Source organism: Thermobia domestica, chromosome 7 (genome assembly GCF_964235325.1).
Source record: "Thermobia domestica chromosome 7, izTheDome1.hap1.1, whole genome shotgun sequence".
NCBI lineage: Eukaryota > Metazoa > Arthropoda > Insecta > Zygentoma > Lepismatidae > Thermobia > Thermobia domestica.
Window position 1 is genome coordinate 261,830,424 of NC_137460.1, and position 72,089 is coordinate 261,902,512.

The 72,089-nt window shown below is 35.9% G+C and overlaps 1 protein-coding gene across 2 annotated transcripts; it reads right to left on the reverse strand.

The window, feature by feature from the left end:
* Nucleotides 1-25,950: 25,950 nt before the first annotated feature.
* LOC145690869 (uncharacterized) lies at nucleotides 25,951-53,226 on the reverse strand. 2 transcript variants are annotated; one of them, XM_081766264.1, is made up of 2 exons: nucleotides 52,726-53,226; nucleotides 25,951-31,880 (listed from the first exon to the last, which is right to left on the reverse strand). In XM_081766264.1, the coding sequence occupies exons 1-2, from the start codon at nucleotides 53,088-53,090 to the stop codon at nucleotides 30,800-30,802; spliced, it is 1,446 nt and encodes a 481-aa protein (XP_081622390.1). In that variant the 5' UTR covers nucleotides 53,091-53,226; the 3' UTR covers nucleotides 25,951-30,799. The 2 variants fall into 2 exon arrangements, with proteins under 2 accessions (XP_081622390.1, XP_081622391.1); XM_081766265.1 differs by lacking the exon at nucleotides 25,951-31,880 and adding an exon at nucleotides 39,443-40,614.
* Between the last annotated feature and the right edge of the window lie 18,863 nt (nucleotides 53,227-72,089).

The following is a 72,089-nucleotide window of genomic DNA, read 5'->3' on the forward strand; positions in this document are numbered from 1 at the left end:
TTCTCGAAGAGGGAATTTGGTCTCGAGTTAAAATAACTTCATATTTGTAACTAAACATTCTCATGGTGCTCATCCCGAGTTGAGGGGGAACTTAGAAAAAATAATCACATACCTGATTTTATACAGAGCGGCCGTGACAAGGGAAGACACACTCTCGTTGACTGTTGGCTGCAGAATCACTCGCGCCGGCGAACAGGCCTCGTTTATATAGGCGGTTCGTCCCACGCATTTCTGCCAGTTTCTGACGTCGCTCGAACGCTACGTCACGAGCCTCTGCGAGCTTGGAGAACTTCTTCACGCGCATGCCCAATAGTGGCTAAGACGACCAGTTTCTCTATGATTTTTCCCTATCACGCCGGGGTTGGAATTCCTATTTTACATTTATTTTTACAGTTTTTATTTCACGCATAGCTCCAAATACATAATAGTTTTTCATGTATTTATCGCTTGCGTGGTATTACCTAAATATTGCATCCGGGACCCGGCGCTGTGATCTGAGTAAATCAAAGCCAGGGTCATACCACTATTACATGCGTGTGAGTTGGTGTCAATGAGGCATCAGGTTGCTAATTCAATCAGAACCTCAACTGACTCCGTTCTCCCTTTCTCTCTTTCCCTTACTACACACACAATTTGAAAAGCGCGGGCGTCTCGCCCCATAATTTGAGTCCGGCTTAGGACTTCGAGGCACAACTGTGTAAGTTATCCGCCGACCTCGGTAAAAAAAATAAACAAAAAAATGTCGAAGGTTATCTTCCTGACATTTATATCCAATTACAAAAACGGTTGTCCAAGGCAAGTTGCTGGGAGTTAAAGGGTTAATATAGAACGGGCCTTACGTAAGGCGCTAGGAACTAAAAACAAAACTTCTTGAGGAGTTTGGAGATTATGAACGAATAAACTGCAAGAGAGCGGGATTGTAAGATTTCATGTGTCTTACTATAGTACGTTGTCGCCGTCGGTAGATGAAAGTTACAGCCCGTGAAGGTCACGTGCTACAACATGAGTAAATCAACGTATGAATAAACTGCAGCAGGTACACGCTGTTATACTCACCTTTTGCGCGTGATTAGCGTGTGATAATCTGTTATGGTAGTTCAGTGCAGAAACACAACTTACCTTGTTATAAATTAATGACTGTTTGCTGTAATAAACTATGTACATTCCTCTACACATTTGATTTATTGGAATTACGTAGTTAGCTTACACAAGTGCATGCTCTATGAACTACTTGCACACTGTTCCCACTGTCACAAAAGTTTTACTCACAATCTTTACACTACTATATATTTCACAGACTATATATCTGACACAATCTACGTTGTCTATATTTACTTTTCACAATAACACAGCCTTCGTTATAGCCCGGAGAACTTAATACTTTCAGTTTGCCTTTTTGCACATCAGTCGGCCCAAAACACCTACCATTCCTCTCCTCTTCTTCTTCTTTTCTACCCGGTTAGTTTTTATTCTCTTGATACCGACTGAGTATTGTCCTCACCTACGGGTGTAAACGTACTGCGACAAATGGTGCCCAGCGGGGCTATTCCACGATGATCAATAAATCCTTGTGGATTCGAACCCACACTCCTTACTGTGGATATACATCTTTCAATATCTTTACTTTAGTGACACCCTGTATGAAACATAATTAAATACTGCTAAACTAAGACATGAACATACTAACTTAAACGAACAAAAACAAAGAAAAGACAAGCAAGATACACGAAGAATCACTAATAACACACTTTACATACAACTTATTACTTTCTGGACTGTCCGAATAATTACTATTTACACACGTCCATTGTGGTTCTGCTCACTCCGCTCCAACCATTTCCTTTTAACTTCTGGGGTTGGGTTCCAAATTTTCACATTGTCCATGGATTCAAGTGGTAAGGTTTGTCCATTCTGTGGATCTTCCAGAAGAAGAACTTTATCATTTAAAATATCTCTACATATATAAGGACCTTTGAAAATGTTGAAGAATTTCTTGATCTTCAATTGAGGTAAGTTGCTTAAGTTATGCTGCCGGACAAAAACAAGGTCTCCTCTATGGACTATGGGTCTATGCTTTTGCTGGCTGTTATGGCGATCGTTGTCCCGGTTTATCTTATACTTCTTTCTCATGCTGGCCATTAATAACTTTCCGTTCCAGTCTCTCTGATACACTTCGTGATCAATAATGTTCTTGCATTCCGAAGTAGCGATTGGCTGCTGCATTGTCATCTATATTCAGCATCAGGGCAGCTGGCGACGTCCCCAGTGAACTAGAAATCGCATGGTTCATCAGCCTGACGCACTGTTGGAGATGATAATACCACTTGTCATGATGGCTGCTACACAAGTTTCGTATCAACTTAACCAGGTCTCCGTGGTTCCTTTCACCGTAGTTACTTTGGGGATGGTATCTAGTGGTATAGTGAACTTTGATGTTCCATTGGTCCATTCTATCTACGAATTTCTTGCTTTTGAATACCATGCCATTATCACATACTACTGCTTCAGGGATATCTAAATGTTTAAAGTAATCTTCCAGACTACGTAGGACTGCGTTCGTGTTTGCATTTCTAACTGGATAAGTTACCAAATAACCTGTGAATCCTTCTGTTACAGTTAGAACGTATTTATAGCCATTATGACTTGTAGGCCAAGGACCTAAGAAATCTAAACAAATCCACTGTCGCACTCTGTCAGGGTGCATGGGTTTCAACAAACGAGCCGTAGGGTGATAGTCAGGTTTTATCCTCATGCAATGATCACAATTAGCTATATGGTTCTTCACGTCAACTCTGCAACTCTTCCAGTAGAACGATTCTTGGATTTTGGCCAATGTTCTATCAAATCCCCAATGTCCAGCGTTATCATGGTATGCCTTCACTACACATGGCACCAACACCTTAGGTATGCATATTCTCCACTTGTCAGGAAAGTGATAGTCCTTTATCCTTAGTATTCCATGGTCGATTTGATAGTGTTCTTTATATCTCCTGAGTTTATCTTCTGAGTCGTTGTGTCCTTCCAAAGCCTGAATAATAGGTAAGAGTCGTTCATCCTTTCTCTGTGCATCCTGTAGTTCACGTGGTTTGACTGCAAGAACTTCATTTCTAAACGTCTGGTATGTATGGATGTGGTATTTTTGTTCATCTTTGGCTGCTACTCGGGAGAGAGCATCTAGTCCTATATTGTGTGTCCCTTTCACATGAACAACTTCATAATCATATTGCTGCAGTTCCACGCTCCATCTGAGCAACCTCGAGTTCCATTTCTTAGCATTTCTTAACCAGGACAAGGCTTGGTTGTCACATAAAATTTTGAATTTATGTCCTAGCAGTAATTTGGACCACTTTCGAACTGCAAATATTATTGCTAGGCATTCAAGTTCCGAAGAGCAGTAATTCTTCTCAGCCGGTGTTAGTGTACGACTAGCATAGTGTATCACCTTCATTTTCCCACACTGAACCTGTTGGAGAGATGCTGCTAGCGAAACATGTGAAGCATCCGTTCTAATAATAAATTCACTATTCAAATCAGGATGGGCTAACATGACATCTTCGCCTACCATCTGCTTCAACTTCTCGAAAGACTGCTCACATTCTTCATTCCATCTCCATTTCTTGCCTTTCTTCAGGAGAGTGTACAGAGGTGCGGCTACTTCAGCTAAATTCTCTAGGAACCGATGTTGGTACTGCAGGAACCCCAAGAAGCGTTGTAGCATCTTTATACTGGTGGGCCGAGGATATTGAAGTATTGGCTTGATGGCTTCCGGATCCTTCTTTATCCCTTTCGGTGTTACAAGATACCCTAGGAAACGCCTAACCATTCGACAAAAACTTGATTTCCTTAAGTTCAGGTTGAGATTGGCTTCACGAATAGCTTGGAATAATATCCTGAGGTGTTTTAGATGTTCATCGAAGCTGTCGTCTGCAATTTGAAGGTCATCTATATACCTGACAAACGATGAACCAAGTTGTTGGATCGGTAGCACGTGTTGCAAAGCCAAAGCCAGAGCCGATGATCCATTAATATAACCGTAGGGCACGACGGTAAATTCCCAATTTTCACCTTCGAAATTGAAAGCGGTAAACTGTCTGGACTCGGGATGTAATGGTATCCCATGGTAACTTTGGACGAGATCAATTTGTGTTTGGTAGGGCTTATACTGAATCTTAGCAAATATATCTTCGATAGGCTCCGCTTTAATAGGTTTCAACGATACGTGCTTGTTCACTTCACGGAGGTCTAAGCACATTCTTATATTGTCCGTTCCCTTCTTTGGAACGACAAGGATCGGATTGCAATGTATAGACTCACTGGGCTGGATTAACCCTGCTACGAAAAGTTTCTGTATCTCTTGTCTAATCTGTGGGCGATACTTCAAAGGGATGGGATATTGCCGGCGTACTATTGCACCATCCGTTTTTACCTCCATCTTATACTGATAACCTCTGCAACGTCCTGGATGATCCTTAAATATATCACGATATTCGCTAAGTAAATTAAATAATCTTCCTTTTTGGTCTTCATCTAAGGCGTCTGCATTCCGAACCACTTCTTTCAGCTCTTCTTCATTGGGCATGTCATACAATGGCTGGCATGACTTGTCCTTCTTCTGATTATGACACAGATAGACTTCTTCAGCGTTCTCTTCATCTGGTAATATAGGTATCATCTTGCATATACTGTCATTTGTCAACGACTTCAACATTACAGTCTTATCTCGGAAATTTATAATGGCTCCTAACTTCTCCAGGGTATCTAATCCTAATAGCAAGTCCTGGCTCATCTTTTTAACAACAAACACTCGTATATTCATTTCAATATCTTCGATGTTTGCCAAGATTTCAATTTGACCAAGAACTTTTCTACCTTTACCCGAGTAATCTACTAAAGTGATATCCGATGCAGGAAATAACCGAGGATGAGACACATCATAACTCACCTTTTGCCACGCTTCTTGTGTCATCAATGACACTTCACTTCCGGTGTCTAAGAGAGAGACTAAGGTCACTCCGTTTACCTTAACCTTAATCTTTGAACTTGAGTGTACCACCTCTTCTACCAGTCCTTTATCATAATCATCTTCAACATCTCTTCGTTCTTCGGGGTTACTACTAGCATGTGAAAAGCACACTAGATATCTCTGCTGAGGGGCCCTAAGCCTTTCTGTGGGCGTGGGTTGCGGGCCTACCAACCCACGGTCGATGCATTTCCCGGTTGGTTGCCGTTTTTTCCTCTGATGTGTTCCGTCTGATTCCATTGTGCATGATGGGTTAAATTACTATTGTCCCTCAAAAGGCTATTAACCGCAGGTGGATCACTTTGTCTGGATCTTACTTCAAATTGGTTCCTGATCTCTTCGTTCATCCCTTCTTCGGATGCCGATCCGTCACTCTTGTATCTTCTCCGCTGAAATCGTTTCCCCTTGCGTTTGTTGCCCCGCGTCGATTTCTTCTGCTGTTGGTAGCCTCCTTCCTCATCACTTTGTGCAGTCCGCTTGCTAGGCTTGCTCTTCACAACTTGGTGCACACTTGGTTTGGGACTCGCTTTATGGTAACTCTTATCTTGACGGTTCTTCATCTCAGAATTTCGTAAAGACTCTACACGCTCGATAGTAGACAAAAATTCGGGGAAAGACTGCGCCGGTTTTATCACAAACACCTCACGGTATTTCCATGGTAGTAACGCAGTGACGTCTGATAACAGATACGTTTCCGATAACGTAGGACATAATTCACGCAACTTCTGAAACTGTTCGATTGCAAACTGCTTCACAGATTGGTTCACCCTTGGGTCAAACTTAGTGTTCTTATAAGCTACTAACTTACTCGATATAACCTGAGTTGATTGAAACGTATCTAAAAGAGATATCTTGAATTCTTGGTAAGTCTTAAATGGCTTGGGTTGTAGTTTGAACCACGACTGTGCCGGTTCGTCAAGTACTAATGGAATGATACTTAGTAACTGGGCATGGGACATATTCATAACTTTAGCTTCTTCTTCAATCTTGCTTAAAAATGACGATACCAAGGGACCGTTAAATTCACCTGAGAAGCGTGAAAGATGCTTGATATCACTCATTCTCAATAGCGTTACACTTCCACTGGAAACCTTTGAACACGGTAGTTCCTTATGGTTAATATTTTCTACGACTTTTCCTGGATAGACTCTTTTCTTTTTATTGGGTGTACGATTAAATGGTCGGTCCTTGTTCCAATTGGACATGTTTGGCGATTCGTCATTAGACAACAGAGGAACACACGGTCGACCATCCTCGGTTATTGAATTTTCTTCTGATATGTTATAGTGTGATGATTCCTGTCTTCGATGTTTTATATTTCTACAACATCGTGAAACTAACTCATCTTGATTCGAAGATCCCTCTGAGTCACTGTCTGGGCTTTGATCAACGATTTGGTTCAATGTTCCCTCTGTCGCTTTCGATGTTTTGGGTAGTTCAAATTGGTGACTAACCATATGGTCAAATTTCTGTTTCAAATTCTGGATTTGTAGTTCCTGTTCACCTTGACGTTTCTGAATTTCCACCTGATTTACTTGCATCTCTTCCATGTCCTTCCTCATTGTCTGCTGCTGATCCTGCAGCTCGTTGCTAGTAGTCTTCAGTGTTTCCACTTCAATATACAATCGACTGACACCTTCTTGCACTGTTTGCATGATCTGACTTACTTCGTTTAATCCGGAGCGTAAGCCTGCTATCTGCACTTCTGTAGTGTCACGGCAATCAGATATCTCTTCACGGAGTGTCTGTAATTGATTTTTCACCTCTTCTTGATTACTATTTAATTCAGCCTGCACTAACATAATGTCGGTACTCAAATCCTGTTGTAATGACTGTAACTTCACTGCTGTGTCTTCTTGGAATGACTTGAACTGGTTAGCCATATCTTTGCGAATGTTTTCATTACCTTGTTGTAATGATTGTAACTTCACTGCTGTGTCTTCTTGGAATGACTTGAACTGGTTAGCCATATCTTTGCGAATGTTTTCATTACCTTGTTGTAATGATTGTAACTTCACTGCTGTGTCTTCTTGAAATGACTTGAACTGGTCACCAATTTCTTTGCCAATGTTTTCATTACCTTGTTGTAATGAATGCAACTTTACTGTTGTGTCTTGTTGAAATGAGTGTAACTGTTCGGCCATATCTTTCAGCAACACTTGAAGAATGTCCATGTTTTCTGTCGTTGTTTGGTTGTCTGCACTCGCCTCCATACTTACACTGTACAATTTACCACTTCTAAGCCTAATGTTGACTTTAGTAACTTCGATGCACTGTCACACTAATACCGTTCAGATGTAAACACACTTATAGCACTAATTCACACGCGGATATGTGTGAGTTTTGAGTCGAACATAATCTTTATGTCGCCGTCGGTAGATGAAAGTTACAGCCCGTGAAGGTCACGTGCTACTACAACATGAGTAAATCAACGTATGAATAAACTGCAGCAGGTACACGCTGTTATACTCACCTTTTGCGCGTGATTAGCGTGTGATAATCTGTTATGGTAGTTCAGTGCAGAAACACAACTTACCTTGTTATAAATTAATGACTGTTTGCTGTAATAAACTATGTACATTCCTCTACACATTTGATTTATTGGAATTACGTAGTTAGCTTACACAAGTGCATGCTCTATGAACTACTTGCACACTGTTCCCACTGTCACAAAAGTTTTACTCACAATCTTTACACTACTATATATTTCACAGACTATATATCTGACACAATCTACGTTGTCTATATTTACTTTTCACAATAACACAGCCTTCGTTATAGCCCGGAGAACTTAATACTTTCAGTTTGCCTTTTTGCACATCAGTCGGCCCAAAACACCTACCATTCCTCTCCTCTTCTTCTTCTTTTCTACCCGGTTAGTTTTTATTCTCTTGATACCGACTGAGTATTGTCCTCACCTACGGGTGTAAACGTACTGCGACAACGTTTAAATGTTACTCAATTCCACTAGCAAAATAGTAGAGTAAATAATCATGGTTAGTATTACCATGTTTAGTACGAAGCTTTATGAAACCTTACAATCATGGAATCCTTCTAGCTTATAATCATCAAAAGGTTTCGTGTGAACTCACAATGATAGATTTTTTTTAACCAATTCCTAACCATATTATTAAGCATGACTTCGAACCGATTATGAGTACAACTTCTAGTATCATAAAGAAAATTAAGATTTTGTGAGTCTACTGACTTGCTAAGTACAATTATATTTTACTGTACTGAGTACCATTATAGTGATGCGTGTTAAATGTGATTGTCTCAGGCTACTAATATTATTCAACTAAAAATGAAAGAAAATCAACATTAAATACACTCAAACAAAAGTAGCGTGAAGCGCTTTAAAGTTTGGCTGAGATGATAATAAAATTTACGAAACAGTTTTTTTTGTTTATAGTACAAGCTAAATGGGAAACACATAATGATATAGAATAGTACACGCTATTGTGTTTGCCTTAGTTCTTAAAATATTGCGGGGTTGTGCCTTACAGTTTGTGAACAAAATTCCTTATGTTGTTTCAATATACCCTTTATACTTCATAAAGCATAGGCTATACTCTACTTTCCAGAATCAAATAAATATTGAGTATTTATGGCATGTAAGGAAAATATAACTTGGAAAGTAATTGAGTACTGCATTACATTTCTTGTAATATATTTATTTGTAATATAAAAGCGATTGCATACTAAATGATTAAATTGCGTATGTAAAATAACCTGAATAATTAACAACTAGCGATTAAAACACAATGCTTAATAAATGTTTCAAGTGCGTCTATACACATTTTATATTAAACTCATCCTAATGCTATCGAAGAATAAATCTCACATTATTAGCTATTGTTCTCTACATGGGTTGCGATAAGTGTAATATATTACCAATTTACTGTATAGCTCTGTTCTATACAAGTGGAGCACAGTATGTACATAGGTTTTAATAAACTTCTACTCAGTCTGATTGCTATTGCGACCTCGATTTGGTTTCTCCCATCCTGTGTGGTATGCCTTACGCTAGACACATTGACATTTTACGTATACTGGCAAGATACAGACATTGCCAACTGATTAGCGCATTTTTGCTCACCTAGGGATTACAGACAACAACTCTAGCTTTCTTTTTTTTCATGAATCCATGCGAGGTTCTGTCAGTAAGGGGGAGACTGAATAGTTGAAGGACTGACCCTATGGTTAGTGTGTTAGTATATGCCCTAACGGCCTATGGTAATAACAGATACCAATTCTAATCATCAGGGATGCAGTTACATTTGCTATACCAGAGTACATGTTTTTGGAGGGGACTACATAACGTTCCTTTATAATTAGGGGGGAATGTTAGGGGGTTTATAGGTTAGTATTGTTAGTATTTCTATTCTTATTATTATTAACAGTATTGTTGGTATTAGCATTCGTATCTTATGTCTCTTCTTTTTTTTTAATACAAAACGAAATCGAGAGGGATTTCTGCATAGTTAGAAAGGAAATTGACGAAGCAAAGTTACATCATGTTTCATCATGTTGGTGGTTCCTGTTGTTTTATAAGATAGATTTTTAAACACAAAAGTTAACCACAACAAAGCTATGGTTGAGCTAGAGGAATTTTTTTTTTTAAACACCGGAAGTATGTTCCGTTCTTTCTTTTACTTCAACTAATCTTGACTGATAACAGGCATAGGCTTCCGTTTTGTGGTGAACTTTTCTGTTTCTAAATCTTAACCCCATAGTTTAAGTGATTTAGCTAATCGGAGAATAATTCTACATAGAGACGACACGGTGACCTGTTGTGGAGCAACAGTTAAATTCAATGTGTAATGGATAATTTAATAAACAATTATTCCTGTATTTGTAAAGGACTTCCTTGTCCTTTTCGCTTCGGTTTTTCTCTCTTTTTTTTAAGGATACACATACAGAGGGTCCAAAAATTACGGACTTTAACATGGTGGAATGAGAATGTGGGAACTCGATTACCATACTCACATATAGGCTTCTATCTTCCAGACAAATAGGAATTTAATGTTTTAAATTTAGACAATGTCTTTCCATGGTTTTGGTACGTTAGATCGTGGTTATTACAATGAAATTGGATTACTTCATATATTAAGAAAATTTTAAAGTCTCTTGACGTTGTTTACAATCTTCTTATGATCTGTCACAGCGCTGACTTGAAAGAGTTTTTATTACTTTTACATTGAGTATTATTACTTGTCCAAAATTTCGTGTTTTTCCTGGTACGAGAAGAGTTTTTCACCTGTAAGCAATGAACTGATATAAGTAAATAGGAGTCTGTCCGTAGATAAACGAGTTTTCCTTGACACTGCAGGAGTTTATAAAGTTTGTGGCACAAAGAAAGCTCCGTATCCGGATGGAAGTTCAGATTTTAGATAACGGTTGTCCAATAATAACCAGTGATGGATCGATCAATAACAGTAATCGATTACCATATCGTCCCTCTGGATCAGCCCTGGATAGAGCCGACAGGCTGTGATCTGGATCCTTGGGTATCTCCAGATACCAGGTCGGTTGGGGGGGCCTTACTCTAGACATCACACTGGGAAGGCAATGGGTATAGATCTGCAATCAAAGAGACTATTAGCTTACATTATCATTAATGCGTTACATATTAACCTTGGCGTATGCAGAGTACTTGGTTATACAGGAATGGTCCACTGTACTTTTCTTGTAATTGTTTATTGTTCGTTATTATTTTGTTTTTAACGGGGCTGACCATTCATTAATTTTATAGGTATAGTGATCGATGGAACCTGCGAAGGTTACCAACATTGAAGCTAACTGAAGGTGAGAATCGAATAAAAAAATGGTTTTTATTCAACTATCCTGAGTGTGCTCTCCACACATCGTCAGGGTCTAGGCATAGATACCTGTTTAAATAATGTATTAACATCACTATGAGGTTAAGGATCAATTTTATACCATGAACAAGTTAGATCAGAAGTTTGGAAATAAGTGTATGTGCGCTGACCACACATTACTATTAGGATGCCTCTTGTGTTTGAGCGGTAATGATGCGAAGAGAAAGATAACATCCTGGTAGAAACAAGTTCTTCACAAAATGATTGATTTACCAAACTTGGTTTGTTTCTTCATGAGTTGAATAATAATGAAGAAGGAAAGTGGATTATTAAAATATACTTTTCATTTACTGCCATGATTAATGGTTGATGAATTGTATGGTGAGTAATCCAAGGTACTTTACAAGATGGGCCATACCTTGTTTGGTATTAAAACATTGAAAGGTAATTGCTTTATTGACATACATTTGCCGTATATTTTATTTCCAGATGTAGTCAGGTTGAGGACTAGAGTGTTAAGAGGAAATTTGAAATGAGCCAGCGTGGCGGAAGTTAGCTAATTATACAGCTTGGTATAATGATATGTGGCTTGTAAATTATCAGCTCAGCTGACGAATGTTCGGAGAGAGAGGGGACAAGGGGATTTTCACATCGCAACTGAGAGCATACATCTAGTATACTGTTACAGACGCCGGCTTCAGACCAGGGACATCTTAACATTGTCAGATAAGTACATTTGCATTGTTTTCTAAATTAGTGGATAGGACTGGTCCGTCGTTTGGATTTCTATGCATGAGTACAAAAAGTTTGTTGTATACAGTCTTTTATACCTTGAAATGTTAATATTATCTACCTTTTTTTTTAAATTTTAACCAAGATAAAACTTAGCAAGTCTATGCAATGCTTTTAATTGACTTCGTTAAATAATCATAGGACTCTTAAGCAGAGTTTAGATACAACAAGATTTAATTAGCTTTCTTTATACCTTTGCAATTCGTTAACTTTGAAGTCACATTTGGCAACAATGAAAACAATGAAAGTGTAAAAAAACGCTACCGCAAAGCATCGTGTAAAATTTCAAGATACAAATTCTATTTTACTGCATGTGGACTTAGCTTAAATTGGACTGTTATTCTGCAAAGGGAAGTTCAGTGTGATCACTGGAGAAACGAGAAAATCTCCTTCTTTACGGGAGTGATATATTATTATGAAACAACTGACAGTTTTGCCGTAATAAGCGATGACAAAACACATGATTCGGCTCGTACTCATAGCCATGAATAAGATTCTAAAAATACTCGAAGAAAAGCGAAAATATACGTTATAGAAAAAGGTTCGAATATGTGAAAATAAGTGTCTACAATTTAATAAACCGTTTCAGTGATTTCTGATGGTGCTGCATTCCACTTTAGAAATTGCTTTCAGATGTCCAAGATGCAGACAGGTCCGATAAACCAGTGAAACCGGTCGTGGTAAGGGTCTCTGCGACGTATTGGTGAGAGGGGGGGGGAGATAAGAATGTGGCAACACGGGAAAACGAAAAACAGATTCACAGTATTAAACCTGCAGAAAAATTCGTGAGTATAGTGCATGTACCAACTCCGGGTATTACTCTCGTCTTGTTGCCAAAAACCGAATTGGACAATTTTTAAAAAAGTAGGAAAGTGTGCAACCGGTAACTGGTATTTACCGAAGTCATCTTTAGCTTTTATGGCAGTAACGGGTCACCATGGACTAACTTCATGCTTTCCCCAAAATCGAGCTTCTGCTATTCAAAGTGTAGATTTAAGAAATCTGCAAAAATGAACTTTTGTTACATACATATATAATAACCAGTGATGGATAGCAGAAATATTATCAATAAATCAAATATTACATGACATTGCAGTGTTCTTTGTGTTTCCAGGAGGCGCGGTGGCTCAGTGGTAGAGCGTTCACCTCCGGTGCTTGGGGTACTTGGTTCGATCCCAGCTCGCGCCGTGTGGACTTTGTGGTGGACAAACGCCGTGCTGGTGGGTTTTTCGGGGTTCTCCCGTTTCCTCCCACTTTCTTCATTCCACCATTTCACTTATTTCTCGTAATCACTGTCTTCTTTAGCCTAACCGACATAAACGTGGGACGTAAAACTCCCTAGATTTCATTTCATTTTTTTTCTTTGTTTCCACATGGACCTTCAACAGGGTACAGGTTTCCAGAAGAGAATAAGAGAAGAGAATTTAAGTGTTTTGAGACTATCGAAAACGTGCTACGAATTGTGAGTGCACCAACACCTATTGGAGCATCTGCCATGGTTACATGCTATTAGCGAAGAAGACACTAAGCAAGCAAATAATTACTTCAGAGTGGAAAAAATCAGTGAAAATGCAGTTTCCGAAAACCATTTTAAGTAAGTTTAAAATTTGTTTCGTAATCGTAATTTACACCTCAGGTTACACCGGTTTAACAAAACGGAGTAGGGGAGGCTCATCTTATTTTTTTGAGAGAGCCTTTTTGATCAAAATTATAAAAGGAGCCAGGAAAAACTTTTATTCTTTATTTAATGAATGTGAACCACAAACATCATCAAATTGTTGCACTTTCATTGTTTTCGTTGTTGCCAACGGTGATATTGAAATTAATGAAACTTCGCTAAATTCAAGAGGCTGTAGTTCATTCATGAAGCATTGGTCGACAATGCTCTTTGCTGTGTTTATTATTCATGTAAAGTTGAACAATTTGATATTTCAGGATTTTAAATTATGGTGATTTCGAGAAAGGTGAGTTTTGAAAATTTGAGGGTTTCTCGAATTTTTTTGCGACAAAACGGTTGTACACACAAGCAATACTTTTTTTTTCGAGAAGCGCGTAACTAGGTCTTACCAACCGTAAAATAGAATTTTAAAATTCGAACCGGAAGTGCTCGACGCAAACTTCGACTTTTCAGATAAACTTACGTTCATTTGTTAATTTATGTACCAAAAGATGAAATTTTTTATGCGCAAACCAAACTATAATAAAATATATTTTATAAATATCCCTATGTACACACATGTCCAAAATGATTGTCGCATATCTATAACTGTCTTCTTGTAAGAATATAATTTGAAAATGATTTTGCAGGGTACTATTGATACTGATACTACATGTATAATCGGGGAATGTATACTCGTAGTAAATTTCAGAAGAAAAGAATTACAAACACGAAAATTAGAATGAGTAAAACAAAATGTTGCTAAATGGACAAGAAAGTTTTATTTTCGTTTTATTGTTCTTATTTACTGGTCTTTTGACATGAAATTTGCCACATACATCGTCTTTCCCGATTATACACATACTAACATTATAAGAAATACCGGACGAATTCGTTATCAAATTATATTCTTACAACATATTTATAGACAAATCAATATCTGAAAGTGCCAATGGGGTACATATTAGGCGAATGTCTACTTTCGGTCTCACACTGACTTCAATCTTTTGATAAAGATATAAAACAAAGAACTCTACGTTACTTCAAGACATAAGTTACCTATAAAACACCCTTTAGAAATAACATTATAAGTGAAATTATAACGTAAAGGTATGGCGCATGTTTGTTTTAGATAAACACCCGCTTGAGGATTTTGCCCTCCATGTGGGGAAAGAAAAGTCAAGGTTACTGCGAGAAAGGAGTTAGACATGGTATAAGGGATTCTCAACATTTTGTAATAACTTTGTCATGAATAACGTAAGCAAATAGGACATTACGGTCTTCACAATCGTAATCATAATGACAGTGGAGAAAGGAAATTGTACAATGAATTATATACATCATGATTAAAGTATTTGGATTTACATTTCATTATATTGCGTTGATGAGTGAAATATCTACGAGATGAGGTTCATTTGGACGAGACAAATAGGATATTCTATTATGACGGATATAGGCTATTCTTCTGTCTTGGGGACTGCTTCAAACATCAATCAAAGGGAATCGGAAACTGTTAGTGACAAAGGAATTATTGTATAGAATATGATTGTATGATATTGTGCGGAGGGTGACAGAGAAGAAACTTTCAGATGAGCGGAAGATCTTGATATTTCGGTGGTAAGGAATAATGATACATTGAAAAGAGGAGGAAGATATAGAATGACTGATGCTGTGAACGATATAAAAATAGATATGGGCGTTGATGGAATCGAAGATGAGTGGATGATGAGGATTGAGCAGTCCGGAAGTTTTTGCGGCAAAGTTCTTCTACATGGAACCAAATGTACGGAAAAGTTACGCGAGAATAGAGCTTTGGAGCAGAGCTCGGGAGTTCGATGTGGTATGGAATTCTGAGTGTGTGATGTTCGAGAACCTTAAGTTTTTGATGAAAGGGGGTAGCCGCCGAGTCCTAACGGTATGGCCGTAACTAAGCACAGGTCGAAGGAAGACTATATAAGTGTTTAAGAGTAGCTTTGCAGAAATACTACAGGTTATGCCAGTAATTCGTTTTGATAGATTGAGTCGATAGTATGCCTTTTTGTTGATGTCCTGAACATAAGTCTTCCATCTGAGGTATCTATCTATGGTGAGTCTTAAGTATTAACGGTTTTGGAGATTCTAAGACGGTTTCGTTAACACTGATGGAACTGAATTACTGTGAAATGTGGAGCGTTTTATAGGAGGCAAAAATACTGTAGTTTGGGTTCAGCAGCATTGGATCTCAGTCGCCGTTTATTGCACCACAAAACAAAAGTGTGTACTGTTGGTTGTAAGGCGTTCTTTACTTAGTGTATAATACAGCAAATTGCAAGAAAAGCTGTATCATCAGTGTATGGAAATAACTGAATATTTTGTTGGGGAAGAGGCATGTCAACAACATAAAGTAGATATAATAAGGGTGATAGTAAAGAGCGATAGATACGCCTGAGTCCAAAAATATAGTTTGATATAACTGTTGACTAATGTATTCGTAAGTACGGTGGCCAAACAAGAAATTGTAAATAAAACGGATATATGCGATAAAAAGGCAAAACTGTAGCAGCTTTGAAAGCAAACCCTAACGCTACAACTCATTAAATGCCTTCTCTAAATCAAAGAGTACCAGACAGGATGGCTTGGTGGTATTATACTGCTTACGGATGCAGTTGAAGAGACGCAGAAGCTGATCGTTGATGCTAATTAATGGGCGGGAGCCTGCTTGATGGTGTAGTAAAGATGGTAATGAGAAAGATGAGCATGAAGTCATTTGACGATATTTTTTCCTAGGATTTTGGTGAAGATTCTGTTGAGCTGTATCAGACGGTGTTCTTGATTTTAAGGAACAAGAGAAATTTGGATGATTTCTAATGAGCTGGTACATAATTTTTCCGTGGAATAAATATGACCAAGAAAATTGTGCAGTATTTTTGGATTGTCTTGCATGTGGATACATGTTATTGATTCCAGGTGCATTATAAAGTTTATGATAGATGACTTTAGTGATTTGCGGGGTAGAAATGGAGGCAGTGAGTGCTTTGAGAGTAGATATGTTGTGCGCCATGTTGGTTTGAAGATGAATATGTGGTGAATTGAATTTGAAATGGTCTATAGGAAGATAAATAAAAGGCTAACTGAATGATAGAGGTGTCAAAATCTCCTATAATTAGGAAGCAAAGGTTTTAGCTTTTTCTTGCTCACTATGCAATGTGTGATGGTGGTGTAAGAGAGGATAAGAGGTTTGGATAATTTTACCAGATAATGCTTGAAACGCATCTAATATTGCGAAGGGTGTGATATGGCAGAAATTGTGTTTCAGGTCTTAATCCACTGTTGTAATTTGTATACTTTAAGATACTTTAAGAGGGCTCTATGTTGCTGAAGAGCTTCGTGGTTGCCAGGGCAAACATATTCTGTATAGATTTGAGGTGAGTATTTAACTAGACGAAAGTAGCGCGGTGGGATTTTAGGATGATGAGGTGATAGATATGCGGTTTGAGGGATGAACTGCTCGGTTGTGAGTTGAATGTTTGGTGGTAGAGATTAGAGTCGATTAAATTCATTTTCAGTAAAAGAGGGATAGGTCGCTGACAGCGTATGAGTTTAGTAAGTTTAGTAGCGAAGTATGAGAAGAGGGGGTTGTGAGACAGAGGAGGAAGTAGTGGAAAATTCTAGTGAGTGTAATGGGCACATGTTCACTATCCAGGAGATATAGGAGGTAGATGAAAATACTGTGGGCGAGAAATGAAGTGATTACTATCTCAGGAGTAGTGTCATAACAGGAACGGATTAGTTTTGGTAATGGGTGAGTGAAGCCTGTGGTGGAGGTAGTAATAAAATTGTTAAAAGCTGTTTCTTTCGGTCTGAGCGGCTATGGATGTTAATATTGGAAGATATCAGGTAATGTCGGAAATTATTAGAAGTATATTGGAATGAGAGAGGAATAGGACGACCTGGTCGAACATAGATGACTGTCATTGTGACACATAAAGATTTGTAGTAAATAGTTATGATTACATGGAATATTACATGGAGAGTCAATACTATACAATGGATAAGGATAAAATACTATGCCACGCCGCTGGTGGTGCGTCAAACCGGAAGCTTCTTTACGTGTCGAATGAGTTGATAGCAGGTAAATTTGCAACTAGGTTTGGGAGTGAGATTCGTTTTACTGATATGTGATATGTGAAATTGTTCCTCGTGTAATAGTTATTCAAATATGAGTATATGAGGTAAGTACAGGATAATGTTGAGAAATATATATAAAAGTCATAGTCAAATACCTAGGTATATTATAACTATGAAGTTAAATAATTGTTTCGAGTAAAGATAGATTAAAGCGCATGTACTACAAACATCAGAACGGAGCATACGTTTTCCGTATGTTACATAGGCACTGCCCTTAGGTGTTACATCATGCCGTTACAGGATGTTTGATTTCTAACAGTACATACACATATGTATGTTATCTTCGTCAGCTATATATTAGATCCGTCCATTTGTATGTGAGATCTTGACCACCTATATTGTTTCATACGGAAAGTATGCATGGATGGAGCACTTATACAGAAAGTATTATAAAACTTGCGTTTTCAGTTATACGCTTGCTGGACGTTATGTCCAAAAACTACAGAATTTACAAATGTAATCTACGATATTACGTATGCAGCATACATTTTTTTCTCAGTGTAGGTTTGGATAACGTTATAGTATTTTTTTAAAGCTGTTTTGGTATGTGCATTCTTGGTATGCCTATAGTGTGCTGGTGGTTCATTTATATAAAACGCGCGGAGCACGGTTGTATGTAGTTAATGGAGAGTGCGGGATTGAGAGGGAAGAAAGAGCGAAGCGAGAAGCCGAAGCAAGGTGGGATAACGCACTACTAGGTTACTAAGGTTAGGTTATGTCTTCTTCGCACTTACCTTAGAACGTACTTAGGTTTGCAGAGCTTTCCTATCTCAAACAGAAAATCGTGAACGATTGTTGGTGGTCTTTGTTCTTTTATTCATTAAGCCATGAATATTCAAAAGATTAACCCTTGTCCGATTAGTTTTGTAACGTAGACGGCAACTGGGGGCCTTACCAACTCGATATGTTCATGACTTTAACTTCGACTAAAGAAATATTTAGGAATATTGAGAAATTCAAAGAAATATATGAAGCTACTGGTCCTGGGAGGCCCCGCTTGCCCGGATAACATCATGTTTTACAAATGTTAGTAGTGTCAATTCACATCCAGCGCAAGGACCCTGTACACTTGCAGTCATATTTGCTCGAAAATTAAACACAATCCAACCGTCCTGAACCTAGAGACAAGTAGTTCCCTCTACTTGCGAATTAGTCCCGTCTTTGTAACCGCTTATCAAAAGGTATTACACATAAATTACGCTTCACTTACATGCTACCAAACACACAAGCAATCAAATTATGAAATTTTTTTAGGAAAATTTTCAAAATTTTGATAAAAACGGAAAGGCAACTTCGCAAATTAGCCCTAAACAAGAGCCAAAGTAAAGTTGAATTTCCTTATTTATATCTCTTTCTTGACCTTAATATTAGTATTATATGTGGGACTATTAAAACATTTATATTTTAATTTGTGTAGTTTGCAATACCCATTCAATAAAATCCACGTTTTTTTATGTAGATTACAAAATGTTAATTTAATGCGTGCGTGTGTAGAGGGGATAATAGAATTAAGTAGAAGCAAAATACTTAAACATTCAAGAGCAAAGATGATGAATTGCTGATGTTACTATTTGATGAAATATAATATGGTTGGCTCGCCCCCCCCTAACTTCTACCGTGCCCCCTCTACATTTTTGGGCTGGCTACGGGCCTACAGGTTCATAGGATGCAGTTGTTAATATTATGTTCTTTGTATTCTTGACAACGTTTACCTCGGAGAGGAAGTGGTCGTAATGAGCAGGATGGTTCAAATCGGCGTCTCTTAAAAACGAAGATTTGTTTATGCAAAAGGTTGTTGATAGTATCCTGTGATGTGCTTAGGGTGCATTTTTAAAGCTGCATCTCACTTCAGGTAGTTCAGCTTATATATCGTCATGTGTTATAGATGGAGGAACCCCTCGTAATACTATTGACATGGTATGTGGCTGAGGTTGCTAGTGAATGTTTTTGAGAGAAGTTAAAGTTGCAGTTTTCGTGAAAATTTCAAAACTGGATTGTCACGAATTATTTTGCAAAATTAGCCGACTGTGATTTAATGATGAAATCTTTTTTTTTTTTTTTTTTGTCTCTACCATTTGCGAAATATCTTGCGTTGCCGATACTGGAGAAGTTATAGAAGTAAACGCTTTGAAATCAAGTACTTTGGATTGTAGTTTTGCAGTAGGAAGCTGTGGACATGGTGCAGAGAACGATAAGCCGGTAGGAGTGAGAGTCAGAGCTCGAGATGCTATGTGCATTTGTATGCTTCCTAAATGGTGGTGAACTCGTTGATGATGCTTGGTGGTTGCCACTGATTGGAGAATGAGAACTCTGAGAAATTGGTTCAATGAATGTTCTGTCTCGTCGATTTCTCCGCTTCTCGTTTATCTTCAAAGGATGCGTTAAAGACTGTCCATCGTCAATTATCATATGGGATAAAATAACCGAACTGAAGCAATATCCAAAACTATGAGATGAGATCAGTATAAGAATGAAAATGGTCATAATGATGATCAAAAATTATACTACTTGTATACTCCAGCTAGCTTCCTCTCGTGAAAGCTCTCAATTTCAAGCAACCTGTCGCCTGTTAATGTGTCAGTACAACCGTGCGCCAACACGAGTGCAATAAACACAGCCTAGACTTGGCAAATAGGCCTCACTACATATAATCCAGCTGGGAAAGTTTGCGAATGCACTACTTTTTACCGGCCAGTGAAAATGGGTAGTAACTTATGAGCAGGTTACGCCCTCTGTGAGTGCTGAAAAGGAATTTACGTGCAAAGTGTAAGTGGTCGTCTGTGTTCTATCGAAATTTTACCATTATACGATATAACATCTAACAAAAAAATCAAAAAGAAAATCAAAAAAATTGGGCGTAAGGAACTTGGATCCTTAGCATTATGAAAGGAGTAAACATATATAGCACACAACTTAATATAAACAGATTGATTCAATATAAATTCAATACAAATAGAGAAAATGAAAAAAATTGTAAAGTGATAGCGAGGATGGAGAATGATGGGAGCTGGGAAACACCAGATAACTCATGGGTATTTTAGTCTGACAAATGAATGTGTCTTCTGTGTGGGGTCATCTCTATGTGATTATGGGAACTGGGGAAACCAAACTCAGTAGAAAGTGATTACTGTGCAGGATATGATGCATGAAAGAGTGGAAGATGCTAATGAATAAATTAATCAGATATAACCTTCAGCCCCAGATTAGCCCCATTTCGTGACTTTTTTTTATTTGTGAAGAACTGCAATAACAGTTTTCTTAATTGGTATGTTAGCAATTTTGGATGAGGCACTTGTCTGTTTCCGGGGAAGATGTAGATTTCGTATGTATATGCACAAAAGACCTGCAAAATATGGGAATAGAATTTTTAGTTTTGTTGGGGAAACATTATACTACACAACATGGAAGTGTATGTGGGGACACAACCAGAAGGTCCGTTCCAGATAATTAACAAACCTGAGAAAGTAGTGAAGAGATTGTGTTAACCAACTTATGGTTCATCTAGCAACATGACCTTTGACAATAATCGGTTTACAAGCTGCAATTTGGTTAAATCAATGGAATGGGACAATAATTTACCAATTATAGGGACAAATCGTAAAAACAAGGAAGAATTGTCCTCCGCATTTGTGAATGCCAAAAAGAGAAAAGAATACAGGAGTGTGTTTGGTTTTCATTAGAACTGCACCATTGTCTCCTACGTACCTAAGAAAAATCGGTGTGTAATGTTGATCTCAAGTATGCATAATCAAAACAAATTAAATGAGAGTACCGGGGATAAGAGGAAGTCAAAGATCGTCACACTTTGCAATGAAACTAACGTTGGGGTGGACACAGTAGACCCGATATGTACTGAATATGACGAAGACAGAAACACTAGAGAATGCCCACTGGCGTTATTTTATCACTTCTTAAATGTAGAAGCGACGAATGGTAATGTTATATACTCAGCGAACTGAGCGAATAAATTCTAGGGGCGAAAATACCTAAAGGAACTGGGAAAAGTGTGATTGAAAGAGGGAGCACTGAATAAATGAAATCCCACAGAGCTTCGAAAATCGGAGGCAAGGTTTTCTGGATTGATTCTAGAAGAAGATTCTCCTGTACCTCCTCAACTAGGAAAACGAGGACAATGTTACATGTGTAAACACAGTAAGAGCAGATACTTTTGCCAGAAGTGCTGTAAGTGGATTTACCTAACTCACGCAAAAACAATGTGTGGAGACTGCTGCAGAATTGAAACGTAAATTTCCCTATGTGTAATACACCGCTATTAGGAGAAATACTTTTTTCTTCTTTCTAGTTAAAAATATTTTATTTTGAGTGCTGGTATGTAGGCAAAAAATAGTCACATAGTTATCGAGCTTATTATAACAAGGAAAATATTGCTTCAATGAAATGAATGTATAGTTTCACTTAAATTGTGTCCACCGTCTGGTGTTTCTATTTAATATTGTAAATATAATACAAATTTAAATCCTAGTTCACATCTTATCAGGCAAAACTGTTTTTGGGTCAAGGAGGCAAAATGTTACCGTTCATGATTTTTTTTCACATTACCACTGTAGGGTTAAGAACGGTGAATCTCACGCGGGCAAAGTGTACTGACAGAGTGTAAACATTATAGGTAAGGGCTGATAGCGATTTGGTTTGGCGTCTAAAGTGAGACACAAGATACTGCATGAATAAATGATGCTGAGTTTTGAAGCGTTTGTTGATATGGGTGAAATTTAGTTTTTCGATATATAACTGTAATATGGGGAAAGTTATGTGTTGGTATAGCTCCAGAGTGGGACTAGGTAATCGGACAAGGAAACCTATGTGGAAAACTTATGGTTAGAGGATCAAAATTTTTGATAGATTTTGGATGATGCCGCTCCACACCGTAGATCTGTATGTTAATTTTGGCACTAAGAAAACTTTCAAAGTACTTAGGATCGTCTATGAATAAAGTTCAAAAAGATGGCATCAAACCGTGCTCCTGTTTCGGGAAAAATATTTGTGGTTTCTCTGTGCTTATCATTTCCATTGTGAACCCAGTAGTAAGCTTACGGCTAGGGTCTGCGTTTGACAGTATCTGCAGCGGGAAATGCATTGAAATACTGTTATCTCTTATTGCTACATAACACTCAATTAATATAATTTACAATGTTCAACACAGATGGCAAGAAAAGAGTGAGAGTAACTTGGACAACGTGATCCTACGCTAGAGAAGTGCTCAATATTCTCTGTTTAATATGGTGATGTACAGAAGAATGCAGATCAAAAGTGCAGGAAACAGAAAACCACATTTAAGGTATACTACCAAAATACACGAAGCATTAAAACAATTTTAGACTCTGCTGTGAATATTAGTTTGTTGCCGGAATATGGCTGTTTCGTGGTGAGTGAAACGTGATCGAAAAATCGGTAATGAGCAGTGAATGCCGTTTCTCATACAATTGTCTACATAGATAAACGATCGCAAGATAATAGGGGCGGTGTTCGTAGTATGAAAATAATGGAGCAGCAGAGCACAGAATCATCTTGTACGTGAGTGTGAAATTACTTGAGCTAAGGTAAGTATATCCAAAAACACAAATTTCGTCGGGTGTTTCTGCAGACCATATAGAAACAGTCCTCAAAATTTACTTGAAACATGCCACGAATCACTTCCAGTTGCCATTAGGTGACAAAGTTGCTCATTTTGGTGACTTGGGCTTAGATATGGATCGACAGTAAACATGGGATAACATTAGACCCTTTGTCGACAGTTCTATTCAAGGTCTCGATTTGGGATAGTACAATATTCATAACGCGCGTAAAAATAACACCTTAGGTTATGTCATCTGTATATTTCCGACAGAATGTGTCATCTCATATAGAGAGTTGCTTCTCCCAGACCGCGAGTTCCCCGTTCCATATGTTACTCCCGAAACCAGAAGCCAGCAATCCAACTCAAAAAGAATGTTTGTGCCTGACTGAAGGAAGGCCTTTTTGGGTGAAATTTGTAAAAAAAAAACTACAGGTGTTATAGTGAACACTTTTACTAAATGGAACAATAGACGAGACAGTGGGTTATTTCTCCGATGTTTTTAATGCAACAATAATAAATACTTTGTACTGTTTAAAAAAGTAAAATCAATGAAATTTCCAACAAGGCACGGGGAACAGGGTTGCCATACATTCCGAAATAAGAAAAAGCTTTGGGAATTGTGGCGTGCCATTTCCAAATGAACACATATTCTTAAAAAGAATTTCTGATATAGGAAAAAAGCTATTGAGATGCAGCGAATACCTAAACTAAATTTAAAAAAAAACACACAAGCATCAACGACACTGAACAATTTGGTTTTTAGGCCTAAAACTTCTAGCATACCTCTAGTAATGTACAATGATGCATGAGGTGCAGAATTTGAGGAAAAATCACAAAATTTTAATGAGTTATTTTGTAATAAATTTTAAACTGCATAATCAACGTACTTCCCTGTTCAATCCGTTTGCTCGTCCATTTTATCTCATTTATCTATCACTTCTGCACTTTTGTTTTCTCTCCGGCCTGAGAGCCTCTGACCAGGACAACATAAGCAAAACCTTTCTGCGTTCGACGTCATCTATTATTTCTTTTCCGCTTTCGCTCATTTTTCATAGATGCGTCAGGGAAACCTGTTTTCCCTCTTCTTAGAAAACAGGCCGTTTCTCTCCCATTTATAAATCTGGATTAGAAAGTTATGTCTCATCCTGAAGCAGTATCTCGCTACCCTTAAAAATATGAATCCTCTACGAGAAAATTATCGAAAACATTACTTCCGGTTCAGTACAATGCCAGAGTTTGTATTGGAGGGTGGATGGCCCATCTGCCATCAGAGGTAGCCAAAACGTGATTTTTTTTGGTTCGCATTTACATAAAATGTAAGTAAAACTTTCATTACGTTTCAGTCGCTGTTTCATTTTTAACACCCCTAACATCAAAAATAATACAAGAAGACCACATCTGTATGAGTAAGCATTAGTACTAATAAATGAAAACGTGAAAGCCCGTTCTGAAATCTCAACTTTGAAAAAAAAATTGCTGCTGTTGTTGGCACATTATAGAAAGCAAAATACCGATAATGAACCAGTATAAAATATCCGAAGAGATATCTGCTACATCTCCTGGTCAAGACAAAACAGAACTCGCCTTGAATGTAATGATTGTGGAAAAAATGTGTTCAGAAGGCAGTCAACAATTACTACTACTTGCAATACATGCCAGCAATCTCAAAAAGAGGGCAGTGACATGGAGGTTGATCAATTTTGAACTCGCCTGGCATCTACATATTGTGGAAAAACATGTGCAAAAAGCACTCAATGATTACTGCTCCCAGCAATAAATAACATTATCACAACTAGCTCAGTGACATGTATGTTGATTAGGTTAGATTCTATTCTTTTGTGTTTTGTTCAGTGTGTTCACTCATATTGTGTTGTAATTTAATTTAGAGCAAAAGTATACTTTTGGTCAACAATTTGTTTTAATTTACTAAACCTAAATGCTCCAAAACATACATTTTGCATCATGCACAATGCTGAAATATGTGATTAATCGATGGCGGCCGAATTGACGTCGTCGCGAGTGGAAACGTGAATTGGCAGTACGTGAGCGGATGAAGGTTAAAGAATGTGATATTTAACGAATTTTATCGCAAACTTTTCACAACTAACATGTTTCGCATTTGTATATTTATCACGTGTGTAATTTGACTATACCATTTTATATACCAACTTTTTTTTCAGTAAATCGTTTCACATATCTTGCTAAATCTTATGGACTTCATGTAAACGGTTTTCACAATTATGCATAGGCATCTTTTACCTGTATTCAATAGCATTTTCCCCCAAAATTGAACTTCGACTATACCAATCTTCATAGTCTTGACACGAGCAGTTCCTCTCCATGTGTATTAATATATCTGTTGCAAAATATAAACGCTAATTAAGTCGTTTCTACACACTTGGAACGCTTTAGTTTTTAATGTGTTTTCTCCTGCGTGTTTTAACATGTGCATTGCAAAATGTGAGCTCCATATAAATCTTCTTTTCAACTGTGTGTATTCATGTGTGAGAGATTTTCATCTGTGTATTAAAATGTCCTGCCAAATTTAGAAATACACAAAATCCTTTTCTAAACTCGTCATATGTGTGGCTTTCCACTTACGTATATTAAAATTTGTCTTGGCAAGCTTGAACGCGAATATAATGAGGCACTAGAATCAGAAGCTGCTAGCTAGGTTTTATTGTTAGATTTTACAGGATCGCGGTTTAAACCTTATAGAAATGTGTTAACATAGTTATATTAATGGAATAAAATTTTGTATGTTGTTTCGTTTCGACACGTGTGACGTTTTCTTACAATACCAGACAGGCACAAGGTAAGCAGAAGGCTTTTGAATAGAATTTAAAACCTGATTTAACAACTTTTCTTATAAAACGAGTGAAAAGTTGGTAAGTCAGTCAACAGCTTCTGAGTACACAATAAAGAATAGGTAAGGAATACAAAACATAGCTATGAACTTTATTTTTAACAACCCGCATGCATATTCACTTTACATCATCATCCCGCGCTTTAGAAACGACAGTGAGCGAAAGAGTAGAAAATACTGTGCAACGAATTTCTGGTACACAAACTCATTCCGAACATACACCACGAATTCCGTTAAAGACAATAACACTTTAAATAGGAATGACATTAAGGTCGCTTTAAAATCGAAGACGTTAACAACTGGAGTGAAATCATGTTCACTATTATTAGTGAGTCTTCTTTTGACACATACAACCTTAATACGATTTTTGCGTGAAGTTCGTCTGATCAGTTTAACCCATGTGGAAGAGAGGACGACTTCATTTTTTGATCGCTTCTTTTCTTCAATTTGCCATATTTTCCGCCAATCAGCATGAAAAAATGTCTTGGGAAATACAGGTGCGGCACGTAAAACCGGCCCGTCGTAATATTCTGGTATATTGTGTTTTTGGCAACACTTAAATAATCTACCTTCCTACCAAGAGATGGCGTGTCGAGGTCGGATCGACTTACGTGACCTGCAGCAGTCACGTGCAGCCGCAGCCAGTGAAACTTGTTGAAACCAGTTGAGAAAAAGGCCTCGTTGTGTTAAGCCCGGTGAGTGTCAGTGTGTGATAATGCCGTATTTGATACCCGAGCGTGTTGCCATTGTTGAAGGTTTCACTCTCACTGGATCTTTTGTGAAAACAAAGAATTTGTTTCGGGAGAAATTTCCAGGACGTTCTCTGCCAGCAAAAAGCACCATACAGGAATTGATTGAAAAATGGCGGCGTACAGGATAGGTTCGAAATGTTCCCAGGAACAGACGACCATCTGTCTGCACACCTGAATTAAAGATGCAGGTGGAGGAGATAATGACAAGAAGTCCGTCGAAAGTCAACCAGGAGATTGAGTCAACAGGTTGATACGAGTGAGAGAAGTTGCAGATGTGTTTTAAGGGGACTGAAGTTAAAACAGTACCGGATAAGTGTTGTGCAAGAACTGAAGGAGCCTAACCTGCAGAAGAGGGTGCATTTCTGTTCATGGCTCTTGAGCAATGTCACCCGACTTGTCCACGTGTGACTTTTACTTATGGGGACTGTTAACACTACAGTACTCGCATGAAAATGTTGTAACATGAGTGCTCGCGCGGATTACGATTGTAGTCCATTTGATAAATATCTATATATATTAGTGGTTATTCAATCTTTATTTTTTACATTATTTTATGGGTTTTACAAGCAATAAAGAATACATTTCAGTGCAATCGTTTTATTTTTTAATACACAAAAAGAATTATAAGCCAAACCTTTACAATGCATATGCAATTTACTATAGTTTTGTAAATGTTTATTTATTTTCTTGCAATTTGGTTACAAAATTGAAATAAAAAATGAAATTTGCATTTAACGTGTTAATAATTGTTATAAGAAAATGAAAAAGTTCTTAAAATATTTGCAAATTTCACATTTACACATGAAAAAAAGGTCCAACGTAGGCACAATTTTGGGAGTTTCAGTCATAACAGTCAGTGCAAACGATACGCTGGTGGTCAGTGCAGACCCACTTACTGCACCTGAAACATCTTTTTCGGGTACTCTTGTTTCTTCCTCTTCCACAAAAATGACACCGTCCTACTGTTCCTTCATTTGGGGGTGGGGGAGCAGGATTTTCAGGAATCTTCAGCAAAACTCTTCCTCGATGTTTTATTTCTCTCGGTATCATTTGTAGATGAATGCGTCTGTGCACTTGAGGTTTGATAATTTCCATAGCCACAGTTTGCAGGAAGTCTCTACGGTTGATAATAACACCATTGTTATTTGCTTTGAAAACAATGAGTGCGTTTACTCCAGCAACGTTTAACAAGTGGAAAAAGAGAGTGAGTGGCCATCTTCGGGAGTTCCTGGCTGTATCATACTGGCGACACAATTTGTCCAATATGTCAACTCCAAATTTAGTGTTGTTGTATGCAGTAATAACTATTGTTTTTTTTTCTTCACCACTGTTTTCATCTATGGCCTTTGTGTTATGCATTGTTTTATCATCAAGACAGCTTGGTTCTTTTTAGGAACATATGAAACCAAGCAGCAGTTAGCTTGGAATCCAAAAAGAGTTGAATACACTTCTCTGTCTCTATCAGCTAGAAAACATGCCGGAATTTCTGGTTTGTTTTTCCTTAGTGTTCCAATATAAGTAAGGGATTTTTCTTCGAAGAGCTCTTTTGCAAGTGCAAGGGACGAAAACCAATTGTCGCCCGTTATATTACGATTGGTTCCAGCAACAGGATCTACAAGGCGTTTTACCACATCTTTAGAAGCATTACTCATCTTGAATGGTCCGACAGGCTGAATACCCAAATAGACTTCCAGATTTGACGTGTAATAGTTACATGCTGACGTCAGAGCGAATACTTTGATCCCATATTTGGCTGGCTTTTGGGGCATATATTGCCGAAATGGGCATCTACCCCTATCTAGCCTGAAGCTGTTCATCAACGGTAAGGTAATCTGAAGGTTTGTACTTTTCTTGACAATTACGCACAAACTTATCAAAAATATCCCTAAATGGTGCAAATTTGTCAACACGTCTTCGGTTCTGCCTGTCTCTTATGTCATCAAAGCGTAAACATCGCATTAGAAACCTGAAACGCTTTTCACTCATCGTTACATAACAGGCATCTACTCCAGTCCCTGTACTTATGTTCCACATACTCTTAGTATCTCTTCTACCTCCATGTAGTGCCCCACACAAGTACAAAATACCAATGAGTGCTCTTATCTCTAATTCATCAGTTGGATTTGCATCTCTGTAACGCAAATACTTTTGGCTTCTTTTATCTATATAAATGTTAGTGCTGTCGACTATTTTGTGTATTATTCCAGTGTCCAGAAAGCATTCAAGCGCTTTTAGGTGAGTATTTGCATTTTTACCTTCATTTCGAGGACCAGGTCTATGCAGTGTAGGTATGATATTATGACGCTGTGTTCGCGTATTTCTTGGTTGCACTGGATCTATATACCATCTGGTAATTCTGTCCTTGCCAATGTAAAATTCATCGTGAAACCTGTCTTCCTGGATAACCTCGTTCCTTTCTTCATCTTCTATTTCTTCCAGAACGTCACTACCACTTTCTTTAGAGTCACTATGATGTCCTTCGACAACATCTTCCTCTATTTGGTGTTCGTCTTCTATACCCAAAACACTTTCGTCGTCACTCTCAGTTTCTCTTAGCCACTGTCGTATCTGTTTTCGTTCTTGCTCGGACATTTTAAATTAACATATATCACATATATTTCAGCGAATATGAAATAATACGTTCAAAACAAGAACAGTTAAAACTTTAGGCAGAAAACAAACTGTCACGTCAGTACGCGCACGGATTACAATATTAGTCCATGAGAAAATAACAATCCGCATAACAACAATGCTTTGACTTTGGGAGCTACCACTCGACTAATGTGTTCTACAAATAGGGGAGGAAGGCAGACGACCGCTCAAGGTCATAAGTGTTGCCAACCCTCAGATACTAGAAAACTGAAACCCACTTGACTACAATAGTAATCCGCACGAGCACTCTAGTGTTAAAGGAAGGAGTATACGAAACAAATCCACACACAATGGAAGGACTCAAGACCAGGATCGAGGATGTCACCAATAGCATTACAGCACAAGAACTGACAAGGGTATATACGAATCTCCTCAATCGTGCTCACGTGTAATGAAGTGGGCGGAGGACACTTTAAGCACCTGCTGTGAAGGTGAGTAGTCATATTCAATACATTACATTTCATTTGTGTTGTAGTTAATCATATTCAATACATTACATTTCATTTTATGTGTTCACTTTACAAGCCGGTTTTACGTGCCGCACCTTGTATAAATATATGCGGTAAAAACGGGCCTGCGCAACCACGTATCTACTAGCAAGATGCAGCCAAATCGCAGATGATTCAGAAGGCCCTAGTGTTGAAATAGACATGAAACATGTTTGTTCCGCTATATCTACACTTGTAGCTGATGAAGGTGCACACTGATTATCGATGTCGCTTAAACTTATTTCCGTTATCTCCATTACATTAAAGTAGACTCAAGAAGGGGTATATTTGAAGTCATTATTTTCATATAAACATTTACTTTAGGAATCGTCATTCGAATCTTCCTCGGCGTCAATCATTTTTCACTATGCTACAATCCCTTTGACGGCAAGGCAAAAGCGCAGCTCTTAGAGTAGATGCGGCACCAATTTGCCGTAATATCTGCCAAAATTACGAACTTAAAACATGTCTTATTCCGTTACAAAGTGGAGGTATGTCATTTAAAATACTTAATATTTCCTCTAATATTATTGTAAACCTCTTTTGTAGGACATTAGTCGAGAACTTATCATTTTTTTCAGGACTTAACATCTTGTGAGTACGTCAAATCTTTCTATATCCTATGTATAGTTACAAGTCTTGCCAAACCTGATGCCAAACTATATCCTATTCAACACCGTTTGCATGCTTGGTTATTGAAATGCTTTTAATATTGCAACTTGCCAAATGCGAAATGCCTGTAAATATTTCCTACACCCTCGGTACGTGCGGTTTTTGTCCTGTGTAAATTAACATGTGATTTATTATGTATGAACCTTAAATAAATGCAATCTTGGCTCTTGCATCCTCTGTGGTCTTTTACTTTGTTACTGAAATGTCTTCTAAGTTTGAGCGTAGACTTTACACTTTTCCACATTTTTTCGCGTATGACGTTTTCTTCCTGTGGGACAAAACGTATTAACGTTGAATAAATTCAATTCCAGCGTCCTTGCAAGTGTGATAATTTTCTCATCTGTGGATTGACATGTGTGTAGATAGATGTGAACGTTGAATAAATGCCTTGCCACACTCTTGGCATTTGTGATGCTTTTCTCCTGAGTGGATTAACGTGTGTGTAGTCAAATTTGAACGTTGATTAAATGATTTACCACACTCTTGGCATGTGTGATGCTTTTCTCCTGAGTGGATTAACATGTGCCTAACCAAATGTGAGCGTACATTGAATGACTTACCACACTCTTGGCATTTGTGATGCTTTTCTCCTGTGTGGATTAACGTGTGTGTAACCAAACTTGAACGATGTTTAAATCTACAACCACACTCTTGGCATGTGTGATGCTTTTCTCCTGTGTGGATTAACATGTGTGTAGCCAAATGTGAACGTTGATTAAATGCCTTACCACACTCTCGGCATGTGTGATGCTTTTCTCCTGTGTGGATTAACGTGTGTGTAGTCAAATTTGAACGTTGATTAAATGATTTACCACACTCTTGGCATGTGTGATGCTTTTCTCCTGTGTGGATTAACATGTGTCTAGTCAAATCTGAACGTCGATTAAATGATTTGCGGCACACTTGGCAAGTGTGACTTTTTTCTTTTGTGTGGATTAACATGTGTGTAGACAAACGTGAACGTTGATTAAACGCTTCACCACACTCTGGGCATGTGTGATGCCTTTCTCCTGTGTGGATTAACGTGGGTCTAGTCAAATGTGAACGTTGATTAAATGCCTCACCACACTCTCGGCAAGTGTGATGTTTTTCTCCTGTATGGATTAACACGTGTTTAGCCAAATTTAAACTTACACGCAATTTCTTTCCACATACTCCGCAGATGTGGGATTTCTCATTTGTATGCAGTAACTGACCGTCTGACATATTTGAGCTTTGACTAAAGCGTTCATCAGTGTCTTGGTACGTATGACGCTTTCCACTTTCCTGTGTCAGCATATGTCTTGACAAACGCGATCGATGAAAACCTTTGCCAAACTGCATCGAAGTATGAGATTCCTGAGCAGAATGAGAAATGGCATTCTGTAATATAATAAACGTACTCCCTTCTCCGTGGGAAGAATATACTTTATCGGACCTGTAACATATTCAACAAACAATGAAATGTGATTGGAAATAATGATTAAGTAGCAACAAAATAAAATGACATCATTGGCTATATTTCATGATAAAATTACCCTCAATTCGTTTTATTACATGTAATAATGTAAAAATATCAACTGGAGTACCATTGAGAAGTCTCCATATCTTTTTACTTTCAAAATAAGAGCCTATAGCTTTTTCAATATATCAAATTGAACAATCCTTTGTATCGTGGCGGTCATAGGTCATTAACCATGTAATGGTGACTGCTTTAAACAAATGGAGAGTTTGAGAAGTAAATGTCATATCTGTAGCTTCGTGTGCAGAAAAAAACAAATTTTTGATCCAAAGGTTTAAGAACAATTCAACTTTTTAATAAAATCTCTACCGGAGATTATCACTTACATTATCATAAAAGGAACATGCAAGTCGTTTTGAAAAAAAAAAAAAAAAAAAAAAAAGTAACATACAACTTTCCAAGCTGAGGCAGAGAAACTTAACGTAACCAAAATAAAGATGAATCGTTTAAGCGTAGTGATCGTGGTTCAGTGGTCTAGACGCTTGTCCGGTAAACTGGAGGTTCTTCCACCGAATACACGTCGAGCAACTTTTTTTCTCTACTTTAGGAATTTTGTTTGCGATTGATCGGCAGACAGACTTTTATTACATTCAAATATTTGAATACCCGTATATTCAATACTTGAACTATCAAATTTTCAGGAATAATACTAGTAATAATAATAATAATATCTCGTGAAATATTTAAACAATGAAAGTTTATTATCGCACAGGTCATACCATTACAAGCAGAAAGGTGATATTAGAAAAAAAAAAATATTTCGGTTTTCTGTAATGCTGCCCATGAAAAGACGAATTTCTTATCTCCATTCTAAAACAAACCAAACAAAATCGGGATGAGGCTTAACATTTTAATTCGAAATGGGACAAGGGACAAGGCTAATCCACAATATCTTCACGCTTTAAAGATGAGAATCGAGACGAGATGAACAGTATCGTAAACATTGCTCGTCTCATCTCCATTCTCGAAAGGGTAGGGTATATGCCACTCTTTAGGTAACAATTGCTCTCTAGACTGAATTTTATATATTATTTTCTTCCTTTGTATTATGGTCTGTATATATATATATATATATATATATATATATATATATATATATATATATATATATATATATATATATTAGCAAACCTTATATAGTTACATCTGCAAACTCGACATGTTAGTTTATTATATCCCTTAGTGTTCAATATATACATTCAGTTGTTTTTATTACAGTTATTTTCCTGAAATCGTGCAATACAATATTTTCTACAGGAAGGTACGCAACCCCTTCTCCGAAACCCCTACGTTTAAGTAAGTTTTGCCAAATTTCAGGGCAACTTTTTAAACTTTTAATACCATTATCATTATTATTATTATTATTACTGAAGTGTTGTAAATTTAATGGTTGAACCTGTTTCACCCAACTTCTGTTTAGTGAGTATTGTGCTGAACAATCACCGTGTGGATTGGTTTTCTCCGTGTTTCGCTTCCTTCCACTTTCTTTTTGGAATATTTCTTTCGTTCTCATCATCGACTTCTTCTGTAGCGTATCCGGCATAACCATTACTTAAAATATTTTCTTACGGCTCTTGTGAATTCAGAATCCCTACTTTCTACACGAAATTTGTCTCGAAACTTTCCGTTATAACATTTGGCTAGTTGTACGGACTGTATGGAGAGGGTATGTCCTGATGGTCCTGACACTTCTCCCCAATCCCGACTATTTTGTAAGTTTTGGCTAACGCTACCGGCGATTTTACAGGCTTTAATCATATGTGTCCTCGTATGGAATTTCCTGAATATAGTATCATTATTATTATTAAGACTGAATATTTGATACCTCAATATTACGTCCTACTGCAATGCAAATAAGCATACTGAAATTACGAAAATGAATATAAACTCTTTTGACCCTCTATAAGGAGGTATTGCGTTATAGGAGATACTACAAGAGAGTTATAAGAGAGGAAAAATGTGTCAGCTACTTGACAATAAGAAATTCGAAACTTCGGATGCCTTAAAAGAAGCTAAGTAGGATTTGTCTTCATCACGATACTCTTTCTAAGTAACACCCTTTAATTGGGTAAAAGATGTTGAATTATGGAAGCGTTATATTGAAATATCATCAAAATATACAATTGAAATGGTTACTATTTATAAATTTTCTTGAACAAATATATGGAACGTGTTGAAAATGGAGAAGGAAAACATTATTATTGTTTCTAATATGAGTAAAAGAACAGTTAGTAACAATTCAGGCAATTTTATGACTCATAGGTCTGAAGGATGACCCATTTATATTCATGAATTGTTTTTGAAACAAGCGAAGTTTTCAGACAGTAGGAATCGAGATTGTGACGTAATGTAATTAGTTTTTCCTGTGAAAAACGTCATTTCAACACTAACTTGTAAGAACAAGAGAAATTGACAATTTTTCATTTTATTATACATCAGAAATATTAACGTTCTAAATTATATTTTTTTCTGAATATCCTCGGAGAGAATCGAACCGCGGACCCCTAACACACACAGCAAATGCTCAACCCACTACCCTAAGAACGCTCTTTTAATTAAGAGTTGCGAATTGCTCTTTTATGTAAGAGTTTCTATGTAGCGAATTGCAAACGTTCTATTAACCATGAATCACTGATTTTGGTCAAGATAACATAGTGTAGTCCAAATAATTAAACATTAAATTTTAAAAGGACCCAAAGTATCTCCGTAACTTATCTCTATTATATTCGGTTATTCTTGTTTTACAGACGTTTCCAATAACCTTGAACAACAGGGACACGAACACAGGTACATCGAGGACATTTAATATTTAAAAGTCTTTCCAATCGGGAATCGAAAGTGAGACCCCGCATAATAAACAATCTGATGTGTAGGGAGCCTCGTTCGTTCCCAAGGCAAGTAAGGTTTACACGGACATCGTGCTCGTGGGTTTTCACGGGATACTCCGACTTTGTCATTCCAAGAATTCGTCCCTCATAATTCACTTGCTTTAATCATAGTCTTCCTTAACCTAACAGGCATAATCGTTGGACATTAAAGGATTTAAATTTCGAACTGTTAACTCAAACCAATCCGAATCGAAAAAGTTGTATTTTCTATTGGTCATTAACGTTTTCTCACGAAAATGATGTCGAAAAAGTCACGGATATCGTAATTCCATTCAAAAATGAAACTGCAGACTAGAAATACCTAAACCTAAAATCTAACCATTACATATCCTTTGGAACTTTTCCAAAATCTGTACGGATATTCCGGAAATTGCCACTGTTGGAGTTGTTCGTTGAATCGGTGGGTCAGTCCGTAATGGGTGATAAGCTTATGACCCACTGCGACCAACCACCACCACGACACACTACGACCCACCACTCACCATGAACCACTGCGATCATGAGACAGAGGAATAATTCTTCTGTAGGAAACTACAGATATGAAACATTTAATTCTCATAAGCTGCATTTGTTTCAAAGCAGTCGCCATTACCTTTTCAAAGACTTAAGTCCGTCACGATATATGCGATATCAGAGTTAACCTGGTACATACCAATACTTATTTTGTGCTATATGGAATAAACATTTCATTATTATAAGTGAAAATAGAGACGGGTGTCACTACCTTTATTTATATATCATTACTTTTTGTGTCAGAGATTTTTTCAATTGCAGCTACAAGAAACTGACACTATCATTACAAAGAAACAAAGGAACGATATAATAACTTTTAAAATATTGCACAAGATACGTGATTTCCTTATATATACCAATCTCAAATTGCGATTTTATATAGTCTGATATCTTGAGACAGTAAAATTTTGCGTATATTGATATGTAGCTACATAGTTACATCTGATACATTCTTATTAAATAAATACTTTTGACAAGCATAATGTTTACAATTTCTTGTAATTTTAATCTACTTATTTGAAATACATGACATAACGATTCCAGAATTCCACGATAAGGTAATATGGAAAACCATTAAAACCTTCGTTACTCTTAGATTATTACAAGTGCTTTTATGTTTGTGCTCTAAACATAGATTTAAATTTATCATAACCCGCTGTAATGTCATTCGCAGAAATCGAAATATATACTGGGTTTGGAATGCTACTATTACACGGCTTTTGCAAACAATCCCCTCGAGTGTTATTAGCACCATGAAACACTCTAGTCATTGTTGTTTTTTTACGTTAAAAGTAATAGTGAGAAGATAAATGCTACACTCTGAATACCGAAATATTAAAGAAATACGTTATGCATCACATTATAAAATACAAGGAGCTGAACTATTTAAAATAAATAATTGAATATGTTGAGCGTCTACATTTAAGTGGCATTTTATTACGTTACGTTCACTCAAATGGGGATTAAATTCGTACGTCAACTCATATAATCTAAGTGGTCTCTCCTGTTAGAGAAAGGACAGTTGGCACAATAGCTTTTTCAGTTTTAAAAAAGTGTCGCGTGCAGCAGTGTTTTCGGAATTACAACGTTCATGAGTGAGAAGACGAACAATCTGCATATTATACCTCAGTACAAAAAATTTGACATCAACTTAATCTGGTATTAACTACAGAAATGGCTGAATCCATTGAAATTAAATTTTACATGTCTGCCATTAACCAGACATGCATTACGTATCTCATTTAGAAAACTTGTTATTTTTTTACGTTACTGTCTCTAGAATGAACATCCTACGAGTAAGAGAAAAGCTATAAATGTTACACTAAAAGCAGAGTACCTGATGAGTGGATTATGCTTTGAAGGTGAAAATTGTCATGAAAAATCTTTACTCTATACCAGTGAGCAAGTTATCTACGACTTACGGGATAAAAACGGACTATTTTGCGCAGATTTTATAATACATAAATTTACCATATGATATAAAATTAATATGCAATGTACAGAACTTCGTCACGCATTGCCTGATGCACTCAAGTGATCACAATGTTGCTAGCATAAAAAATGTAGAAAACTACGTTTTCAAGGGGATGTTGTGACATTAAGCTGTAAACTTCATATCAACTTATAGACTTCTTTAGATGATTTAACAATAGCAACGTCAAAAACAGCAAAAGGCTTGTAGTATACGACTTACAAAAATTTACTGCGAAACAAAGTATTTTCATTATTTCTCTTTCAAACAACGCCTTTATGATTTCCGAACGATCTTCTTTACTTATATGGAGAAATATATCTACCTACTTCTTTGGGAAAAATATCGAAGAATCACTACTTCTTCCTCGATAACTCACATTAATACTTCCTGTTCATTCAAGCGTTACAATACTCAGGGAAGAACACTTACGGATATTCTTCACTAAGTATATCTACATACCTTTAACGGCATCATACATATATACCGTCTTTAAAAACAGTTGGAGGAATAGAATTACGTAATACTATATGACTAATATTGTAACGAACACTGGACACATATAAACACAACGTAAAAACTACAGTAAAAAAAATAATAATAATTAACATTTGAAATAAATTTTCAAGAAAATCTTTTCCCGACTTTGCCATCGCATTTCGAAGAAAGTATACATTTTATTTATACTATTTCAGTCAAAATATGTTTTCTTCGCATAAATGTGTCTTGAAACTAGCCCACATCTCATTAAAGTACGAGTTAAGATCAAGTTCCTGTACAAATCCTGAAGCAGGGACAATAAGCACATGCATGGTTCTGGTTGTATTTACTGTACTATGTGTGAAATTTCAAAGTTGAAGTTAAGCATTGGTTTTCTGTACACTTTTTTGCAGAGGTAGCACCCTCATGATCAGGTGTTTGTTTCGCTGGTTACAATAAAGTACAACATACTGAACATACGTTCGCGAAATTGTGAATGAAGGCTGAAAGAGTAACTTAATCGCAAAAAACGTGACCTTCATTTGAAGTTTTCATAGTAATTTTCAATGTGTAATTTTAGCAGCAATACCTTAAAAAATAAAATATATATTTCACTTTAAATTTTAGTATACATTCAAGAATATACGAAACTCGTTCACCCAGTGAATAACCAAACCCTAAGCATCATAAATTTAACTTCTCGATTGGGTATCATCCTACACTAAACCATGCAAACTTGGATCATTATAGCCCATTCTTAGAGTATCGTATCCTATAATATTATCTTTTCGTTTTTGACACAACAAAATGTCACTAAAGTTTTACAATTCACAAGCATAGTGACGCAAGCGACATGACCCGCCTATCGTAGACATATCGATTTCATTATTTGTGTAAAAATGTGATGTCTCCTTATTGTAAATTTAAACTAAATATATAGCACGTAAAATTTCTTTTCGTTCATCTCACGCTAAGTAAGTTATTCAAAATTTAACGTCTTTTTCCTGATCGTTAATAACCATCTGTAACCCTTTCAGCCCTGACCTACACAATTGTGCAGGTAGGTACAATCACCAACATATACAATACCGGCCGAACATTATGTTTACACTAAGGTAGCTATAATGAACAAGTTCAAAAAGTTACAAAATTCGTAAAATATCTGCGTTTATGAACAACTGATACGGTGTTAGTGGAAACTGTGAAATAACCAACGTAAATGTCGGAACGGTAAAATCTTGTAGTGGTTAAAATATACATCATTGGCTCGAAAACGAATAACAGCATTGCCTAGTACTAAAATAATAGTTCAAATCAGGATAAAGGTTAAAATTCGTGCCACTGAAAAGAAAATGTGAAGGTGGCACATTTTTATTAACTATTCACATATCCTCTGCCAAATATCTGTTACATAGCTACAACATTTTTATGCATGGCTAAAAGTATCAATCTGGTGGGGTTTATTAAAAACTTTACACAATGCCCAAATAACAAGTGAATATCGTTTCACAGTCGACTTCCAAAATATATTCGAATTCTCTTCTTCTAAGAAAATAAGTAATGAAATTGGATATAATAGTGAAATTCAAATACTTTCCTATTTGACATGTATACAGTTAAGAAAAATTAGCCGCGATATTACGCCAGATTCGACACCAGTTTTGGAATATCTGTTCTAAAATAGTGTTACAATATGTTCGCGTCTACACAAAACGATTAGTTTTAACACTGATACTTTCTATATTTTATCATAATAATGATCCGTAGGTCATTTTTGAAGAGAAAAACTGATTTGACAATGCGTGTACGTGCAGAAAACTGATGCCACCGGCACTAACAGTAAGTAAAAGGTTTGGCCGCATAGCACACACTGGCAGTAAATTTTGGAATAAAGAAAAATAATGCATTGCTGTGTCAAAGAACTGTGCTTTGGCATCGTTATATATTTTCTTCAAATATACCCTTACTTGTTTAATAATTATTAACTTATTAAATAAATATTAACAAATGTGAACATATAGCAATCCATTTTGAAGTAAAGATAGGAAACTGTAAGTATATATAACGAAAGCTGGTTTAACAAACCCTAAACCATGAAAACATGGTCTAAGATAACATATGTGAAGTGCAAGAAAAGAAATATTAATAATATATGTGAACATATAAATAAATATTTAGAATGAAAATGTTTCAACTTTCGTGATTTGAACCCATGCACATTTATTCCAGACAGCAACGCGTTAACCATCTGACAACAGAATCAACCTAGGAAACTTTGGTTCCTACGTTTTATTTACTGTGCAAAACTGCAAAATTAAATCAAGATGTAATTTGTTTCGTACAAAAATTGAGTACTGTACATAGCATAACACCAGAAAGAGGTTTCGGCTATCACGACCTGAGGCTCATTTTTTGGAATTTAAAAGAAATTGGACAATGTTAAGTTTGAACTTTATTAACCAAGCCTCGTATTTGGAGGAGCAATCTTGAAACATTTTTCATCAATTTGGTATTTTGTACACTTGTGTTAGTAAGCCCAACTCCGGTCTTACGGCCATATATGCTCAACAAACAGGGACACTGATCACATGAGTGCTGCATTTCTGGTGACTGTTTCCTTATATCTGAATTTCGGGACAATCACTTTGCACCTACGCACTGTTATAACTAAAATACAATAGGACGATAATTCCTGTCCCGATGCTAGGTGTGAAAATCGGGAATTTTCCCGGTTGACTATATACAAGCTTTGGTTTGCTAAAAGAACCTTCAGTGTTTTGCACGAACGCCTGGTCGTCGCTGGGAAAGGCACCCACGAAGGCGAGTGGGGTGCATTGTTGTAAAGTAAACACACGTTATACTCTTATGAGTGCTCCACTTGTACGGATTCAGCTTCACAAGCTAAATCGCCCTTTCCATGTGCGAGAGCGAATTTTTTTTTAGTTTATCATCAGTGATTGTACGATATTTGCATACGCCTTCGTGTAAAATATTTTTTCTAATATTGTGCAAAAATCAGAAGTGAACTGACTAGTAGAAATGTTTTAGCACCTTAACATTCGTTGGTAATTTCAGTATTGTGTGACAATTTTTGGCTCCAAATCATTGAAAAGGTCGGAATAATTGTGCCGGCTTAGATGACTGCTTATTAGTATCAGCAGAAAACTCCAGAGAACTCTTGGGATTATCCGACGTGGAACGTCTCAGATCATTATAACTGCAACGCCCCTGAAGGAGTTGACCGGTCGAAGATTATTGTAAGTGAAATCTTAATTTTTCAATTGTGCCACACAACCACCTGTATTAAAAGAAAAAATAAGATAAAGGTGGAAAAAAAGAAGTCGAAACGTCCGTAAACATATACAGTAAAAGCTACTAGTTCATTTGTAACCTTTTGATGTTCTTTTACTTTGTATGAATTACATTCAGTATTATTAGATTTTGCATACAGTTTAACCAGGTTTTGTGATTTGCACCGCAAATAATTTTAGTTTTCTAATATCTGAGCTTAATTTGATAATTTGCTCACTTTTCCATTTTTACGATATCTACGCTTTGTCTACCGTTCTCCCTAGCTTCGGTTTATGATAAAACGTAGGTACGGAAAAAAATCTTGATTTGCGAGAGCAAAGCTGGGATAAACGGAATAAACTAGTGACAGGGAGAGAGAGGGATGTGTAAACTTTTGGGAAAAACGTGAAAATCAATATGAGCGTTACGATAATATTTACAAAATTCTAACAACGAGAAGAAACACGATTTCACGGCCACAGGAATAACCCATGCATTCAAAAGAAAGAAATAGAAGTGTAAAGATATTTGACAAAAGCTAGCCTCCACTAACCACTGGTCAATAAAATTTAAGATATTTAGAAGAAATGCAAAATCAAATTATTAATAACAAAACAATGTGTTTTGAGAGTAAAATATAGCTTGTATCAGGCGATATTTGAACGCGGGTTATTTCAAAAAATAACACGACATAGTTCCGATGTATTCCCGCGAGAGCTTGCACATATGATTTTCGAAGTAAGCTTTACACTGCACGAACATTATCTAACAAAGCTACGAAATGTAATTCCCGCATGGATTATTGGTGAGGACACATCCTTCAAGAGGTAGAACTGGCTTCGTAGATTTATGAAATCAACTTTCTAACCATCCTTAAGGAAGTAGTGTAAATATCGCAAATTTGGGAGATCACTCTTTAAATCATCGGTTCCTTCCTGTTCCCCCCAACCACAGGTAGGTGGGCAACATGGAAATTATGAAATTTTTCTCTACGATGGAAGATCAGTTTTAAAACTTGATAACGTCCCTTCTTCATAACTGCCTACATACTATATCCTTGATTTTCGTTTTCCTGGTATTCCTATTGCATTTCCCGCTATCAGCATTGTGATACAATCGGAGTGCGGAATAAGATGGCCAAGCATGCTTTTTCTTTTTTTTTTCCTAGTATTTTCATGATCTGTTGTCCTTCACTAGCGTCCCTTAGTCTTTGTTCATTTCTTTTTTTTCTGTCCATGTTATACGCAACATTGTGAGCCAATACCAAATTTGAACTGCTTCTAACTTGGATATTTTAGCTTTTCTCAATGCAAATCCTCGATTAAACCTACATATGTGTAGACGCAACAGTAAGTTCTGAAGATTGTGTTTAATAACTTTTGCCTGATCTTGATCTACAGATCCAAGGTTTTTTCTGGAGCCACATGTTTAGCCACAGACATCTAAAAACCGTAAATAAAATTAAAAATTGAAATGGAACCGGCGGCAACTATATGGCAGTGTGCAGTTATATGGCTGTTTTGAACATACGCCTTAGATGGTGCCCCTATTTTGAAAGCGTGTGAGACTCATTCTAAATATTCTCCGTTCGATTCGCCTACAGTTTGTTTTTCAATGAATTAAGCATTGTAAAATATGTTTGCTATTGATACTAAAAGCAACTTATTCCATAAGAGAAGAGAAAAGCCGAAACAGAAAGATGGGGCAGGAGGGAAATGCAGACTGTCCATGCTTAAGTTAAAACTTTGTTTTTCTGTCCAAATTTCTCTGTCTCAGCTTGATACACATTATTATATTCATTTTGTTTGCATTAATTTTCCTTTCTTAGAACTCAACGTGAATGTAATTTATCCTATCTACCTAGAACTTCTCTAAGTGATGCCGAAATATTCATTCTTTCTTGCTCCAATTGGAGAAATATCCTGGCGTGTCATGTTCGGTGTCCAGCTATAAGATATTCACTGAAACAATTCACCTGGATAAAGGAGCTACTATTTCTTAGAACGCCAACCTCCTTAAATGTTAGTGGTTAGCTGACTAGGACAAGTATTAAAAAATTGGATTAGAAAGAAATAAGTGAATATTTAAGAAATAATTGTAAAAATTCCGATTAGTAATGTAGCTAAACGCAATCATCAAAAGAAAATAAATAATAAGGTGAAAATTAACCATAAAAGGAAAAATTGGAATAATACATTCCGACTATTAAAATTAGGAAAGGGGAAAGAGAAAAATTACACAAAGAAACGATGGAAAATGTTACAGATCATGGTTTCTGTAATGTTTATACAAGAAGATTAAATATCAAATATGATTAAACATGTTACTGCATGGTAGACCAAACGCCGGACTAACCTATCGGCCATGGGTTTACGCTCCCTACAAGCAACGACTTTTGTGTCAAATATAATGAAATGCTACATGATCGCTTTTCTGAAGTTTGATCCCTCAGATATAAAACAATCAATATATGTGACTACTCTATCTTTCAATTATACTATATTCAACTTTTCAATTTGGAATCCATGCTTAAATTTGTACATGTCTAAATATTTGATTCTGTAGCTATATTTTCCACATTTCAAGTTGGCAGTATTGTTATCCTGGATGTGTAGGCCTGAATCAGAAATATTCGATTAAAATTTTCTATGCAAACGTAAAAGTTATAAAATTGCCTTCAGCCAATTTTGATCACTCACTACGGTACCTGTGATTCGAGCAGGTATGTTTGTCCTGTAGTAACTTATTGTGAAATAGCTATCATTTCGCTGCGTTTTTTTTCTTTTTTTTTTTCTTTGGAAGAAGAAGGTAAGATGAATATTGTGTAGAAGCTGTACCGCATACTGTATGGATAGTGTACAGAAGCTGTACCGTATAAAAGATGTAAAGAGTAGTTACCAACCTTATCTCTCAAGAGTTATGTTTTTTTGAGATTCCTGAAGGCAATGGTTTCATGGTAAATTCAAGATGAAAATATAATAGTGACTGGAGAAAGGTAAGATCATTATGTCGTTTCATTAAGTTTCTGGTTTCAAGTTTGTTAAAGTTGAGTTCTGCGCTTAAATAGAATTACTATTGATGCGAATACAGTTATTATTCCTCTGGACATTCCTGACTAGGTATATACTATTCATTTTCACTCCGTTTGCTTGTTTGGAAATAGTTCCGCAGGTGTGCTAATGATGACACTAGGAAAGTAGTACCCAAATCATGTGCTCTCATATGATATTATTCCTACCTCGCATACACTTTTGATATTTCCTGACTTTTTACGTCACACTCAGCTAAAATATAAATTAATCGTTTAACAAATTGTTCATTACCATAAACAAGTAATAAAAATATCATTTATGTTACCTTCACGATTCTCATACTACTTGGATACAAAATAGAAAATATCTGTGTTGCAAGTGCTATGTTGCTACTTGCAAGTATCCTATGAAATTTGAGCTCTCTGCAAGTCCTAATCGAACAAATGTCAAGCATGGAATACTTTGCTGGTAAATTGTCAGTATTTTGAGAACCTGTAATTTCAAAACAGACTTCGAAGAAATCTCAGCCTTCCAGTTTTTTTCGCCAACTGGTAATACTACTTGAAATGTAAAATTTAACTAATTTTTAGGTTTCACTCGTGAACTTCCTGATTTTGTATGAAATACCTCGGCGTTTATAGCTTCAAGTGCAAAAATATGGAACTGTTTAAAAAGGCAGTATGAAGTATGATAAAAGCTATCAATACACACAAGTACTGACAAAATGGTAGGAAGCTCATATCTTGGTGGAATTCAATCGAAAATAGTGGGAAAAACTTTTAAAAATCGAAAAAAGTGCAAATTAAAGAAAGGGAAATATACGTGGAAACACAAAATATATCAAAAAACTGATACACAAGTAAACTATAAACCATTAGCTAAATAACTTTCTCGTCATTCTTGGTTCCACGTACTCTCACGTTCCTGCACTTTTGATTGGATAATGGAATATATTCCCCCGTGCAGTGGCGGCGATTGGACGTTAAAAGTGGGGGGGCAAGGCATGATTTGAATATTTTTATATCAATGTTAGTTTACCTGGTTGATGCTAACACTTTGTTTGTCGAAAGGTTGTATAACTAATAGGATACCATATTTTTCAGTAAAATATTGTATATTCTATTTCATATTTTATTAAGGAAATTGACAAGAGCAACGGAAGTAGGTAGAAAATACTAGCTCTTTGTATTCTTAAAGAACGAAAGTGTAAGAAGAGATTTGATTTCTTGCTCATGAACATCTTAAAATGCTGTCTGGAAAATTGTGTGATCAGATTATTTAATAACGAACTTGCAAAACAAATAAATAGAAAGGATAATACAGGGTTAACCTAAAAGAAATAGACAAGTTATACTATGTATAAATTTTTTTTTTGAGCAAAAAGATTTACCTGTGGAGATGCATACATACTTGAAGTTTTGCAGCTGACAGTTTTTCTTTTGTTTCAATGACGGATGTGTGACGTAAGCGGCCCTGCCCTCGAACTTGACATTGACGTGGCTTGGAGGAATATGGCGAGTCAAGTTGAGAAGGCTGTGTTCCGGAATATGCCAAGACAAATTCAGTTACTGTAGTGCAACGTCATTTTAGGACAAAGTATGGGAAAGAACCACCCACACGACAGTCCATTTATGACTGGGTGCATAAATTTGAAGAAACAGGTTGTCTGTGTAAGAAATCCACGGGAAGACCTCCAGTGTCAAATGAAACAGTTGAGCGCGTTCGTGTGAGCTACGCTCGTAGCCCGAGGAAATCAACGACACGTGCAGTAAAAGAACTTGATAACCCTCAAAAGATTGTCTGGAACATTCTATGCAAACGTCTCAAGTTTTATCCATATCGACTGCAATTACTGCAAAGTCTCAATGAAAGTGACAACAGCAACGTTCAGTTTTGCGTGTTCATACAAAATCTTTGTGAAGAAAAAGACGACCTCATTCAGCTGCTTACATTTGGGGACGAATCAACCTTTCACACTAGTGATGTCGTAAACAAAGCAGATTAGGGACTCAGAAAGGTTAACGTGTTTCGTGCTGTATCACCCAAAAAGGTGTATGGACCGTTCTTTTTCAAGAAGAAACTGTTACTGGAAGAAAGTACCTGCACATGTTGCAACTTTGTTTGATGCCACAACTTGAAGAAGATAGTGACAATTTCATATTTGTGCAGGATGGAACCCCACCTCACTGGCATTCCGATGTAAGGGGTTATCTTGACGAAGTTCTTCCTAGGCGGTGGATTGGCCGTTCAACTGATGAGAACATGGCTATGACTCAATGGCCACCATGAAGTCCAGACATCATACCGTGTGATTACTTTCTGTGGGGTTTCAGAAAAAATGTGTATGTTCCCTCCCTCCCTCAGTCTGACGGAACTGAAAGAACGAATCAGAGATGCTGTTGCATTGGTGGACAATCAGACTTTGATGCCTGTTTGGGAAGAATTGGACTACAGACTAGATGTTTCCCGTGTAACCAAAAGATCACACATAGAACATCTGTAGTTGTATCACAACCACTTCCAGATGTACCCTACAACTCACGTAAGTTACGTTACCATGTAATTAAAACTCTTCATTTGAGGGACCACTAAAGTTCTCCCTTTCTTTTAGGCTAACCCTGTATTACTAAGTATGAATAATGAATAATGAGGCTTGTTTTGCAAAAGTTACATAGAAACTTTAATGAATTAGGGATTAATGAACAACTTATATTTTTAATTCCACACAAGGTATTAAATGTATGTTATTACTCTACAAAGACAGTAAGCTTCCTCAAACATTTTCGTTGCCATTATAGGTGCAGTTTTCACTTTCTTGGAATGCATCTAAACTCAATAATACTTAGAATCAATCCACACTCCAGTTATACAAAATAATCCTGAAACCTAGAATTGTTTTGAATTCAGTAAATTTAATATATATACCCTCGTACACCCCTAAACACACCACTTCACTCGTATATTACATTGTAAAACAATGAAAAAGGTAATAATTCTTTCTTATTGCTCTATTTTTAATCAATATTCCTTGCTATTAGAAGAAAGAAAATACATTTTAGTCAATTTTTATGCAATTAAAGAATAACTTGTGAAAGTTTTTTTTTTTTTCAAAGTGTTATCTCAATTAGTTTCAAAGCGGCTGACTAACATTGTAACATTGTAAGAAGAAATGAAGTACGCTGGAATCATTGTGCTCCAATACGTTAAATTTTGGACCATTTTCAGTGGCAATTAAAACGCAATTCCTGTAGCTTTCTTAACACAACGGGAAGAGAATTAACCAATACGTACTCACGCAACGGCAAATATATGGCATCATTCTTTTCTATGAACCAGTAATATATATATACAATAACTTTACATTTCCAAATGAAACTATATACATCAATGGGTCAGTTCAAAAAAGTGGGAGGGCAACTGCCCCCCTTTGCCCCCCCTAATCGACGCCCATGCCCCCGTGTAAGAAATATAATAAAAGTGAACAAAAGTTTTCTTAAAGCAGTTTATATCTTTCACTCATAAAACCTTGGATTCATAGCCATCATCGTGCTTTCCTAATGTAAACCTGCAATCCAGAATGAAATTCAGCTTAGACAGTGTAGTTTTCTATGCTACTAAAATATTTTGTTCGAAATGCGGGATGTACTTAGTAATTTCATATTTACGATCATATTCCTAATCTGGACTGTACAGGGCTAATTTATAAATAAATAAGTAACGCTTCGCTGGCATTTTATGAGTACATCTCATTAGCCCACAATGAAATTTGACTTAACATCGTTCTGAAATGAATTTAAATAATAATGATGATGTCAGGCTACAGGAATTCTATATAGAAGAACGAAAAGTCCACTATAAAATACAGTTTTCAAATGTACTGCGAGAACATTATCTGATAAAATGCTGCTGCCCCTTAACAAAAATTGAAACTAACGTTACTCAGAAATCGATTAGTTGTCATAATGAACACCTCCCTTTAAAGGAAAACTAAAAAGAAGAAGCCGACGATGGGCACATTTTTAAAGGTACTAAGATTCTGTTTTGTCAAAAAACATACTTTGCATAGTTATTTTGTATTGATAAATCTATTCTTAATCTTCTATTCCAAAGCTTTAGTTAAATAAAGAACACAAAATCCTGCAGGACTTGTATCTAGGGCCATTCTCACTTGTCCAAAATCTAAAAGCAGAGTAACAAAATTTATTTCACTCAAATAATAAGAAAATCTTGAACTTAAAGTACATTCTCTGCAATTAGAAGCAAAATAACTGGCAATAGCTGTTAAATTTCGCAAGATGTTTCAAACAGATTGGTTGGAATATTTTTCAAAGTTTGTTCCTGGGATATTCTTACATTTGTCTATATTCTCAAATAAGATCTCGATTCATTTCACTCGCCTAAAAGAAATGAAACGGTCTCAAATTATACCATCCGCAGAGTAGGAGCCCTTCTGAGCCCCAAATTTAAAAGAAGTTTAATCCTACGATCAAAATTTCTTTCATTATTTGTCAGTACGGAGATTAATACTTCCTTCTTCATTAAAAGAAATACTCACGAGTTTCTTGCCTCTTATACTAGGAATAGCAGAATGTCAAATATATACCTCTACGATAGGCTCAGACCACCGCCAAATAAAAGAAAAAAAAGTCGAATTGGAAAGCGCTTGAATTAGAACGAGTTGAAACTTTCTTTGAAGTTTCCAAATAAGATATTCTAACAAATTTCTAAATTGTAGAAAGCACAAACTCCTAATTTGTAACACTTAACTACTAAAAATGAAAATAAATAAATTATTTATTCCGTAAAGTTGGTTGTAGAATAGCTGCAAGTAAAAGGTAAAATCCAAAACAAGGAAATCCGAAGTCAGTAAAATACTTCCATTCCTTCTTCTTGAAGTATTATCAAACGTGTGGTTGGTAATAATACTTTTTCCGCTTCTCAACACAAAGGATATAATTTGAAAGTGTCTTATCCGTAAAAACTGAGGGAAACACATTTGTTGCTATAAGATACAACATAAAACATACAATTATGTCCGTAGAAACTAAAAATTATCCTTTTCTATTTTTTTATCTACTCTAAATTTTCACTTCTCATTTACGCGCTCTGAGGGAATAAGTTGGAGATGTTTCACTTCAAATCACGTTATCGCTACCCGATGAGTGAAATAATTAGTTATCATTTTCTACAATCTAGGAAGGGATAATAATATCCTAGGCAAAAGCTATACAATTATACTCGATCGTTTTATTTGTAACATGTTTAGAATTTGGATCTATTCATGGAGTGCGTTTTTCTTTTCACCATAGGGGTTATAATTTGAAATCACTCCAATTAAAAGACAAGTGAAATAACTAAAATTTTTGAGGGACTTACAGAAAGAATGGGCCTAGGTATGAATCACAAACAATTTCTTACCTTTTTATTTGAGACCCGGAATATTCCCGGGTTTTCTCCCTGGCCTAAAAAATCCCGGAAAAGAATTTATTTCCATTTCTTTACTTTATCTTCCAAATTATAAGAACAATATGACTAATTACTTTATTTTAAAATAATAGGAATTACTTCTAAATTTTAAAGAATTTGGACGTTAAAAAATTTAAAATTATTTGACTGTACTATATGCAACTGACAATATGATTTTCTTAAATTCCATTTCCATTTGAACTAAAAGTAGGGTAATTGTTTAATATAGGGGCCAAAAACTAGCAAAACGTAGGACAATTTACGGAATAAATGAGTTGATAGTGATAAGTACTCAAGAAAGTACCGAACACAATTTTTTAGGGGGTAGTGGAATTTCACGAACCGTAAGTTTAAGAGGAAGTGATTTATGTAAGAAAACAAAGTGAATTGCTGGTAACGAAGATAGAAAACAACGTGCCCTGCGGGGCTCTATCCCGCCTTCACTGGCTACGCTCGCTCGGCAATGCTGTCTGAATTTAATGTTGGTAACGTAATTTGACATATGAAACCATTAAAAAACCGCATCAGAATAGACTATCACAAAAAGTAGGCCCATATGCTGATCCACCAAATATAAACAATAGCCAAAATAGCAAAGTACTAAATTACAAATGATGAAAAGGAACCATTTTATAAGTAATTTAAAACTACGTAGAAATAGAGATGTAGCACTATTAAAAACCCCTGAAACAGTGTTAGTAATAGAGGTCGGTCTGTCTCCTGTCTCTAGCTTGAATTTTTGAAGAGGTACTCGGACTTCACTTACATGTAAATTAAAGCACGACATTTCGAGAAATGGGAAGGAAGAGAGGTGGTGTGGCAATATTACATGCAAAATTATAAAGATAATGTTTTTTCTTGCAAGTCTTGCGAACATACATATTTATGCGAAAATGTTGAAAAAATTGTGGGACATGTGTCTTCTGGCAGTTACCCAACTTAATTTGTTTACAACTTGTAAAAATTTGATATGTTTATATCAGTGGTAGAGTCAAGTTTCGAAAATCCACTTATATGTAAACTTAAACTCTTTAGCGGTTTAAAAGTATGCGGACTTACTATACCATTTTTGAAACATATTTTCTTTCGTAGAACATATTGTAAATAAATATCCATTTATGCGTACTCTCTAAATATAATAAAATATTAATAAAATACCATAACATCGTTCAGAATATACATTTTAAAGACTCCTCTGTGGAACAACTGTAATAATATACAGATATAAAAACGAATTTAACTTTGAACTTATATATAGAAACAGTAGAAGTAATAGCAGCATACTTAAGTAAACAGTAAACAGCATAATTAAGACTAACAAATAAACGATCACTTTTACGTCGGGAATATCTTAAGCGTTCGACCACAACCATCACAGATTTTCTCTAACTCAATTGAACCACAGTGCTGAAAGGCGATATGAGTTAATATCCAAATCTAATACAAAGTTATTTAAAAACGACAATTTCAAATTCTTTGTATGAAATTCATGTTACGGTGTCTCAATCGCACTTGCTAACTCGATCGTCGCCATGAAACGAAAATTCAAGTACCCGCTCACCGCATTCCACCAGCAACAGCACACACATACAAGCAGACAGAACATGTGGCCTCACAGTACCAAACTCCCATATGACTGTACAGAGACAGTTAATGGGAAAAATATGAACTACCACCAATCACGGAACTAAGACGTTGCACCAAAAACAAGAACAATTCCAAGTGACTCACGCATAACAGTTCCAGGAAGTGACTAAACCTGTAAGAACCGATTAAAGTCACTGTTTTTGAGTTTAATTACAGACTTGCCGTTAAAAAAAAAAATGCAATTTTGGGTAGGTTTCAGCCTGAAAGTTACAAACCCCGTAAATCTTGAACTGATTAGTGTCCCGATCATATTCTTGGACAAAGGGAAAAACCAAATCAAATCAGTTTACGAAAATGATTTTTTTCTTTTCGTCAGCTGGCACTTTTGTGGGACATATGTTAAACTATTAGAATGTGGTTCCATACTCGGTACCAGAAAATACATAATTTCCTTTACAAATATCGATAATTCAAACTAAGTACTGATACCGGTACCATCATTATAATATCAATGTTACTAAAATGCATGCAGTTTTGTGTAGAATGTAAAGTGTTTAAATGCTGAATGAAAACATTTCATGGAAACGTATGTTCAACATACTTTTTTGTATATTGTTGAAAGTAACCACACCTATGAAACATTTCAATTTCAACAATTGCATTAGAGTCCAATTATAAGCGCTAGTATTCTACGAAACTGACTTAACTTTGACGGAAATTCTTTTAGATTTAGGCTGTTTTTACAGTAACTGCTGTCAATACTACTATAACCAACCCTCCCGGTAATTAGAACTGATGCTAACCCCCAACATTATATATATATATTTTACTGCGTAGTTGAAACTTCCTGTTTACAGTTCATGGTTGTACCGACAGAGGACTATGAAACTCTTTTTATATTTCGTGCAAACTAACGACCGATGTGCAAAGTAACCCCGTGTTACGTTATCTAATAACCACTGTAAACGAAATGGAGTATCAAAATTGAGTGTGCCAAATCATGACACGGAACTAGAAAAATGTTTGGGAATGAAGGAATCCATATAATTAAGAAATTACGTCCCTAATGTATTGTGGTACTTCGGAACACAAATATGCAAGCAAAGAAAGCATTTCAGTGTTTTACCTATAAAATACTTAGGAACGTTCAAGTACACATTCAACACGCAAGACATGTAAGTTTATCCTAAATAAAGTATTTTGCGCTATCCTCGTTTACCAACATTCTGCGTAATGCCCTTATCTGAACAGCAATCTTCCTTTTACTGGCCATCTAGCGCATGCTCGTTACAGTTGCTTGTACATCGATTCATATTCATGTAGTTTTACTAAGCCCCTAAAGTGATCCTATATTGAGAAATGGAGGTCCATACCCTAGAAATGATTGCTGGGAATTTAAAAAGTAGACTTCCTTGAAAGAAATTAGTGCAGCTATGAAATGGATTTGTCTAAGGACCTCTACAATTAATGAACATCCATTGTTAGTTCATTATTCTTTATTTTGTATTTTGCCAATGTCTTTCTAAGCCCTCTTGAGAAATGAGGCTAGACCCCTTTGAGCTAAATTCTGAGTAAAATTACAAACGTCTATAGTTTTTGTTCCAATATAATACATTCCACGTTTAATTTTGAAAATTTTAGGATGAATATTATTCTCGCGATTTAGTTTACAAGTCTCTATATAAATAAAATAATACCGTCGAGTACCTATATGTTAAACATGTGCAATAATTAGTGAGTAATGTGTAATCAATAACAAAAGAATCAATTTTTTATCAAGATATTAACTACATATCTTGAAAAAAATATTCCTTTATATCTTGACAAAACATCGATTCCTTGTTATTATTTGGAATACAGCTAGTGTATGTGTCCACGCCATTCCCAAATTGTAGATTACTAACTTACGTTCGATATATCTCCCATATATAAATACTTTTTCTGAAGCATTTCTTTTAACCAACAATTTTCCGAACCCATGTAACCGTATTATCAATCTGTGCAAATTAGTATATGAAAAAAATGAACATTACCTTTCTGGCCGAACTGAATTTAAATTTTTTGTGGTAAGTTGTTGGGAGTCATTAGAGTACGACGCGCAAGTCTCCTGAACCACTATTTTTCGTAGCGTTTCTATATTACTTTCAAATGCAGGATCATCTTCTACTGTTAACTCTGATTTCACCCTATCAACGTTTAGTTTCACATCCAAAGAACACATAGCTGTATCCTTGTCCATTGTTTGCTCTCCTTCCGTTGTAGATAATATTAACTCTTTGTTGTCAGTCATCAGTGCGTTTGTCCACCCTTTCCCTTCGAGTGGATCTTCCTGAGGTAAGTCATAAACAATTTCTTCTTTACACATCAATTCCAACTTAACAGACGCCTCACCAGCCATTGTGAATTGAAATATAATAAGAATTTACCACTGGCCTTATACTTCCCTTATATTTTTTGGCAGTTAATGGAATGATTTACGAGAACTTTCAGAAAAGTAACTTTATTTGTCCAATCTTCTTCTGCGGTTGCGTATTTCTTTCGTAGAGCAGTGATGCCAATTCCTTCAGAGCCGTTTTCCCTTCACAAGCTTCAGAATTTCCCTTTTCCGGACAAAATTTCCCTTCATCCAAACCGTTCAAGTACTGTATTTAGTAAACGTATTTTTAATCGTTTTCGCTTCCACCCCCTCACCCCAATCTTATAACCACATACAAGCAGATACCTGACAGCCTTCCTTTGAGCTTACGCAGAATTTGAACTTGATTTGTTGTTTAGGCATCTAAGGCGTCACAATAGAGGAGGGGGAAGAATATGGAAAGGTGTAGGGTAGGACCTATGTTAAAGGTGCAATATCTGCATTTGCCTGGCATGACTGCAGAAAAACCCTATAAATACCTCGGTCAGGACGGACAGCCTAAATAAATCATAAAGAATATAAAATAAATATTATGTAAATTTAACTTTTATCCTAGATGATATGATAGATTTTAATATTAATGTAACCTAAGGTACAAAGAAAATATTAAGTATATATTGGGTATGTACTTACTTAAGAACAGCACTCCCATATATACTGAAACGAATATGAACAGTTACAAAGAAAACTCTAGCTGCTACTGTCTTTGGCTGTACACGAGGAATGTTCGTAAGCACAATACAGAGTTTAGAGATGCGGAATTCTTAAGAATTTATAATTCTGTGCGCACAGTTACCAGAAAATTTGTAAACTTACACAAACACACACATACACACTAATGACCCAGTATTCGCCCATATATACATATTTACATTCACAACACGAAGATTTTCTTCTCTTACATCGATTAATCCTCTTCACAATCAATTTTCTGGTTGGAAAAATATCTTCTGATTGGGAAAGCCAAACTGTTATAATAATTGGAGTGATAATTTAATTGAGAAATATTTCATCTTATTGCATTGCATTTAATTCAGCAATGGGAAGATTAATTTTGATAAAAGATTTTAAATAAGCATTGTTGTAATGTTTCGAATTTAACTGAATATGTTGATCGATGTGTAATGTTGATAAATATTAACGAATGCAAAGCAAGATAACTTGTGAGAATATATGTGAAATATGTGCAACGGATTATGTTTGGAATAAATACGACGTTGAATATATACTGAATTTTAATGAGATTAATCAGATACGTAAATACATTCAATCTATAAATGATTGAAGAGAGGTTCAAATTTCCCTGCAATATTGAGAGATTACAAGCAATTTCCCGTTTTCCCTTTTCTCCAAAATTTACTCAAAATTTCCCTGCGCCAAGGGAAATTTCCCTTCAATTGGCATCACTGTCGTAGAGTGATTCTAGGTTACTAGAATTAATAAGGTTGGAAGTGTTGCCAGATATGAAGATTAAAAAGTAACGTAGCTGTGCTTCAAAAGTAGCGAAATTGAACTACTTGTAGCCCAAACAAAAAAATAAATTATATTGTAAGTATGTGCTTTCACACACACACACACACACACGTGTATATATATATATATATGGGGGGACACGCAGTAGTGTTTTCTCTCTCTTGACAAAATGAGTCATTTTTCAGCGCGGGGCGACTCATTATTTTTTAACTTAGGGATGTAGCGACTACAGCTTTAGTTTTTTTTATTATGCAGGTTATTTTACGTAAATTTATATTTATCATTTCATTTTTAATTTAGGCTAGGTTAGATTACGTTTTGTATGGTTGGGTCTGGTTAGACTAGGGAGGTAAGTTTGCTTTATGGTTAAGTTAGGTTGGAATAGGATAGATAGGATAAGCATAAAATTTAATACTAATTATCAGCAAAAGAGTTCACTCGCATAAAGATCACATACTACTGACTGCTTAGTAATAATCTTAATCTATATTCTTTTTCTGTCTAACCCAGCAATATTTTACTATTTTACATATCGGAAAATTAATTAATAAATTAACAAATACAAAATCATTTATTACTCACCATATATTTAAAATTGTATAGCAGAAAAAATGTCGGTAGTCTCCTCATCTTCGTTTTCGGCTGGTTCTTTGTTATAGATTGATGAATTAAACCTGAACATTTTTGTTGATGGTGTAAAGTTATAACAGCATATATTTCTGTCTTCAAACATCATTTTAACTCGGAGAACCGAAGAAATAAGCTCTAACCCCATTCTGTTTCGGAGTTTTGTTTTTGTTGCAGTTACTTTCGAAAACACTCTTTCAACTGTTGCATTGCTAATTGGTAAGCTGTACATAGTTAGTGCAAATTGAAACAATTCTTTCAGAACGAGATCACCAGCAGAGTTTTTAATCGTTATTCCTTTGCACCAGAAATCTGCTCCATTTGTTGGTACGCCATCAGGAAAAATATTATCACAGTCCATTGTCAGCAGGGAACACCACTGATTTTCTATCTCACCAACCTGAGACCCCTTAGATAATAATTGTAATGGAAGAGCGGAAAATGGCGGTCGCATGTGAGACAAACAGATTTTAGGAGAAAGGTTACGAATCTTTAGTAGAATTTCCATATTTCTGGGAATACGATTTAATAGTTCCTTACACGCCCTTTCTAAGAATTGGAAACAACGCTGTTGTATGTAGCGCCCTTGTTCTGAAGATATATTGCCTGAAGCTAAGTTTTCTGCTAATAAATTGGAAAATTCATAACCGAAATCAGCATTTTCGTATGAAACGTAATCATTTTCATCAACATTATTCAAAATACTTTCAATGTCAACATTTGCGCAAGAAGGACGTAAAATTCTTCTCAACAATGATAAAGCAAAGCTGCGTAAATCTTCTAACACACTGCAGATATCGGCCTATCCTTTTGGAATAGCAAATTTATTTTCTCAAACTCACTTAGTACCGGCATCATGAATGTTAAATATAATTTATTCCCGGCATCAGAATACATAGCAGATAACTCCCTAGCATAATATCTATCACAGTTAGAATAAACTATATTAAAATGCAACTGCAAAGCATCCCACTGATGTAGGATTCTCTTTACACAGTTGCTTCTTGCTAGCCACCGTGTAGAAGAAAGAGGAAGAATTTGCAAGGGTTCCTCGCCATCGTTTATCAATTTATATAATTCCAAATAGGAATCATTACGCAAAGCAGATCTGTGAAACCAGTTATATGTTTCTCTGAGCAAATAATCTATATTTCCAGGTAATTCCTCTGATGCGTGTGAACACGATAAATGAAGAGAATGGCAGATGCACTTTATTAATATTATATTTGGGTTTTCCTTTTTCATGTGTGTGTAAAGAGAATTATTATTACCGCACAGATTAAATGCACCATCAGTTGCAATAGAAAAGCATTGCTGAATATTTATACCAATAGCGGATAATTTTTTTTTAACAGCATCATGCAGTACCTCTGCAGTAGTAACTGTGACAGGAATTAATCCAAGGAATTGACATACTATTCGATTATCCTTTGTGTTATAGCATCGGCGCAAATCTGTCTTCAATATTGGGGGGGATGGGTAAGACCGTTCCCATATTATATACAGTGGTCGAAGTGAGACGGTATGCGGTGGTATGCCATACCGCCTCTGGTTTTTCAGTAATGAGGACATACCGTCTCTGGTTTTTCCGTGATCAAGACAATATTTAAATAGCCGGTATGTTGAGTCAAAATCATAATAAAACATACCGCTTCTGCTTTTTTTCCACTTCGAACACTATATATATATATATATATATATATATATATATATATATATATATATATATATATATATAAGTGATGTTCAAAATATTTATTAAGTTGAAGAACAATGCTGTGAAGAATCAGGGGACAATTGTCTTTAGTGGCGTATTTAGGAGGCTATCGGGCTCAAGCTCCCCCCGAAATAAATTTGTTAGTTTTTCGCATTCCACGTACAACAATAATCCTCCTAACCATTTCTAAGTATGTCATTGACTTTCCATTTTCTTATGCTATTTGTTCAGAAATAATACTGTGTTTGCCAAATTTCATTCCATGTAAGAACTGCATCCTTTTGTTCTTTCTTTCTTCCTTTCTACTTTTCTGTTTCTTTTTCTTGACGTTACTTTCTTTCATTTCGTCTATCATACTTTATCGACCATGGTCAGTTGTGATTCAAGTCGGCCGTCATCAGTAACACCAAAACTAAGAGGAGTTGATAAGCGAAACTGGTATTCCACACCGACTTGCGCGGATATCAACATGACAGGAGTTATTATAAAGAAAGGAAAAATTATATCGGTTAGTTATTTTTAAAAGAAGGAAATGTTTGAATTTTAAAAAATCAAAACGGGGGAATAATTAGCCCGGGAAATTAGGAAGGTCAAGAGGATGCTTCCTTTTTCTTGTATGAATAGAATAAAGGGTTAGATTCACTCCTAAATTTCTGTATCATATCATGTAGGATTTATCGGTCTGCAATTCTTGCCATTATAACTTCAATTTATGCATAAATTAAAATATATTTAATTCTCAAAATCGGGTGGGCAATTGCCCACTTCCTTCCTTGTGTTGGGCATAGCCCCTCGAAACAAAATCCTAAATACGCCATTGGTTGTCTTCAACATTGGAAGGTGGGCAGATTTGAGGCTTATTCTAGAGAAGGGAGATGAAACTCAATTTACAGTACATGAATCTACTCAACTGTTGTAAAGTATATTATATATTAGGCGGTATAGATGAAGTAGTAGTACACATCACTATTACAAACCACTGCCGTGAACACATTCTGAAATCTGAATACATGCATATTTATAATCGGTATGTTTCTAATTAGGCATCCACAAAGATCCACGTTAAAATTGTTTTATAATATAATAATATAAAGAATGACTTCCCCAAAACTATGAAGAATATCAATTATGTATGACGCAACAATACTCTTTGAGAATATGATGATAATCTCAATCAAGGACGCCGATTTCTCTGTAACTTGGGGGGGGGGGGCATTCATAAAAATGCATAAAACAATACATATAACAAGAGGAAATACATATACAAATACATATTCATAAAAATACAGGGGGTCCACGTGACCTTTTGGGGGGGCCTCCGACCTCCCAGGATAGGCCCCTTGATCTCAATAACATTAAAGGAATCGTTACAGAAATCTAACGCATGTCATATACTCTTTAGTTAACAGATGTAACCTTAAGATTATGGAGAAAAATATTCCAGCAATTGAATTCTTTTCTTTACTTACGAAGCATCCTCTCTCAAAACAAAAATTGGGACACGCGGAAATACGTAACAACAAACCACGGTTCGAACGAGCAAAAAAGAAAACAAGCAAAATTACGTTGGCTACAAAATCCGAATGAAATAACTACACAAAATTTCGTAGACATCAGGGGGGAAACTTCCCAAACTTTTGGAACAAAGAAACGCGATTTTTTGAAAGCTAAAATTTAGGAACTTGAAGATAATAGTAAAAATAAAAACATTCGGGACATGTATAAAGGGATCAACGAATTTAAGAAAGGCTATCAACCTCGTGCTTAAATTAAAGAAAGCTGATGGAACAGTTCTCGCTGATACAGATAGCATTTTAAAAAGATGGAAAGATTTCTTTAACGATTTGCTTAACACGCAGCAAAAACTAAAGTGCGTGGAGAAAGGGAGATACACACCGCAGAAACGTATATTCCCGAACCCAACCGAATAGAAGTAGAAATCGCTATAAAGAAATTAAGGAAACACAAATATCCGGGTGTAAACAAAATTCCGACTGAGTTAATTTTAGCTGGAGGCGAAAAATTGTGGAACAAGATACACAAACTCATTCTCCTTATCTACAACAAGGAAGAATTGCCGCAAGAGTGGAAAGAATCAAACATTGTTCCAATCCACAAGAAAAGCGACAAAACTGACTGTAATAATTATCGAGGCATCTTTCTTCTGTCAACATCCTATAAAATCCTTTCAAATATTCTATTAGCAAGATTGACCCCATACGCAAATGAAATGATTGGAGATTATCAGTGTAGATTTAGACGAAATCGATCAAATATTTACCATTCGAAAAATACTCGAAAGAAGTGGGAATACAGTAACCCGGTAGATCAACTATTTATTGATTTTAGAAAGGCTTACGTCTCGGTTAGGGGAGAAACATTGTACAACGTTCTTACAGAATTTGGAATACCGAAAAGGCTAATTAGATCAATTAAGGCATGTTTAAATGAATCCCAAAGTAAAGTCCGGGTAGGAAAATTTTTGTCCACGAGCTTTCACTTCGAGAATGGTCTGAAACAAGGAGATGCGTTGTCGCCATTATTATTTAATTTTATGCTGGAATACGCTATAAAGAAAATCAAAGATAGCAACCAGGGCCTAGAATTGAACGGTATTCACCAGGTTATGGGTACGCTGCTGATGTAAATTTAATAGGGGATGACAGGAGAACAATAGAAAGAAATGCACAGATCTTACTAAACGCTTGCAGAGGCATGGGTTTAGAAGCAAATGCAAGGAAAACTAAATACATGGAAGTGGGTCGGGACCGTAATACGATAAATTATGGATGCGTTAAAATATTAAATAATTCTTTTGATAAAGTGGATACTTTCAAATATCTAGGATAAATATTAACAGACGAAAATCATATTCACGGAGAAATTAAATGTCGAGTAAAAGCAGGGAATTCGTGTTATTATTCGGTTCAAATCTCATGTTGTCGCAAATTCTGTCGAGGAATTTGAAGCCTAAAATACGTCGATAATCATATCTGTTGTTCTGTATGGTTACGAAACATGGTCGCTTACTCTAAAGGAAGAACATAGACTGAAAGTATTTGAGAACAAGATCCTGAGACGAGTATTCGGACCCAAAAGGAACGGGAATGGAGAATGGCGGAACTTCATAACGAGAAACTACATAATTTATACGGTTTACCAAACATTGTTAGGGTCACCAAGCCTAGGAGGCTTAGGTGGGCAGGACATATAGCCAGGATGGAAGAAAGTAGGAACGCTTTCAAAGTGTTAGCGGTAAGACAAATCGAAAAACGACCATTAAGAAGACCTAGGCGCAGATGGGAAGACAATATTAAGATGGATCTCGCAAAAATAGGAATACAAAGTAGAAACTGGATCCAGTTGGCTAAGGATAGAAGTCAGTGAAGAGCTTTCGTGAACGCGGCATTGAACCTCCGCGTTCCATAGGCTATAGAGTTAGCTTACGAAGCATGAGTAGATGCCTAGGCTGATACTACAAATAGATTAATTTCCCATTTACTGAAAAGATGGGTTCTACTGACATTGGATAGTCTGTATATTCTTCGTGTGCTAAGGCCTAGGGGAGAAAAGGAGATAAGATTTCATATCAGGTTACGTCACGCACAGTCGCACGCCTTCATTTTCATTAAAAATGAAAAAGCCAAGAGAAACCAATTTCATCTCACTTTACTTTGTGGCAGTCGGACACAAATCACCACACTTTTCTGCAAAAAGCACTTTTCAAATCGGATTATTGGGAAAGCCTCCAGTTCCAATGTTGGGGGCGGGAGACATGTCTCCCCATTTCCTCGGAATTTGTGCCCGTGCCTACAGCTGAGACAACTTTCCAGCATGAGGAGAGGGATATATCCTTCTCTAGCATTTATCGCAATTTGTGCCCAAGTAGTGGAAGTGTAATTAATACATATTGATGAGACTACTAAACGCACTACAGCATGAAGTTCAGTTTGAAATACTACAGATTACGATTCTTTTTTAAAAATGGAAAAGCCAAGAGAAATCAATTTAATCTTACATTCCTTTGTGGCAGTCGGACACAAATCATCAAGCTTATCCCAAAAGGCTCTTTTTAAGTCAGATTATTGGGGGGCTGCCCCCCCCAGGTGCAACATTGGGGGGACATGTCCCCCTTGACCCCCCTGGGATTAGCGGCAGTGTGTTATAGTATCTAATACACAAGCATAAATGTTTTACACCAGAAATATCGGTTGATTCATCAATAATAAGAGAAAAAACATGATCCCTAACACCCTCAATTTGTTCCTGCAGTATTGCAGGAGCTATGACATTCTTAATAATATCAGAGCACTTAGTTCGATGCATTTTTAAGTTGCCCGTGTTCATCGCCATTGACGATGAACGTGTCGAAGGAAATTCACGTTTCATCAACTCAGTTAAACGATCAACATTTCTAATGCTTGTATGGCAAGCAACAAACGCAGCTAACTTGAGTTCAAGAGTAGTAATCATACACTTGAGATGGAGAAGTGATGCAAGAGGCATTTTTAATATGCTTTGAAGTTGATGCGTGTTTGCTTAAATCCGTCTTGTGAGCTCCGAGATACACTTTGAAAAGTTTACAGTACGCTTTTTCATTATCATTCTTCACTTCTTCAATCCACTTACTAAATTCCCTAGAATCAGAAAGCCATGCAGTCTGGAAGCTTTTATTGTATTTACTCCACTTACCCATTATGTTAATTAATATGGAGCGCAACCCTTTTCACAAACATTTACACTAAGGCTAGTTTTAGACGGAAGCATTTATCGTAGCAAAAATCGTATCATCGATATCCTACCGTGTAAAGTAGCAAATGCTATAGCATTTCCCATGCCATGGCATATCCTATGGCATTTCTTGTCGATAGAACCTGCTCTATTTCGTAGCATTTTCCCCAGAATTTCTGCTGCGATTGCAGCGCCGTGGTGTGTTAAAAGGAAGCGAAAGATTTTGGGTCAAATATCCATGCTCTTTGTGTGGGAAATTCAATTTGTGTGGGAAATTGAATTGTAGTAAAGAAAAGTGAGTTGGAGTAGGGATACTATTATTATGTTGATTAAAAAATATGAGGAACATCCTTGTTTGTACAAAGTTAAAAGCGTACAGTTTCTCTATACCGATTCACACGGAAATCCGTTTTTAAAAAATGCTTTTCGTTTCATTTATTGTACCTTCAGCAATAATTTCTGAGGTGTGCTCTTGCATTCTCCGGTGCAGGTTCACTTTAACAGGTGGCAACGTGTTGTTTTACTATACGGATCCATAGTATAAGTAGTAGTAGTAGGAGGAGGAACAGTAAGTAGTAGTAGGTGTATTATTATTATTAGTAGTAGTAGTAAGAGTAATAGTAGTAGAAGTGAGTAGTAGTACTAGGAAGAGTAGGAGGAGTAAGTAGTAGTAAGAGTAGAAGTAGGAATACTTGGTAATAGTAACAGTAGCAGTAGGTGTAGTAGTAGTAAGAGTAGTAGTAGTAGCAGTAGTAGCAATAGGAGTAGGAACGGGTAGTAGTAGTAGTAGTTGGAATAGGAGTAATAGTAGTAGTAATAGCAGTAGTGGGAACGGGTTAGAAGCCCCGAAGGGGTTTTGATTTTATTTATTTGCGTTCATTTGACCATACAAAGTACAAAAATTTGTACATATGGTATAGAACATGTCATTTCACAATAATACATAGGTTAAATACAGAGCTAATAAACACATACAAACAAACTATAAGCATAAGAATATAAAAACTAAAAAAAATTACAATAAAAGAAGAAAAAAATAAAGATTTATTATTTAATCTAATGGTTAAAATATATCTTCATACCAAGTTTTATTGCCTACAGAAATAATAAAGGATTATTCACCTATATACTCATCTACAGAATAATAAGATTTACAAATTAGCATATTTTTAACCTCTCTCAAAAACTTTATATCATCTTTTATGTGTTTCAATTCTCTTGGTAATTTATTATATAGCACAGCACCTCTATAAAATGTAGTTTTTTTCAAACATACTTGTTCTGTGTGACGGCATTACAAATTTATCACAGTTTTTAGTTCTATATTCATGTACGTCGGCATGCGTTAAATAGTTATCTATGCTTTTTCTGACTAATTTTAATACTTCATATATATACAAACTCGGTATCGTAAGCAATCTGAGTTCACGAAATTTACTTCTACAACTACTACGAAAATGGGAATGTGTAATGATACGGATTATTTTCTTTTGTAATCTAAATATTGTAAGCAAATCATTAGTTACACCCCAGAAGGCAATACCGTACTGTACTCGGGAATAAAATGACGCATAATATGATGAAATTAAAGTGTCTAGGTTAAGAACAGAGTAAAGTGTATAAGCCATATAAACAATAGAAGATAAATTTTGGCATAAATTGTTTATATGATGTTTCCATTTAAATTTGTCGTCTAAGTTTAATCCTAAGAATTTCGTATTTGAAGCACATTCCACATTATTATTATTAATTGTAAACGAAGGTTTAATCGGTGATGAATTAGTTGGGAAAAAATATAAACATTTGGTTTTTCGGTGTTAGTAATTAAGTTATTGTGGTGTAACCTAGTTTCGAGCTCTCTTGCTGTTATATTCACATTATTTTGTACCTCAGTTAAATTACTTCCTTTTACAAGTATATTTGTGTCATCTGCATACAGAAATAACTTACCATGAGTGATATAAAGCGGTAGATCATTAACATATAAAATAAATAATATTGGTCCTAAGACTGATCCTGGAGGAACTCCTATGTTAACCATAGAAGGTGTTGATCTGTGAGTTTCGATATACAAGTTGTCTTCATTAATGAAATTTATCTCTACAAATTGTTGTCTATTTGTAAGGTAAGTTTGAAACCATTGGTTAGCAACATCTCTTATTCCATATGCATTTAATTTACTTAAGAGTAACGAATGATTGACACAGTCGAAAGCTTTACTTAAGTCACAAAATATAGATAGTGGGTATGATTTACTTTCTATTGAGTCTACTACTTCTTGCAAGAAATGAAGGGCAGCTGTAGATGTGGATCTATGTTTAAGAAAACCATGTTGCGAGTCAGATAAAACATTGTTACGTTCCAAATGCGTAATTAATCTATTTTTCATTATGGATTCTATAATTTTCGAAAATTTAGAGGAGAGAGCTATTGGTCTGTACTTTTCGCATTTCTTTTTGTCACCCTTTCTATGTAATGGTTTTATAAGGGCCCATTTCAGGCTGTCTGGGAATATACCTTGTAAGAATGAGTCATTAATTATGTGAGACAGAGGCTGTGCAATTGCGTGGATACATCTTTTGATTATAAATTCCGGGATGTCATCTGGTCCCCTTGATGATCCGTATTTGAAATTCCTTACTACTGATATTATTTCAGAAGGATTTGTTGGAATTATAAATAAAGAACTACTTATTTGATTAATTCGATTAGGGTTATTGTTAATATCATTCGATGGTGTTTGCGATTTAAGTAGGTTAGTAACTATATTGCTGAAGTAAGAGTTGAAAAGCTCAACAATAACATGAGGGTCTTTACAGTTTTTGCCGTTCGCGAGTTTTATTTCAGTATTTTGAACATGTTGTGGTTTTTGATTTGTTTCTTCTTTAATTATTTTCCAAGCCATTTTGGTCTTGTTTTCTGCATTAGAAATTACATTATTATAATAGGACTTTTTGGCTTGTTTTATTACTTTTTATATATGTTTTTATAATTTTTACAGTAAATCGTAATACTATTATCCTTAGTAGTTTTGCTAAGATGATTTAGTGACTTCATCTTTTTACTACTCACCATTATACCTTGCGTCACCGATCTCTTTTGTTTATTGTTCTTGATTGTAAACATTGCGTATGGGAAACACTGATCAAATATCAGCTTAAATTTACTGAAAAATATACTAAACTTGTCGTTCACCGAATAAGATGATTTTGACATTACACTTGACCAGTCCTCGGATTCATGACACTGATTAAATTTTAAAATATTGTCTTCACTGAAATTTCTTTTTCTCATTTTTATTATTTTTAAATAGAAGCTTTAGAAGAAATAGTGACAGAAATATCTGTTTTTAGTTTTCGAGCCATAATTACGCTCTTCTCCAGTGATTTGTTTGCTACGTCACAACAAAATGCTTATCAAAATGCTACCGTTTAAAAGCTTATCACACTTTATCACGTAATTCATCTGGCAAATCGGGGTCAGACGGCTGGATTAACAGCATAGGTTTCTCGTTTTCACGCTGAATTTGTTTTTCGCTAGGTGAAATATAAGCAATTTCCATGCTAGTCATTTTTCTACTCTTCAGCAAAAACAAATCAAATAAATAGTTTTTCTAGTGTGATACATCTACTTATATACCTACAATAAAAGCATTCTATGCATTCTCCGTGTTTAATAACATGTTTCAAGGCAATGCAGAATAATTCGTTAATATAACGTCATTATGTATGTTCTATTATTTCCAAATATACTCCATAATCTTATATTCCATTATAATAAAATACACAAATGCAAAAATATATATTTGTCTTTTTGGACTTAATAAGTATCATATATTTTACCTTAGACGAGGAAAGAAAGTTTAAAAAATAATTCCATTAAGCAAATATAATTGAATCGTTGAGCAATAAGCAGTACCTTAGGACCGTCACTATACTAGCAATGCAAGTGTTAGGTAACGCATTCGTAACGCTGCTTAAATATCTGCAGCAACAGAATGAATAATTTCGCACTCTTTATAAATGGTGTGGAGCATGAAACTTTTGTTTTCCTTGATGAGCTGATTCTTACTTTGATATGATATCTTCTTCTTCTGGCTTACCTTCTGCTTTTTTCATCTATCACCACTGTGATCAAAAATGGTCATGCATGCTGTTATGATTCGTCGTCCTTCATCAGTTTTCTTTAGTACGCTAATTGCTATGGAGTAAGTTATAATTGAATTAGGACGCAACTCTGGTTTGTTAAATCTCACGCTCAAATATTTAGTTAGTGACCGGGAAACTTTGTACTTTAGCGTCGCCGTTAGTATTTTGTCAACCTAATTCGCTAAACACACGTCAATATCCATATAGTGGCCAGAGGGACATTTTAAATTGTTATCTGGATGACACAAAAATATAAAAAATGTAGAACCACAACTAAATGAATCACTCGTTTTTTTAATCCTTCACAAAGGTATAAAATGTATCATCTCTACTTTTTTTCTGATTGTTACAAAAATGAAATAGACCACCCAAATTTATTAGAGTAATACAAAATTGTATAAAAATACCGAGCTTGTTATAATGGGCTTTCTTCCCTTTTTTGTGGTTGGTACAAAATTAAAACGGGCTTTTTCTGCTTGCTTCCTTCGTTTATTTTATTAGTACGAAAGGATATAAAATCATCTTTCTTCGTTCCTTCGTTTATTTGAATAGAACAAAAGGTATAGAAATTCTGAGCTTATTCCTTCGTTTGTTTGAGTAGCAGAATATGGTATTTCTTTCTTTTTTTTCTCTGGTTGGTACAGAAAGTAGAATTTGAGTAGTACAAAATGTACATAAATACTGAACTATTTAAAAATAGACCTTCTCCGCTTTTTTAATTGCAAACAAAATTTATTCATTCTTCATTTTTTCTACTTGGTACAAAATTGAATAGGTCACTCAAATTTAACCCTTCGTTTATTTTAATAGTACAAAAAGGTACAAATTGATCTTATTTGCTTAAGGCACTCAAATTTATTCTTTCGTTTGTTTGAGTTAATTAAAGAATGGACAAAACTAAATAGGCCATCCAAATTTGATTAGTACAAAATGTTAGTTCTTTCCTTTTTCTGCTTGCTACAAAAGTGAATAGGTCACACAAATTTATTCCTTCGTCCATTTGAGTATTACAAAATGATATAAAATTTTGAGTCTGGTTAGTACAAATTTATTCCTTTGTTTAAATAGTAAAACATGACTTGGAAATGAGATTTCTCGTTGGTACAAAATTCAATAGGCCTCTCAAATCGTATATCGAGCTGAGCTGAGCTTTTTGTGGTTCTTACAAATTTATTCCTTTGTTTATTTGTGTAGCTTTTTTCTGTTTGGTACAAATATTACAAAAAGGCATAAAAATCTAAGCCTGATATAAATGGTTAGGACACCCATATTTATTTATTCCTTTCCTTTTAGGCATGACACCATTACGTATGAAATGGTTCTTCTTTGATTTTCTTCGAATGAGTTCAAAAACTTAGACTACTCAAGTTATCCTCAGTTTTTTGATGGTACAAAAAGTATAAAATTGCCCTTCTTTGATTTTCTTCTGATTGGCACAAAAATAAAATGGATTATCCAAATTTGGGTAGTACAAAATTGTACAGAAATGTTGAACTAGTTAAAATGGGCCTTCTTCGTTTTTTTTCTCTGGTCTCACTCATATTTATGCCTTCGTTTATTAGACTAGTTTAAAATTATATAAAATTCGGTGCTAGTTAAATTGGTCCTTTTTTGGTTAATATAAATTTATTCCTTTGTTTGTTGAAAAAAATACAAAATCGTCTATAATACTCAGCCTCGGTTTTTCTCTGGTTGTTACAAAATTAAATAGCTCACTCAAATGCATTACTTCGTTTAATCGATTTTGTTTATTTGAATACTCCAAAATGGTAAAATATTCTTAGTTTGTTAAAATGGTATTTCTTTGTTTTTCTCGGTGGTGCAAAACTAAATATTCCATTGTTTATTTGAGTAGTAAAATTATATAAAATAGTTCTTCTTCGCCTTTTTAGACCACTCAAATTCTGAGCCAGTTAAAACGGCATTTCTCATTGGTAAAAAAATTGAGTAGGTCACTTAAATTTATTCTTTCGTATATTTAAATATTCAGCTAGTTCATTTTTTCTCGTTGGTATAAAAAGTAGAACATCGAAATTATTCTTTCGTTACAGAAATTATGAACTTGTTAAAATGGCTCTTCTTCGTTTTTTCTGATTGATACAAAAATAGAACATTCCAGTAGTTCAAAAGCTAAAATAGTCAATTTTCGTTTCTTTAAACAGTACATAATGAGCTAGTTAAAGTAGCTCTTCTTCTCTTTTCCAGTTGGTATAAAAGAAAATAGTCCACCTAAATTTTATTCATACTTCACTTCTTTTTTCTAGATGGTACAAAACTAAATACTCTATTCCTTCGTTTATTTGAATAATGGCCCTCCACTTTTTCCAGTTGGTACATAAGGAAATAATCCAATCAATTTTTTCTGGTTCGTACAAAACTAAACACTCCATCCAAATTTGAGTATTACAAAATGAAATGAAATTATGAGTTAGTTTTTTAAAAAATGGTCCTTCTTGCTACAAAATTGGAAAGCTCACTCAAGAGTACAAAATAGCATTGAACTTCTGAGCCGGTTAAATTTATCCGATTGTTTATTTAAATAGTACAAAATGATTTAAAATACGCAATTATTTCTCGTTGGTGCAAAATTGAATAGGTCACTCAAATTCAGCCCTTCGTTTGTTTAAATATTACAACATGGTCTAGAAAAATGGCATTTCTCATTGGTACAATATTCCTTCGTTTATTTAATTAGTACAAGAAGACATATAATTCTCAGCTAGTTAAAATGGCATATATTTGCTTCCTTTTGTTAGTCCATCCAAATTATCTTTTTCGTTTATTTGGAATAACCCAAACAGGTACAGAAATTCTGAGCTAGTTACAAATTAGATTTCTCGTTTGTACAAAATTCAATAGACCACTCAAATTTATTCCTCCTTCACTCTTTCTGCTTTGTACAAAATTTATCCGTTACTCCGTTTACAAGCTCTCGATGGTCATTATTTTGGAACTTGTAGTAGTTGGTGGCCGATTACTAAATGTGGAAACAGCACCTCAATATGTGGCTGTTTTCGTGTTATTAGGTTTTAAGTATGTTGACCTTAAGTATGTTAAAATAGGGGTTGGAAAATATGCTCATAAAAGAGAATGAATACACCCCTAAAAAGTGCTCATAAAAGAGAATGAATACACCCCTTCTATGTTTCATATTCTTATCTGTTATCTGATCTTCTGTTATGATGTTCTGCTATGTGTTCGTAGGGGTTGGAAAATATGCTCATAAAAGGGAACGAGTTCGCCCTTGTTATGTTATGTGTTGATAGTCTCATGTTCAAATAAGGGTTGGAAAATATGCTCATAAAAGGAACGAGTTCACCCTTGCCATGTTTCGTAGTCTTAAGTATTATCTTCTATGTGTTCGTAAGAGTTGGAAAATATGCTCATAAAAGAGAACGAGTTAATCCTTAAAAAATGAGGTTCAAATAGGGGTGAAACGGGTCTTATGTATTCTCCGCTCTGCTGTATGTTCGTTATGTTACGTAGTCTGATGTTCGTAGGGGTTGAAAAATATTCTCATAAAAGGGAATGAGTTCACCCCTAAAAATATGCTCATAAAAGAGAACGAGTACACCCCCTAAAAAGTGCTCATAAAAGGGAACAAATTCACCCCTAAAATGGAGGTCGTAAAAGACCGTGGGTTCACGGTAAGGTGCTGAATTTCCCAGGGGCTCCTGAGTTGGCCAATGCTGGCCCAGGTCTGTTCCAGGTTGTTCCAGATCGATCCATTTTCTACTTCTAATGAAGTTGTGTATCTCGGTGAGTCATACACTTAGTGTCAGGTTAATTTGTAGAAGTTAATACATTTTATATTTTTCCAGAAAAAATACGTTTTTCTATACTGGATGGGTAGGCTATTGTGGTTTTGTTGTTTACGTACTGGACTTATTTGCAACATCTTAGTCAAGATATCCGGCCTGAGATTTGAAACCAAGAACTACCTGATTACGCGATTGACATCATACAACTCTAACATGATTATACCACTGCAAAGAAAAACAAACACACCCATATATGCACTAACATTGGAAAAAATATAAATATTAACCGTATATTATTGCAAGGAGTCCTTCACATGCATTGTAGACTCTAAAGTAGGCCGCAGTGTGGAAAAGGCTGCTCTACGATATCAAGGGTTGCTGTGGCTCAGTGATATAGCGTTCAGCTCTGGTGTATGGGGTCCTAGGTTCGATCCCAGCTAACGCTATATGAACTTTGTGGTGAACAAACACTCTCTGCGTGGATTTTCTCGGGGTTTTGCTGTTTCCTCCCACTGTCTTCATTTCACCCTTTCGGTCATTTCTCATCATCGTCTTCTTTAGCCTAGCCGGAATAATCATGGAACGAAAAATTTTCACGATATCAAATAAAGAATATATCAATTAAATAAATTTCCTGTGTATCACATTAAAATTGTTAGCATATATAGGAACCAAATTTTTACTTTGATTCGGACAGTGACTGCAACCAATTCACCTGACCCAGTTCCCGGAGCAGTTTAGGAATCACAGTGAAGTTGCTCCACCAGGTCGTGATGTAAGGTCATGTGGTATTAACATGAGGTAAAAGTGGAGTAAAACGAGCCCTGCGGGACTTCTAACCCAATTTGCTCGCTAACGCTCGCTCAGCTACGTTTCGTTGCGTAACTAAATCACTTTTTTTTATTAAATTTGTGTTTGCAAAGTGGAGCTCCAAAGGCATGAACAATTCCAACAAGTGACTGAGGCACAAAACATTTCCAGGAAGTGACTGAACCTATAAGAACCAATTGAAGTTACTGTCTGACCTAAAGTAAAACCTTGCCTAATGGGTATACTCGAGCAGACTGTTCTAATAAATTTTGACACATTTCTGGTAGCCTATTTTCAGGTTAGGTAAGCGTTCACTAAATGAGGAGCTCCATTAGTACTAGCAGATTGACTTACGGAGGGCTCATTATAAATACAGTGTGAACGTGTCATAAAAAGTACTGTTCAAAAAACACGAACCAACTTGTGCTATATGGAAACTAAAAACCAAAAAATGCTATTAACCGAGTGAGGGCAGGAGTGAAGCAGGGGCAAGCGTTAGCAAGATGTTGAGTCCGTAGAGAGCATGCGGGTCAGCGAAAATGAAGATAGTGGAAGAGCACACTTACACATACTATCGTTTCAGTATCACTCAAAATTAATTTCAATATACTGCGCACTGACGGTTATTACTTATATACACACTCGCATCCCCTCACGAGAAATGTTTCACATAGTATTTTACCTTTAAATTTTCTATTTGCTAGAACCGTCTGCTAGAGTGAACTTTATGTCGGATCTTTGTGGCCCAACAGTTTTGGTAAAAATTACTACATTGTTAAAAATTGGCTAATTTTGTTTAGGTCATGTTAGTTAGCTTAATTTAAGCCAGGTCTATTTTGCTATTTCGTAGTAACGTAAATTTGTACGAATAGAAAATTTGTATGTAAATACGATGTGAAACTTTTTTTTTTTGTGAAGTAATGACCGTGTAAATATAATCAATTACTGTCAGTGCACAGCATATTCCAATGAATTTTGAGTAACAGTGAAAGCATTGTATGTGTTAGTTAGTGTGCTCTTACACGGAGTAGTACTCCCCGGCGTATATTGAGCCGAGTCAGCAAAAATTTTTGTGACGTCATAGGTCAAAGGTCAATGACCTTGGCCCGGGGTCAATGACCTAGGGGTACCTAGGACCACCCCCTCTAAATTTTGGCAGGGGTACCTTGGCCCACCCCTTAAATTTTGGCAGGGGTACATAGGACCACCCCCCTTAAATTTTGGAAATTGCCAAATCTAAAAATTTTGTATGGTAGCCTAGGACCATAGTATGTACCTCTATCAGTATTGGGTGTCTATGTCGTTCCCTTTCATGGGTAAAAAATTGCCAAAAATTGAAATTTCGGAGGTTTTTGACCTAATTTATCCCCTTGGATGAGGTGTTATTACCTTATATAGTTATATGGGCGTATACAGGGGTCCATTACCTTTCATAACATATGGGTATATTAATGCACCCCTTGAAAAATTTGTGAGGGGTACTTTGGCCCACCCCTTAAATTTTGGAAATTGACCCATTTCAACATTGGGTATTATAGTACAGGACCCTAATATGTATTATGATAAATTTGGATGGTCCACCTCATTCCCTTCTAGGGGTACACAATTGTCAAAATATAAACGTAAGCAATACGTTGTACCACGTGTTTGGTCTTTTGGCCCAATTTATCCTCTTGGATGAGGTTCTATTACCTTATATGGTTATATGGTCATG

Bases quoted from the DNA above. Each gene is read 5' to 3' on its own strand.
- LOC145690869 (XM_081766264.1), bottom strand. From the start codon at position 53,090: ATGGCTGGTGAGGCGTCTGTTAAGTTGGAATTGATGTGTAAAGAAGAA. The intron at 31,881-52,725 runs GTAATGTTCATT...AATATGTTACAG, and splicing joins AATTCAGTTCGGCCAGAAAG to GTCCGATAAAGTATATTCTT.